This window comes from Coregonus lavaretus (assembly GCF_964263955.1).
Source record: "Coregonus lavaretus genome assembly, chromosome: 2".
Classification (NCBI taxonomy): domain Eukaryota; kingdom Metazoa; phylum Chordata; class Actinopteri; order Salmoniformes; family Salmonidae; genus Coregonus; species Coregonus lavaretus.
In genome coordinates, this window is record NC_139989.1 from 16,971,500 (window position 1) to 17,043,588 (window position 72,089).

The following is a 72,089-nucleotide window of genomic DNA, read 5'->3' on the forward strand; positions in this document are numbered from 1 at the left end:
CAACCAGTCAGGATGCTCTCGATGGTGCAGCTGTAGAATTTTTTGAGGATCTGAGGACCCATGCCAAATATTTTCAGTCTCCTGAGGGGGAATAGGCTTTGTCGTGCCCTCTTCACGACTGTCTTGGTGTGTTTGGACCATGATAGTTCGTTGGTGATGTGGACACCAAGGAACTTGAAGCTCTCAACCTGTTCCACTACAGCCCCGTCGATGAGAATGGGGGCGTGCTCAGTCCTCTTTTTTTTCCTGTAGTCCACAATCATCTCCTTTGTCTTGGTCACGTTGAGGGAGAGGTTGTTGTCCTGACACCACACGGCCAGGTCTCTGACCTCCTCCCTATAGGCTGTCTCATCGTTGTCGGTGATCAGGCCTACCACTGTTGTGTCGTCGGAAAACTTAATGATGGTGTTGGAGTCATGCCTGGCCATGCAGTCATGGGTGAACAGAGAGTACAGGAGGGGACTGAGCACGCACCCCTGAGGGGCCCCCGTGTTGAGGATCAGTGTGGCAGATGTGTTGTTACCTACCCTTACCACCTGGGGGCGGCCCGTCAGGAAGTCCAGGATCCAGTTGCAGAGGGAGGTGTTTAGTCCCAGGATCCTTAGCTTAGTGATGAGCTTAGAGGGCACTATGGTGTTGAATGCTGAGCTGTAGTCAATGAATAGCATTCTCACGTAGGTGTTCCTCTTGTCCAGGTGGGAAAGGGCAGTGTGGAGTGCAATAGAGATTGCATCATCTGTGGATCTGTTGGGGCGGTATGCAAATTGGAGTGGGTCTAGGGTTTCAGGGATAATGCTGTTGATGTGAGCCATGACCAGCCTTTCAAAGCACTTCATGGCTACAGACGTCAGTGCTACTGGTCGGTAGTCATTTAGGCAGGTTATCTTAGAGTCCTTGGGCACGGGGACTATGGTGGTCTGCTTGAAACATGTTGGTATTACAGACTCAGTCAGGGACATGTTGAAAATGTCAGTGAAGACACTTGCCAGTTGGTCAGCACATGCTCGGAGTACACGTCCTGGTAATCCGTCTGGCCCTGCGGCCTTGTGAATGTTGACCTGCTTAAAAGTCTTACTCACATCGGCTACGGAGAGTGTGATCACAGAGTCATCCGGAACAGCTGGTGCTCTCATGCATGCTTCAGTGTTGCTTGCCTCGAAGCGAGCATAGAAGTGGTTTAGCTCGTCTGGTAGGCTTGTGTCACTGGGCAGCTCGCGGCTGTGCTTCCCTTTGTAGTCTGTGATAGTTTTCAAGCCCTGCCACATCCGACGAGCGTCAGAGCCAGTGTAGTACGATTCAATCTTAGTCCTGTATTGACTCTTTGCCTGTTTGATGGTTCGTCGGAGGTCATAGTGGGATTTCTTATAAGCGTCCGGGTTAGAGTCCCGTTCCTTGAAAGCGGCAGCTCTACCCTTTAGCTCAGTGCGGATGTTTCCTGTAATCCATGGCTTCTGGTTGGGGTATGTACGTACGGTCACTGTGGAGACGACATCATCGATGCACTTATTGATGAAGCCAGTGACTGATGTGGTGTACTCCTCAATGCTGTCTGAAGAATCCCGGAACATGTTCCAGTCTGTGCTAGCAAAACAGTCCTGTAGCTTAGCATCTGCGTCATCTGACCACTTTTTTATTAACCGAGTCACTGGTGCTTCCTGCTTTAGTTTTTGCTTATAAGCAGGAATCAGGAGGATAGAGTTATGGTCAGATTTGCCAAATGGAGGGCGAGGGAGAGCTTTGTATGCGTCTCTGTGTGTGGAGTAAAGGTGGTCCAGAGTTTTTTTTCCTCTGGTTGCACATTTAACATGCTGGTAGAAATTAGGTAGAACGGATTTAAGTTTCCCTGCATTAAAGTCCCCGGCCACTAGGAGCGCTGCATCTGGATGAGCGTTTTCCTGTTGATTTATGGCCTTGTACAACTCATTCAGTGCAATCTTAATGCCAGCATTGGTTTGTGGTGGTAAATAGACAGCTATGAAAAATATAGATGAAAACTCTCTTGGTAAATAGTGTGGTCTACAGCTTATCATAAGATACTCTACCTCAGGCGAGCAAAACCTCGAGACTTCCTTAGTATTTGATTTTGTGCACCAGCTGTTGTTTACAAATATGCACAGACCGCCACCCCTTGTCTTACCGGAGTCAGCCGTTCTATCCTGCCGATGTAGCGTATAGCCCGCTAGCTGTATGTTGTCCATGTCGTCGTTCAGCCACGACTCGGTGAAACATAAGATATTACAGTTTTTAATGTCCCGTTGGTAGGATAACCGTAATCTTAAGTTGTCCAATTTGTTCTCCAATGATTGAACGTTGGCTAATAGGATTGATGAAAGAGGCAGTTTACTCGCTCGCCGTCGGATCCTTACAAGGCACCCCGATCTACGTCCACGATATCTCCGTCCCTTCCTCACGCGAATGACGGGGATTTGGGCCTTGTCGGGTGTCTGTATGATATCCTTCGCGGCCGCCTCATTGAAGAAAAAATATTCGTCCAATACGAAGTGAGTAATCGCTGTCCTGATATCCAGAAGCTCTTTTTGGTTATAAGAGACGATGGCAGAAACATTATGTACAAAATAAATTACAAATAACGCGGAAAAACACACATAATAGTACAATTGGTTAGAGGGCTGTAAAACGGCAGCCATCTTCTCCGGCGCTGTTTTATTGTAGTTTATTTGTAGTTCTAAACATATTTAGGGTGTTTTTTACTCACTTTTTGTCTCTCCCACAACGTTATTCCTCTCTCGTACAGCGTCCATCACAATTACATGCACATGGCCAATTACGCAAATTAGGTGATGACGTCATTTAGCGACTTCTAGCGACTTTTAGGACAGCCAATAGCTACTTTCCTTACTGAAGAATTGGCAACACTGGAGGAGTAGGGTTGAGCTGAGCATTCTGACCTCACAACAGCAGTCAAGCACCCAAGCTAACACTATTTGGCATGATAGGTCCTGCATGCTCTGGGCATTACTGACCAAGGGTGGGAACCGGTTCAGGGAACAGAACGGAAAACAGAAAATTACATTACTTGAGGAACATAACCCAGACCGTAATGTTATGATATTATAAAAGCATGGGATCTGGTTAATAACATTATTGTATGTTCGGGTCTTTTTGTTTCTTTTTTTTCACAAATATCGCAACAGAGTGCCTATGCAAAGCCCTCACTCTGTCACTCAGAAACCTATTCCAGCAACTGCCTGCCAGCTGAAAATCTTTGCCAGTGGGTGTGGGTGTGTGTAGGCTACCTGCCCCTCCGCTCTGAAGCATAGGTTACTGTTTCTATGGTACGCATGCGGCACAGCAGCATATAATCGATTTGATCTCCAATTTCCACCAAAAACATATTGATACATAGTTATATACGTTACACATTATTGTTTGGAGGTTGCTAATGTGGAAAATGGCCTTTAAATGTTGAACACCATTCTGTCATACTGAACGCAGCCCAGGCAAATGCAATCGAGCAACACGCTGTGGCATTGATCAACGTAGATACCACCCCCATACATTTGCTTGACACCCCCTCATTATCATATTGGAGCAAGGAATATAGAAAATAAATAAATGAAGAAATTATATAAATTAATAAAATAAAATAAAGAAAGTGGGATTAATTATTTAAATAATTATTTATCTATTTATGTGTGCATTCATTCATCCATTTATTTATGTATCTATTTATGTGGGCATTTATTTATCTATTTATATGTACATTTATTTATTTATTCATGTATTTATTTATTTACCTAACAACGTACCTAACTTTATTGTTAACAAAAAAAACATGAGATTCCCCCAAAAAATGGCAACTCCAAAAGCCTGCAGAGGTTGTGAAATATGAACACAAGACTTAAATGCTTTTGATAGGGTTGCTATTATTTTCTATTGGTAGCATGATGAAGATCCTGTGGGGATCTCTTTTCTTATACAGTGGGGGAAAAAGTATTTAGTCAGAAACCAATTGTGCAAGTTCTCCCACTTAAAAAGATGAGAGAGGCCTGTAATTTTCATCATAGGTACACGTCAACTATGACAGACAAATTGAGAAAAAAAAATCCAGAAAATCACTTTGCAGGATTTTTAATGAATTTATTTGCAAATTATGGTGGAAAATAAGTATTTGGTCACCTACAAACAAGCAAGATTTCTGGCTCTCACAGACCTGTAACTTCTTCTTTAAGAGGCTCCTCTGTCCTCCACTCGTTACCTGTATTAATGGCACTTGTTTGAACTTGTTATCAGTATAAAAGACACCTGTCCACAACCTCAAACAGTCACACTCCAAACTCCACTATGGCCAAGACCAAAGAGCTGTCAAAGGACACCAGAAACAAAATTGTAGACCTGCACCAGGCTGGGAAGACTGAATCTGCAATAGGTAAGCAGCTTGGTTTGAAGAAATCAACTGTGGGAGCAATTATTAGGAAATGGAAGACATACAAGACCACTGATAATCTCCCTCGATCTGGGGCTCCACGCAAGATCTCACCCCGTGGGGTCAAATTGATCACAAGAACGGTGAGCAAAAATCCCAGAACCACACGGGGGGACCTAGTGAATGACCTGCAGAGAGCTGGGACCAAAGTAACAAAGCCTACCATCAGTAACACACTACGCCGCCAGGGACTCAAATCCTGCAGTGCAAGACGTGTCCCCCTGCTTAAGCCAGTACATATCCAGGCCCGTCTGAAGTTTGCTAGAGTGCATTTGGATGATCCAGAAGAGGATTGGGAGAATGTCATATGGTCAGATGAAACCAAAATATAACTTTTTGGTAAAAACTCAACTCGTCGTGTTTGGAGGACAAAGAATGCTGAGAGAACACCATACCTACTGTGAAGCATGGGGGTGGAAACATCATGCTTTGGGGCTGTTTTTCTGCAAAGGGACCAGGACGACTGATCCGTGTAAAGGAAAGAATGAATGGGGCCATGTATCGTGAGATTTTGAGTGAAAACCTCCTTCCATCAGCAAGGGCATTGAAGATGAAACGTGGCTGGGTCTTTCAGCATGACAATGATCCCAAACACACCGCCCGGGCAACGAAGGAGTGGCTTCGTAAGAAGCATTTCAAGGTCCTGGAGTGGCCTAGCCAGTCTCCAGATCTCAATCCCATAGAAAATCTTTGGAAGGAGTTGAAAGTCCGTGTTGCCCAGCGACAGCCCCAAAACATCACTGCTCTAGAGGAGATCTGCATGGAGGAATGGGCCAAAATACCAGCAACAGTGTGTGAAAACCTTGTGAAGACTTACAGAAAACGTTTGACCTGTGTCATTGCCAACAAAGGGTATATAACAAAGTATTGACAAAACTTTTGTTATTGACCAAATACTTATTTTCCACCATAATTTGCAAATAAATTCATTAAAAATCCTACAATGTGATTTTCTGGATTTTTTTTTCTCATTTTGTCTTTCATAGTTGACGTGTACCTATGATGAAAATTACAGGCCTCTCTCATCTTTTTAAGTGGGAGAACTTGCACAATTGGTGGCTGACTAAATACTTTTTTGCCCCACTGTAACTAGATGTGATGCCTAGCTTAGAAAGAATGCATTAATGATTAAACATAATAGGTTTGTACTGTACTGATAAAAATTGTTTCACATAACAAGCTGTGATTCATGTGAGGAACGTTAGGGGGTAGGATGAGATAAGAACTTGTGTCTCACATACACGAACACTGCCTCTTTGTTAAACCGCGCTCAAGGACGTGTACGGCAAAAAGTGCAGACTCTCTGGACCTGCTGCAGATAACAACTTAGGCCTGGCAACAGTGTGCAACAGTGAAGCGCCAAGGGACTGGGACCAGCCTGTGCACCAACGATAGGCTGAGTAAGTCTAAACCACGCTCAGTCTCTACTCTGATTGGCCACCAGGGAGCGGGAACTATCTCTGTCAGAGTATTTGAAGAAGAACTTAGAACAATGGATCAGTTCTCTGACTGCCCTGCGTGGTATTTCAGTGGACCCGTATATACGAACATCATATTTACCATTGAATGTTTTGCATTAATTAAAATACTAGTCTATTATAGAAGACTTGTATTGACCTCTTTTTGTTCCAATACCAGATTTGAATTGACGCAACTTAACAATCCTAACAAAGTGGAGTGAGGGTAGGAAAGAGGTGTAAGGTGGATCAAAAAAGCATGGGCTTGGGCTCTGTTTCAAAATACCACTTTTTTTGGCCTCTCGAGTGGCGCAGCGATTTAAAGGCACTGCATCGAAGTGCTGAGGTGCCACTACAGTCACAGCCGGCCGTGACCGGGAGCCCCATAGGGCGGTGCACAATTGGCCCAGCACCATCCGGGTTAGGGGAGGGTTTGGCCCGGGGGGCTTTCCTTGGCTTATCGTGCTCTAGCGACTCCTTGTGGCAGGCTGGGCGCCTGCAAGCTGTCCCGACCTTCACCTCTCCCGAGCCTGTTGGCGAGTCGCAGCGATGAGACAAGATTATAACTACCAATTGGATATCACGAAATTGGGGAGAAAATTTTGGTAAAATAAATACATCAAATATTCACTTTTTTATATGACAGCGGTTCCACACGTTCCCGTGACACAAGTTGTGTGTGGCACAAGTTGTATGCAATTCTATTCTTTAGAAAATACATTGTATTAGTCTTATAATGTTTCTTAGGACCTGCCTAAACAAATTAATAATGGATATATTTTTGATGGTGTATATTCAATGGATTTATTAAAACAGTCGCCTGCACCCACATCTGCACATCACTGCTACCACTCGCGGCATGTGCACAGGAGGTATAAAGGGCTCCCGAGTCGCCCAGGCTCCCGAGTGGCGCAGCGGTCTAAGGCATTGCATCTCAGTGCCAGAGGTGTCACTACAGACTCTGGTTCGATTCCAGGCTGTATCACAATCAGGCCATGATTGGGAGTCCCATAGGGCAGTGCACAATTGTTCAGGGTTTGGCCGGGGTGTCATTGTAAATAAGAATTTGTTCTTAACTGACTTGCCTAGTTAAATAAAGGTTAAAATATGCAGGCAAGAATGTGGTAAAAATGGGCCTGTTTGTAAGGGGGTCATATAAACATTGGCAGAAATATATATATACCTGGGCTTCTCCCAATTAGTTACAACATGCCTCTACATGTGGTGCCGCTGTGTTCTGAATTACACTTACTTTGCAAACACAGTCGGTTAAAGATGTTCTTGCCCTGGGCCCCATAATTTGAAGTCCGGCCCAAATGGCTCTGGTCCGGTGTATATCGGAACAATGTTAATGCTTTTCTTATTGGTTTTGTGGTACATTGGCATGCACAGAAAACTGTTGGTGGAAGATTAGTTGCATATATTTTATATATCTATAAATAAGGCCCCCCAACTGATCATAGTCTCGCACCGGCTCTGAGGCTAGGGAACTACAAAGGCCAAATAATACATGCGAAATTAGTGCAAAATACACAGTTCAATTTACAAAAACAACAAAAACAACTGTCAGGCTTGGCTACTAACAGCCCTAAACATAACTGAATGACAACCAGTCCAGAATAAGAAAATAAATAAAAAACTCTGTATCTCTGTCCAGCCTGGCAAGAGTGGCCAAAAGGGTGTTTAGCATCCTCAGTGGCTCTGCAAGTGTGGAGAGGATATTCTCCGATTCTGGCCGGCTCTCCAGGCACTATCGCATGAACCTGAAGCCACAGACTGGCCAAACTCGTGTTTTAAAAACATTTTCGTTAAATTTTTATTTAATTCTAAGTAAGTCACAGCCTATATGCACAATTTATAGACTATAATAATTTAATACAATGGAATGTTGTTTAAATGCTAAACGCTTTATGTCCCTACCAGCCTATTGTGCTTGACAATGTATTTCTTTGTCGGCTATAGCCTTGAAATAATTGAAACAATATAGCCTACATAATTCATTTTCGTTCCTTCTTAGAATCCCTGTCTAGCTCCTGATTCTATTTAGAGTGTTTATATGCTGTTTAATATGACATGTAGCCTATTTGAAATGATGTTCGCTTCTTACATTCACCTAGGGCTGTTGCGGTGACCGTATTACTGCCACACCGGCGGTCATAAGTCATGAAGGCAGTCAAATTCCATGTGACCATTTAGTCACGGTAATTAGGTGTCACGCCCTGGCTCTGGGGACTCTAGTATGTTGAGCCAGGGTGTGAGTTTTCATTTGTGTTTGTTCTAGTTGTTGTATTTCTATGTTGGCCAGGGTGGCTCCCAATCAGAGACGGCTGTAGCTCGTTGTCTCTGATTGGGAGCCATACTTAAGTAGCCGTTAGGCATTCATTTGGTGTGGTTTCTTGTTCCGTGTTGGTTTGTGAATGTAACCAGGGACGTCACGTTTTCGTTTTGTTGTTTTGTTCGTGTGATCATCTATAAATAAATATGTTCGCATTCCACGCTGCGCCTTGGTCCTCCTCTGTTCCCGACGATCGTGACAGAAGAAACCACCAAGACTGGACCAAGCAGCGTGTCCAGGAGCCATCGCCAGGGAGATCTCTAGCAGATCTCCTTCGCCTCCTCGACTGGGTCAAGACGGGTGAGGAAGAGAAGGGCTGGACTTGGAAGCAGAAGGGCGAAAGTCTGGCGAGGGACATGGAGACCTGGTCTACGGGTAGGAGAGACGCCCAGAAATTTTTTAGGGGGGGGCTCACGCCGTGGACGACGGGGCAGCAGGGGGCCGCGATGGAGCGGTTAGTAGAGGAGGCCGCCAGGTTACGGGGGCCACTGGTCACAAAAGGGGAGGAAAGTGTAGAGGCACGGCGAGAGGTACTGGGGTGTGTTACCAGTCTGGTCCGGCCCGTTCCTGATCCCCGCGTAGGGCCAGTGGTGTGTGTCCCCAGTACGGTCCGGCCTGTTCTTGTCCCTCGCACCGAGCCTGTGGTGTGCGTCGCCAGCCCGGTTCGGCCCGTCCCTGCTCCCCGCACCAAGCCAATGGTGCGCGTCGTCAGCCCGGTCCGGCCTGTTCCTGCTCCCCGCACCAAGCCAATGGTGCACGTCGCCAGCCCGGCCCGGCCTGTTCCTGCTCCCCGCACCAAGCCAATGGTGTGTTTCGTCAGCCCAGCTCGGCCCGCTCCTGCTCCCCGCACCAAGTCAATGGTGCGCTTCGTCAGCCCTGCTCGGCCCGTTCCTGCTCCCCGCACCAAGTCAGTGGTGCGCTTCGTCAGCCCGGTCCGGCCCGCTCCTGCTCCCCTCACCAAGTCAGGGGTGCGTTTCGTCAACCCGGCTCGGCCCGTTCCTGCTCCCCACACCAAGCCAGTGGTGTGCGTCGTCAGTCCGGCACAGCCCGTGCCTGTGCCACCGGTGCCTGGTTCGGCACGGGTCAGCTGCTTCACGCCGGAGCTAGGACAATCCGCTCCACCAGTGTGCAGTCCAGCTCCGGTCAGCAGGGCCAGACCGGACCAGGGGTACTTTGGGGGGTTAGAGAGGGAGTGGGGATCATGCCCGGAGCCGGATCCGCCGCCAAGGCGGAGTGCCCACCCGGTCCCTCCCCTGTGGTATTTGGTTGGCGCGGTCGGAGTCCGCGCCTTTAGGGGGGGGGTACTGTCACGCCCTGGCTCTGGGGACTCTAGTATGTTGAGCCAGGGTGTGAGTTTTCATTTGTGTTTGTTCTAGTTGTTGTATTTCTATGTTGGCCAGGGTGGCTCCCAATCAGAGACGGCTGTAGCTCGTTGTCTCTGATTGGGAGCCATACTTAAGTAGCCGTTAGACATTCATTTGGTGTGGTTTCTTGTTCTGTGTTGGTTTGTGAATGTAACCAGGGACGTCACGTTTTCGTTTTGTTGTTTTGTTCGTGTGATCATCTATAAATAAATATGTTCGCATTCCACGCTGCGCCTTGGTCCTCCTCTGTTCCCGACGATCGTGACATTAGGCTTCTCCAAGCTCTGATGCTGCTGATGGTCATTAGTAGCCTACCAAACTTGCTAACTGCCTGGTAGGCAGCACTCTATTGTCCCTCTAATCACTCTGACATCAATGCAAATGTAATCGAAAATCTAATCAAACACTTCATAAGAGGCCATGAGCTCATGTTGCGCAACATTTCTATAGGCTATGAAATTGCGTGAGAAAACAGAGTGATGGCCTCTATTAAAAAGAGGAGGATCCCATCAGCTTTCTATAGGTTATGCTTACTATATTTATTTCTCAACTTTCCTAATATTAAGCAAATATTAAGCACATTGCTTATCTTTACAACAGGAGTATAACCTACCTGGCTGGCATGAAAATGAACCACAGGAAAAGCATCCTCCATTCGCTATTTAAGTGCAGAGATGACATGTATTTTTTCAAGACAGGTGCATGATAGTGATCCATTCTAAATCAAAACGAATTTCACACATATATTATTTAGTATATGTAAAGACAAGATTAAATCAAGAATAGTCTGATGGGTGACAATATTAGCCTATCACTTGTGAATTATATATTATCACTTGTCAATGATGCCCCAGCATAAGGCAAGAAACAAAGGCTTTTATAATAATAATATGCCATTTAGCAGACGCTTTTATCCAAAGCAACTTACAGTCATGCGTGCATACATTTTTGTGTATGGGTGGTCCCGGGGATCGAACCCACTACCCTGGCGTTACAAGAACCGTGCTCTACCAGCTGAGCTACAGAGGACCACTTTTATTGGCGACTTTTTCAAATCATAGTCGCACACGTCATGTAGCCTAGCCCATAGGCCTATATGTTTTGATAAGGTTTTTATCACAACTAAAGTGGCTAAATAACCTTAAAATTAAGCACATTAATATGCTTTACAAGGGGTGTAGAGCCTAACTGGCATACATAAGCAGCGTGTGAGTTTCAAATTTGGGGAAGATAATTTTCACCATAAAAATGCACCTTTATAATAAAAGCATTACATGCATAATCGCATTTGTGGTCAGTTTTGATAATGGTGTTTTCCTGCTAAAGGAACATTCGCACTTATAGCCTACCGCCGTGTAAGTATTGCTGCGCTTATAATGTGAAGAAATAGCCTAATAGTTTATCAACATTTTAAGCTAAACGTTCTGATCTGTTGCATCAGCCTCATTGCGTAAAAAATGCTAGTGGTTGTATTAATTTGGGATCCATCGCATCCCACAACTGTCCCAGCCTATGTTTGGAATATTTATTTCTCGCACAGAATAGAATAGGTCAACTTTTGTACTATGGGGGTTAGTAGATTGACATAGGCTAGTGCTTTTGCTGTTCGTTAGGCCTACTCATCTTGTTGGCTGACGAAAAGTAAATGTGGACAGTTCTTCCAATATCTTCAATATGAACCTCGGAATTGGATAAGGACGCAAGCAGTTGCGTCCTCGATGTGTCTGTCTTCACTTGTAGCCTGTGAGAAAGACCCAATCACATGATGGAGAGCCGTGTGAGTGAGAGGTGCTTCGGAGCAGGCAGCACTCAGGGAGAAGGGCCACAAAAGGCATGGATTTTTCTAGGGTGCATTATGGGCACACAAAGGGGATGCCGCCGGTAAATTCGAGGCATTATCAAGTGCTTCTCAAATTGTGAATGAGAGACTGATGAAGGGTGTACAGCCTGCGCAGAAAACAAAGCAGAGCTCATGCCTTTCAAGCAACTTTTTTCAAGTCATCATTAGAGTCGCATCATACAGCCTTATAATGTATTAAAAATCAAAACATACAGTGCCTTCGGGAAGTATTCAGACCCCTTGACTTTTTCCACATTTTGTAAAGTTACAGCCTTATTCTAAAATGGTTGAAATATATTTTTTTCTTCTCAGCAATCTACAAACAATACCCCACAATGATGAAGCAAAAACAGGTTTTTAGAATTTTTTGCAAATGTATTACAAATAAAAAACAGAAATACCTTAATTACATAAGTATTCAGACCCTTTGCTATGAGACTCAAAATTGAGCTCAGGTGCATCCTGTTTCCATTGATCACAACTTGATTGGAGTCCACCTGTGGTAAATTCAATTGATTGGACATGATTTGGAAAGGCACATACAGTGAGGGAAAAAAGTATTTGATCACCTGCTGATTTTGTACGTTTGCCCACTGACAAAGAAATTATCAGTCTGTAATTTTAATGGTAGGTTTATTTGAACAATGAGAGACAGAATAACAACAAAAAAATCCAGAAAAACGCATGTCAGAAATGTTATAAATTGATTTGCATTTTAATGAGGGAAATAAGTATTTGACCCCTCTGCAAAACATGACTTAGTACTTGGTGTAAAACCCTTTTTGGCAATCACAGAGGTCAGACGTTTCTTGTAGTTGGCCACCAGGTTTGCACACATCTCAGGAGGGATTTTGTCCCACTCCTCTTTGCAGATCTTCTCCAACTAATTAAGGTTTTGAGGCTGACGTTTGCCAACTCGAACCTTCAGCTCCCTCCACAGATTTTCTATGGGATTAAGGTCTGGAGACTGGCTAGCCCACTCCAGGACCTTAATGTGCTTCTTCTTGAGCCACTCCTTTGTTGCCTTGGCCGTGTTTTTTGGGTTATTGTCATGCTGGAATGCCCATCCACGACCCATTTTCAATGCCCTGGCTGAGGGAAGGAGGTTCTCACCTAAGATTTGACGATACATGGCCCCGTCCATCGTCCCTTTGATGTGGTGAAGTTGTCCTGTCCCCTTAGCAGAAAAACACCCCCAAAGCATAATGTTTCCACCTCCATGTTTGACGGTGGGGATGGTGTTCTTGGGGTCATAGGCAGCATTCCTCCTCCAAACACAGCGAGTTGAGTTGATGCCAAAGAGCTCCATTTTGGTCTCATCTGACCACAACACTTTCACCCAGTTCTCCTTTGAATCATTCAGATGTTCATTGGCAAACTTCAGACAGGCATGTGCATTCTTGAGCAGGGGGACCTTGCGGGCGCTGCAAGATTTCAGTCCTTCACGGCATAGTGTGTTACCAATTGTTTTCTTGGTGACTATGGTCCCAGCTGCCTTGAGATCATTGACAAGATCCTCCTGTGTAGTTCTGGGCTGATTCCTCACCGTTCTCATGATCATTGCAACTCCACGAGGTGAGATCTTGAATGGAGCCCCAGGCCGAGGGAGATTGCCAGTACTTTTGTGTTTTTTCCATTTGCGAATAATCGCACCAATTGTTGTCACCTTCTCACCAAGCTGCTTGGCGATGGTCTTGTAGCCCATTCCAGCCTTGTGTAGGTCTACAATCTTGTCCCTGATATCCTTGGAGAGCTCTTTGGTCTTGGCCATGGTGGAGAGTTTGGAATCTGATTGATTGATTGCTTCTGTGGACAGGTGGCTTTTATACAGGTAACAAGCTGAGATGAGGAGCACTCCCTTTAAGAGTGTGCTCCTAATCTCAGCTCGTTACCTGTATAAAAGACAACTGGGAGCCAGAAATCTTTCTGATTGAGAGGGGGTCAAATACTTATTTCCCTCATTAAAATGCAAATCAATTTATAACATTTTTGACATGCGTTTTTCTGGATTCTTTTGTTGTTATTCTGTCTCTCACTGTTCAAATAAACCTACCATTAAAATTATAGACTGATAATTTCTTTGTCAGTGGGCAAATGTACAAAATCAGCAGGGGATCAAATACTTTTCCCCCTCACTGTACCTGTCTATATAAGGTCCCACAGTTGACCGTGCATGTCAGAGCAAAAACCAAGCCATGAGGTTGAAGGAATTGTCCGTAGAGCTCCAAGACAGGATTGTGTCGAGGCACAGATCTGGGGAAGGGTACCAAAAAATGTCTGCAGCATTGAAGGTCCCCAAGAACACAGTGGCCTCCATCATTATTTAATGGAAGACGTTTGGAAACACCAAGACTCTTCCTAGAGCTGGCCGCCTGGCCAAACTGAGCTATCGGGGGAGAAGGGCCTTGGTCAGGGAGGTGACCAAGAACCCGATGGTCACGCTGACAGAGCTCTAGATTTCCTCTGTGGAGATGGGAGAACCTTCCAGAAGGACAACCATCTCTGCAGCACTCCACCAATCAGGCCTGGCAAAACCTGGCACCATCCCTATGGTGAAGCATGGTGGTGGCAGCATCACCTTCCAACAGGACAATGACCCTAAGCACACAGCCAAGACAATGCAGGAGTAGCTTCAGGACAAGTCTCTGAATGTCCTTGAGTGGCCCAGCCAGAGCCCTGACTTGAACCCGATCGAACATCTCTGGAGAGACCTGAAAATAGCTGTGCAGCAACGCTCCCCATCCAACCTGACAGAGCTTGAGAGGATTGTGATCGGGAGTCCCATAGGGCGGCGCACAATTGGAGGGCGCCTGCAGGCTGACCTTGGTCGTCAGTTGAACAGTGTTTCCTCCGACACATTGGTGCGGCTGGCTTCCGGGTTAAGCGGGCGGGTGTTAAGAAGCGCGGTTTGGGGGGGTCATGTTTCGGAGGACGCATGACTCGACCTTTGCCTTCCGAGCCGGTTGGGGAGTTGCAGAGATGAGACAAGATTGAAATTGGGGGGTAAAATACAAAAAATAAATAATAATAATCATAAAAAAATTACAAAACGTAACAGAATTCTAAGCAAATCTTGTCTGCTAAATGAACTAGTGTAGCCCACAGCCATATGGCATAGCCAGATCAGGACCTAACATAAGGACAACTCAGAGTATGCTATTCTGTTCTTCTGAAATAGACTACATTTCCTTCATATCATGTTTCTTTAGACCTGTCTAAAATACATAATGGATTTATTGTGAAGGTGTAGGCTATATTACATGGATTTATTAGACTAAAATATAGATGTTCCAAAGGTCTGCATCAGTGGCTTGTAGGCTATGTGTGGAAGCCAGGAGATACTAAATGCGTTTATGTTAATTAACGGTCAATTACCGTGAGACCGACAGTTATTTGCTTGACAATCACCGGCTGACGAAATTTCGTGACCGCCACAGCCCTACTTTCACCTTTTCATGTTTATTCAAATACTTTTTATTCAAATCCATATGTTTTGGTTTCAATACTTAAAAACCAATTGGTAGGTCCATGAGCGATGAGTGGGATTTCCAACCGCTCAACTCCGCTCACATGCTCTGGTTCACACATACACAAAACATTATAATAATAATAATAATGATTTTCTTATTATTTCCGCTTTCAGACGTTCACACATTCAACAAGGTAAGGTGTTCAGTCGCCTCCTTCGGTTCATTTATTGCCTTTATCACCTCTCATACATATACAGTACACATGCATACTGACGCCATGCATGCATGCACACAAGCACACACACACACACACACACACACACTGCTGCTACTTCTTTTTTTACTCTTATTATTATCCTGATGCCAAGTCGCTTTATCCCTGCCTACATGTACATGTCACATGTTGCCCTCCCTTATATTTTCCCCTTGGAGTACCAGCCCTTGTGTGCATTTTGTTGTTTAACTTTGATTTGCAGTGACTTTTATTTAAGATAGTGTGTGCCTTATGTTATACTTTTACATGATTTTTTTTGTTTCTACCTTTTATTATTATTCATCTTTATTTAACCAGGTAAGCCAGTTGAGAACAAGTTCTCATTTACAACTGCGACCTGGCCAAGATAAAGCAAAGCAGTGCGATAAAAACAACAACAACACAGAGTTACATATGGGGTAAACAAAACTTGTGTTTCACCCTTTGATTTAATCTAGACTCCTCCCCCTTGCCTGGTCTCCTTTCAAGCAGACCACCATAGTCCCTGTGCTCAAGAATGCCAAGGTAACCTGTCTAAATGACTATCACCCCGTAGCACTCACATCTGTAGCCATGAAATGCTTTGAAAGGCTGGTCATGGCTCACATCAACACCATCATCCCAGACACTCTGGACCCACTCCAATTTTGTATGATATATTACGAATTACAATTGGTATGATATGTAATTTACTAATTGCAATTCGTACAATATGTTACGAATTTGCAAAATGTACAATACGTTACGAATTTGCAAAACTTCTGATATGTTACTTATTCCAATTTGTTGTGGTTAAAGTTTGCTAGGTGGCTAACGCTAATGTTAGCTAGCTCTAGGGTTAGGGGTTAAAGTTAGGAGTTAGGTTAAAGGGTTAGGGGAAGGGTTACCTAAAAGGGTTAGGGTTAGGGGAAGGGTTAGCTAAAAGGGTTAAGGTTAGGGTCCTCGGGACCCCAAGGGGTGCACGTTTTGGTTTTTTCCCTAACACCACACAGCTGATTCAAATGATCAAAGCTTGATGATTAGTTGATTCTTTGAATCAGCTGTGTATTGCTAGGGCAAAAGCCAAAAGGTGCATGTTTAAGTTACTATACGTCTAGTCTATGAGACCAGTCTGATAATTTTTTATATTTTCTTTCTCTCTGCATTTCACTGATAGTCCACACCTGTTGTGGAGTAGGTAACAGGTGCGCTATCTCGCTTACCCCAAAGCAGTGCTTAACTTGGGCCGGAGCTGTCCAGAGCGCCATACCAGCACTTCTAATTTTGGGGGAATTGTGTACAGGCTGCTCTATAAAACAAAGAGAGTACAGTATGAAGATAACTGCTTCTCCAATAGAAATCTGTGATCACACTTGTAGGCGATGTCATGGCGTCATTGGCAGGCTAAACTCATGCGTGGAACACGTCATCGGGTCTAACGGTCATCTCACACCGAACTGCACATCTGCAGGCCGTCAAATCAAATATAAAGTTGTTTTTGACTGAAAACGTGTTAGTTGTTACTTTCACAAGGTTGGAGTAATAACATGTTCAACTACTTAAGACATTGGCTCGAATGTAGATTGTGCCTTTAGATTTAGAGAAAATTAACAACTATGGAAGAATTTGTCACTTCTCTCATTGACTTCTCAAACCCCAAACCCCAGCCTGGTCTGGTTGGTCTGTTTTGCAAGCGTTCCCGGAAGTCTCGCATGTTGCGCCTCTGGGTTTAGAAATTGAGTAGCCTATCGCCGGCCCAGATTCAAACACCGGAGCAAAAAAGGTTGATCAAAGAGGAATGACGGTGGGATTTGCTTTGAATAACAATGGAGAGTGGGCATTCATTTCCTGATTCCGCTTTTGTTCAAATGTATTTGCCGCTAGTCTGTGAATCTGTGCGTGACAGTAGGCTGTTCGAAATTGCTCAGATTGAAAATGCACCAGCCTGAATGCGCAGTTCCAAGTTGTGAAAGGTTTGTAAGATCATGAAAAATCATGGAAATTGGTTTCATAATTTTGTTAATGTAATTCATGAAGGCACACTTTTAAATAGGTCTATGATCAATCACTTAAAAATCTACATATCAGCAATTATCGGAATTACCCTACACTGCGTGTCTGTCGCTGTGTCTAGACATGACAGTTCATGCAGCTTTGGTATTCTGATCATAGAGTTCTGATCATGGAATTCCGAACACATCATGCATCTACACCTACATTTAAATGTGTCTACTGTGTCCGGATTCCCTTATCCCGCGCTATATTCAAATGACAGTATGCATTCTACAAACGGTGGAATAGGCTAAATATGATAAGAACACAACAACAACTGATGGCAGTAGCTAACTACTGTAGCTAACTAGCCAGCTAACCTCTGTAGCTAGCCAGCAAGCTAGCAAACAATGCTAAAGGGATTGCAAACTTGTTAGCATAACTCTAGCCAAACATTTTTTCTTCTTCTAAATATTAGCTATCTGGCTAGCATTTATCAGGCCAGCAAACACGTTCCTTACACACTAGGAACTTACTTCCACCAGCGTTATAATGAAAAGGTGACTCTGTACCGAAACACACGTTTTCTGGATACTTGTGGGAGGAGTGCTGATGACGGCGCCCACTGTATGCACTTTCGGTAGCCTTATTGCGTCCAGACTGAGGAGAAATCTGCTCACAATGCATCCGTGAACACCTCCTGAATTTGTCAGCCAGATCTGAACACAATCAGACCACAAAGCAACTTTTGTGTGTCTAGACCCGTCTTTTCAATGGGATCTTCGTATTCTGATAGCAGAAGTCGCATGTAAGTGTCAAGTGTACACATGAGACTAATTACACTGAAAAAATATATAAACACAACATGTAAAGTGTTGCTCCCATGTTTCATGAGCTGAAATAAAAGATCCCAGAAATTCGCACAAAAAGCTTACATCTCAAATTGTGTGCACAAATTTGTTTATATACCTTTTAGTGAGCATTTCTCCTTTGACAAGATAATCCATCCATCTGACAGGTGTGGCATATCAAGAAGCTGATTAAACAGCATGATCATTACACAGGTGCACCATGTGCTGGGGACAATAAAAGGCCACTCTAAAATGTGCAGTTTTGTCACACAACACAATGCCACAGATGTCTCAAGTTTTGAGGGAGCGTGCAATTGGCATGCTGACTGCAGGAATGTCCACCAGAGCTGTGGCCAGAGAATTTAATGTTAATTTCTCTACCATAAGCCGCCTCCAACGTCGTTTTACAACCGCAGACCACGTGTAACCACGCCAGCCCAGGACCTCCAAATCCGGCTTCTTCACCTGCGGGATCGTCTGAGACCAGCCACCCAGACAGCTGATGAAACTGAGGGTTTGCACAACCAACTAATTTCTGCACAAACTGTCAGAAACCGTCTCAGGTTAGCTCATCGACAGCATGTTCCAGTTCCTGCCAATATCCAGCAATTTCGCACAGCCATTGAAGATGAGTGGGACAACATCCCACAGGCCACAATCAACAGTTTGATCAACTCTATGCGAAGAAGATGTGTCGTGCTGCATGAGGCAAATGGTGGTCACACCAGATACTGACTGGTTTTCTGATCCACCCAGCTACCTTTTTTAAAAGTGATCTTTGACTAACACATGCATATCTGTATTCCCAGTCATGTGGAATCCATAGATTAGGGCCTAATAAATTAATTTCAATTGACTGATTTCCTTATATGAACTGTAATTCTGTAAAATCTTTGAAATTGTTGCATGTTGCGTTTAAATTTTTGTTCAGTGTAGATGGCCAATTCAAAACATAACTTGTAGCAGTTATCTTGCTAGTTAACTATAGCTAACTAAGCATTAATGTCGTTGTCCTCTTTCCACCGGCACTGTAGAGCCTAAATAAATCTGCACCGTTGGAAAGCTGGAATTCCCCTCTATTAAACAGTAGCATGTAATTGCGACAACACTAAAAATATTCTAAGAATAACCTAATTTACAAATAACTTGCTGTGCATAGATCTCCCCTGAAACATGAATATTTGATCCTTATATATAAACATGTCTAGTTAGATACCTTGCTTTGAAGTAGCCTACCTTATCCATTTCATCACTGATTCATTGAATGAGGGAATAAGTTTATAAAAACAAAAACATTTGGTTATAATGTTGCAATATTTTATATCAAGGATGGCAACCATCCTCCAGGATAGCTACTGCATGGGTTTGCTGGCTTTTGTTTAAGACCTGGTCTTACCACATTGTAGCCTAAACATCAGCTGCTCAACAGGACCTTGATAGGCAGACTTGGATGTTTCAGTGCTGGATCAAAAGCCAAGCCTGCACACCCAGGTGCTCTCCAGATGGAGGGTTGACCAGTGACCACATGTTGACAACATGACTAACAGTGCAGTTCTACTTTGTGGGTGGCAGGCTTCCTTGATCAAGGCAGGAGATGGTAAGTCTACATGGGATCAGACAGCAGCCTTCCAGTGTCCATAATGCTTACTTTTTCATGTAGGCTATAATAATAGTCATGAAAATTTGGTTAAAAGTAATTGATAAGTCCTGGAAAATGTGTATAAACCCTTAACAGTGAATAATTAGAGGTCTGAATCCTGGCTTAGGAAGGCCACCAAAAACTCTGAAATTTCCATCCCCAACTATAACATTTTCCGTTTAGATAGAACTGCCAAAGGGGGTGGAGTTGCAATCTACTGTAGAGATAGCCTGCAGAGCTCCATCATACTATCCAGGTCTGTGCCCAAACAGTTTGAGCTTCTACTTCTAAAAATCCACCTTTCCAGAAATAAATCTCTCACTGTTGCCGCTTGCTACAGACCCCCCTCAGCCCCCAGCTGTGCCCTGGACACCATATGTGAATTGATTGCCCCCCATCTATCCTCAGAGTTCGTACTGCTTGGTGACCTAAATTGGGATATGCTTAACACCCCGGCCATCCTACAATCTAAACTAGATGCCCTCAATCTCACACAAATTATCAACGAACCTACCAGGTTCAACCCTAAATCCGTAAACATGGGTACCCTCATAGATATCATCCTGACTAACTTACCCTCTAAATACACCTCCGCTGTCTTCAACCAGGATCTCAGCGATCACTGCCTTATTGCCTGCGTACGTAACGGGTCCGCGGTCAAACGACCACCCCTCATCACTGTCAAACGCTCCCAAAAAAACACTTCAGCGAGCAGGCCTTCCTAATTGACCTGGCCCAGGTATCCTGGATGGATATAGATTTTATTCCGTCAGTAGAGGATGCCTGGTTGTTCTTTAAAAGTAATTTCCTCTCAATCTTAAATAGACATGCCCCATTCAAAAAATACAGAACTAAGAACAGATATAGCCCCTGGTTCTCCTCAGACTTGACTGCCCTTGACCAGCACAAAAACATCCTGTGGCGTACTGCATTAGCATCAAATAGCCCCCGTGATATGCAACTTTTCAGGGAAGTTAGGAACCAATATACACAAGCAGTTGGGAAAGCAAAGGCTAACTTTTTCAAACAGAAATTTGCATCCTGTAGCACTAACTCCAAAAAGTTTTGGGACACTGTAAAGTCCATGGAAAATAAGAGCACTTCCTCCCAGCTGCCCACTGCACTGAGGCTAGGAAACACTATCACCACCGATAAATCTACAATAATCGAGAATTTCAACAAGCATTTTGCTACGGCTGGCCATGCTTTCCACCTGGCTACCACTACCCCGGCCACCAGCTCTGCACCCTCCGCTGCAACTTGCCCATGCCCCCACCGCTTCTCCTTCACACAAATCCAGACAGCTGATGTTCTAAAAGAGCTGCAAAATCTGGACCCCTACAAATCATCTGGGCTAGACAATCTGGACCCTTTCTTTCTAAAACTAGCCGCCGAAATTGTCGCAACCCCTATTACTAGCCTGTTCAACCTCTCTTTCGTAACGTCTGAGATCCCCAGAGATTGGAAAGCTGCCGCGGTCATCCCCCTCTTCAAAGGGGGTGACACTCTAGATCCAAACTGTTACAGACCCATATCCATCCTGCCCTGCCTTTCAAAAGTTTTTGAAAGCCAAGTCAACAAACAGATCACCGACCATTTCGAATCCCACCGTACCTTCTCCGCTATGCAATCCGGTTTCCGAGCTGGTCATGGGTGCACTTCAGCCACGCTCAAGGTCCTAAACGATATTATAACCGCGATCGATAATAGACAGTACTGTGCAGCCGTTTTCATTGACCTGGCCAAGGCTTTCGACTCTGTCAACCATCGCATTCTTATTGGCAGACTAAATAGCCTTGGTTTCTCAAATGACTGCCTCGCCTGGTTCACCAACTACTTCTCAGATAGAGTTCAATGTGTCAAATCGGAGGGCCTGTTGTCTGGACCTATGGCAGTCTCTATGGGGGTGCCACAGGGTTCAATTCTTGGGCCGACTCTTTTCTCTGTGTATATCAATGACGTCGCTCTTGCTGCTGGTGACTCTCAGATCCACCTCTACGCAGACGACACCATTTTGTATACATCTGGCCCTTCATTGGACACTGTGTTAACAAACCTCCAAACAAGCTTCAATTCCATACAACACTCCTTCAGTAGCCTCCAACTGCTCTTAAACACTAGTAAAACTAAATGCATGCTCTTCAACCGAACGCTGCTTGCACCCGCCCACCCGACTAGAATCACTACTCTCGACGGGTCTGTGTATGTGGACAACTACAAATACCTAGGTGTCTGGTTAGACTGTAAACTCTCCTTCCAGACTCACATTAAGAATCTCCAATCCAAAGTTAAATCTAGAATCGGTTTCCTATTTCGCAACAAAGCCTCCTTCACTCATGCTGCCAAACATGCCCTCGTAAAACTGACTATCCTACCGATCCTTGACTTCGGCGATGTCATTTACAAAATAGCCTCCAACACTCTACTCAGCAAATTGGATGTAGTCTATCACAGTGCCATCCGTTTTGTCTCCAAAGCCCCATATAATACCCACCACTGTGACCTGTACGCTCTTGTTGGCTGGTCCTCACTACATATTCGTCGCCAAACCCACTGGCTCCAGGCCATCTATAAATCACTGCTAGGCAAATCCCCGCCTTATCTTAGCTCATTGGTCACCATAGCAACACCCACCCGTAGTCTGCGCTCCAGCGGGTATATCTCACTGGTCATCCCCAAAGCCAACACCTCCTTTGGCCGCAATTCCTTCCAGTTCTCTGCTCCCAATGACTGGAACAAATTGCAAAAATCTCTGAAGCTGGAGACACTTATCTCCCTCACTAACTTTAAGCATCAGTTGTCAGAGCACCTTACCGATCACTGCACCTGTACACAGCCCATCTGAAATTAGCCCGCCCAACTACCTCATCCCTATATTGTTATCTATTTTGCTCATTTGTACCCCAGTATCTCTATTTGCACATCATCTCTTGCACATCTATCATTCCAGTGTTAATACTAATTGTAATTATTTTGCACTATAGCCTATTTTATTGCCTACCTCCATAACTTGCTAAATTTGCACACTGTATATTATATGTATTTCTGTTGTATTTTTGACTTTGTTTTGTTTTACCCCATATGTAACTCTGTGTTTGTTTTTATCGCACTGCTATGCTTTATCTTGGCCAGGTCGCAGTTGTAAATGAGAACTTGTTCTCAACTGGTTTACCTGGTTAAATAAAGGTGAAATAAAAATAAATAAAAGTCTCTATAGCATAATGTCATTTGTGAACATAGTTTAATGGACCGACTTCATCCCAAGTCAAGCACCGCCCCAAAACATATATTTTTATAGGCGTTACTGTGCAATAGGAAGTAACTAAAGGCGCCAGCATTTCTTAAATGTCCTACATGTCATCATGATACCTAAATGCTATTTTTGGAGTTTATTCTGCTGATCTATGTATTTGTATATGTATTTGTATCTATATTGTAACAATTGTTGGGTCACTAATGTTTTTATTACCACTATGTACCATCCTCACACAGGTGTGGGCAATTGTAATTATCACCTATGCATCTGCATATGAAAAACTATGGTTTGGCACATCTCTTGATGCTCTGATGAAGTCATAACTGCCGAAACGCGTTAGCCTGCCATCCGAAAATAAAAAGGTGAAATTAGTTGACGTCTTTTTGTCCTTTAAAAAAAAAATAACGTTTTGGAGTGCCCCCGTTTCCCAATGTTCTTGAACTAGGGATTTCATTTGAAATCCACACCTGTTGTTTACAAAGCATGTGACGAATAACATTTGATTTGATTTGGTATAGAAAATGGGAAATGGCTGTAATCTTAGTCATGACACTAATTATACGAGAAATTCTGACAGCCAAGTATTTTTTTATTTGTATTTTTTAGAGATCCCCATTAGCTGCTGCCAAGGCAGCAGCTACTCTTCCTGGTGTCCAAACATATTAAAGCACTTACATTACATATAAAACAAAATATAAAACAGTACATCGTATTACATTATTACACCACTACTTATCTACAATACAAAATGTTTAATACCACCATACAACAATATCACAATGTGTGTGTATTCATGTGTCTATACCCTTGTGTGTGTCTCTTCACAGTCCCCGTTGTTCCATAAGGTGTATTTTTACCTGTTTTTTTTATCTGATTCTACTGTACCTGATGTGGAATAGAGTTCCATGTAGTCATTGCTCTATGTAGTACTGTGCACCTCCCATAGTCTGTTCTGGACTTGGGGACTGTGAAGAGACCTCTGGTGGCATGTCTTGTGGGGTATGCATGTGTGTCTGAGCTGTGTGCTAGTATTCCAAACAGACAGCTCGGTACATTCAACTTGTCAACACCTCTTACAAAAACAAGCAGTGATGAAGTCAATATCTCTTCCACTCTGAGCCAGGAGAGACTGACATGCATGTCATTAATGTTAGCTCTCCGTGTACTTTTAAGTTGGCCAGAGGGCGACTCACAAAAAGCCTGAACTCGCACTTGACTGTGTGTGTGTGTGTGTGTGTCTTTTGGAAACGAAGTCTCCTCATCCTACGTCTTTTCAAAAATAAAAAATAACGGTCATGGAAAATTGATCGGTGTAAATGTGCTAGCCTTGGCAGTTATTTCCAGAACTGGACACAGTCTTTTACATAGTCCTGGCTGGTCTTACAGTGTTCATTGTACTGCCTTTTTGGGGTTTTTACATAGTTTATAAGAAACTAATTGTCTATATGAGACTCATGCAGAATGATAAACTGACAATTGATTGTGGGAGTAAAAATAATGTCCTAGGGCTAAGTTAGGACAAGTTAACACAGGACTAACATATGTTATCCATTGGTTTGAAGTGATGAAGGACTAATTTATTGGGTGCATTTGGGTTGTTCCAGCTCCAAACAGTCAGCATCTCAAGAACGAGCCAAAACTCCTCCTTCAGCGCTGCATCAGATTACATTTTCCAAGTCATGAAAAAAGGTTTCCAAGTAAAAGCTTTGTCTTCCATCTTGTGGACTCTTGACAGAACTTCATAAAAATGGACAGATCAGATTTGAAAAATGTGATTAATCACTAAAGGCTGCAGATCAGCTTAATTTTACATTTTAAGAACACAAATAGATATTAAAATATATTTTGGTGTTTGCCACTTAACTTTGACCACAGTTGTGGCTCTCCACTGATCATTGGATGAAGATCAAGAGTAACAATCCTGTTTTATAAATTCAACATAACAGAAAAGATGCCCAGAGACACTACATATACAAAAGTATGTGGACACCCTTTCAAATGATTGGATTCGGCTATTTCAGCCACACCCGTTGCTGACAGGTGTATAAAATCGAGCAATCATAGACAAACATTGGCAGTAGAATGGCCTTACTGAAGAGCTCAGTGATGAATCACGGTTCACCATCTGGCAATCCAACGAACTAATCTGGGTTTGGCGGTTGCCAGGAGAATGCTACCTGCCCCAATGCATAGTGCCAACTGTAAAGTTTGGTAGAGAAGGAATAATGGTCTGGGGCTGTTTTTCATGGTTCGGGCTAGGCCCCTTAGTTCCAGTGAAGTGAAATCTTAACGCTACAGCATACAATGACATTCTAGACGATTCTGTGCTTCCAACTTTGTGGCAAAAGTTTGGGGAAGGCCCATTCCTGTTTCAGCATGACAATGCCCCCGTGCATAATGCGAGGTCCATACAGAAATGGTTTGTCGAGTTCGGTGCGGAAGAACTTGGCTGGCCTGCACAGAGCCCTGACCTCAACCCCATCGAACACCTTTGGGATGAATTGGAATGCCGACTGCAAGCCAGGCCTAATCGCCCAACATCAGTGCCCGACCTCACTTATGCTCTTGTGGCTGAATGGAAGCAAGTCCCCGCAGCAATGTTCCAACATCTAGTGGAAAGCCTTCCCAGAAGAGTGGAGGCTGTTATAGCAGCAAAGGGGGGACCAACTCCATATTAATGCCCATGATTTTGGAATGAGATGTTCTATGAGCAGGTGTCCACGTACTTTTGGTCATGTAGTGTATAAACCCATTCACCTTGCCGCTCTGTAATCACAGTCTTGCACTATTTCTAGTGCACAATAGGTGAGGAGAGCCTTTGAGCCCGCACTCCGCCAATCCCTCTCACTGCTAATGAGATTTACTCTTGGCACAAGAAACGACTGGGACAATGGTGGTGTCTAGACGAGCCATGTGTCTGGCTCACTAAGAATGGCGCTTCAGAGAGGCCTGTGCTAATGAAGAGGAGGGTCTGCCAACAGAATGAGCCTCAACGATATGAACTGTGCTAAAAATATCAGCTCAATGAAACGATTATTCATTATTCTTATCTGAGAGATTCTGATGGGCTCACAGATCCCAGATTCCCCAATGTGCTCGAGACACCATGTTGTTTTCTCCTCATATTCATGGAAAGATAATATTTTAAAATTCTGTCTGTTCCCATTTAACTTTGAATTCAGCTATCTAGTACATCAACATATAGGTCAGGATAATGCAAGAAGATGAAGAAGTTCAGAACACAACAGATCCTTTTTAACATTATCTTTATTGAACATAGGTCAAGGGAGACAGTCATGCAGCACAGATGGAAAGTGTGGGTATTATCAGCATGAACTGTTCCCTGGTAGAGCTGCAGGGGGTCTGCTCACTGTTTGAAGCCCTTAAACTGAGCAGAGGACCACACCTACTCTCCGTCCCTCTCCACCACCATGGTACCATCGTTGTGCAGCCACATGCGGCACATCTTGAAGCCACCGGACGCTGGAAACTTGGTCTGCCACATCATCTTGTTGTCCTTCTTGTACATGACAAAGTTGCAGTCGTCCTGCATGCACAGGCTGTAGGCATCACGCTGACCGGCGGTGTCGGAGTTCCACATGGGCTTCCAGCCGTAGATCACAAAGTTTCCATCCTCCTGTGGAGATAAATATAATGGATACATGCATGTAACTACATAGCTCCAAAGTAATGGGAAAACTTAAACCTTACATCTTCTATGGACTTCCCAAAAATAACACTTTCAAGTAGGCACATAGTGTTTCTCAAGTTCTACACACGTACCTGCAGGCCTTCCACTCGTGGTTGTTGGACATAAGGTAGTCTCCCTTACGCATCTTGTCAAACTTGGACATATAGTTTCTGCTCATGATTCTGAAATGAGAAGTTCAGCAGAGATGACAAACAAGCAATTGGAGGCATTGCTTTTGTCAGTTTCCCAACAGAAACAGTTCAGGGCTGATGCACTGTCACACTCAACAGATTGAAAGTCCTCAGTAGTAGATGTAGGCCTAAGACACAGATAGAACATAGAGATTATGAGGTGAGATAGATAGATAGATACAGTCGCTTGCGAAAGTATTCACCCCCCTTGGCATTTTTCCTATTTTGTTGCCTTACAACCTGGAATTAAAATGGATTTTTTGGGGGTTTGTATCATTTGATTTACACAATATGCCTACCACTTTGAAGATGCAAAATATGTATCATTGTGAAACAAACAAGAAAGTCAATACTTTGTAAAGCCACCTTTTGCAGCAATTACAGCTGCAAGTCTCTTGGGGTATGTCGCTATAAGCTTGGCACATCTAGCCACTGGGATTTTTGCCCATTCTTCAAGGTAAAACTGCTCCAGCTCCACAGTGGAGATTGGAGTATCTGTCCATATCTGTCCATAGGACCACTTTCAATGTGGCACCGTCATGGGATGCCACCTTTCCAACAAGTCAGTTCGTCAAATGTCTGCCCTGCTAGAGCTGCCCCGGTCAACTGTAAGTGCTGTTATTGTGAAGTGGAAACATCTAGGAGCAACAACGGCTCAGCCGCGAAGTGGTAGGCCACACAAGCTCACATAACGGACCGCTGAGTGCTGAAGCACGTAGAGCGTAAAAATCGTCTGTCCTTGGTTGCAACACTCACTACCGAGTTCCAAACTGTCTCTGGAAGCAACGTCAGCACAATAATTGTTAATCAGGAGTTTCATGAAATGGGTTTCCATGGCCGAGCAGCTGCACACAAGCCTAAGAACACCATGCGCAATGCCAAGCGTCGGCTGGAGAGGTGTAAAGCTCGCCGCCATTGGACTCTGGAGCAGTGGAAACGTGTTCTCTGGAGTGATGAATCACGCTTCACAATCTGGCAGTCCAATGGACGAATATGGGTTTGGCGGATGCCAGGAGAACGCTACCAGCCCGAATGCATAGTGCCAACTGTAAAGTTTGGTGGAGGGGAATGTATGTGTAGTTCATCTGAAACATTCTTAAGAGAGTTTGAAAACAACATGTATTTCGTTTTGCCTGTATTAAGCACAAGTTTTAAATCAGCAAGGGATTCCTGCATAGCTATAAAATCGGACTGTAGTTTTGACACAGCCAGATCAACAGTCGGGGCAGTAGCATACATAATAGTATCCATTTTTTACAGATTGACCAATGGTGTTTATATAAATAGTGAAGAGAACAGGTCCCAAAATCAATCCCTGTGGTATACCTTTATGTACTTAAAGATTTAACCCCATCAATCACGATGGCCTGAGTTCTGTCATTAAGATAATCATGAAACCATGAAAAGGCGTCAGACCTCAGGTCTATCAAGGACAACTTATTCAAAAAAATAGCATGATCAACAGTGCCAAAAGCTTTTGACAGGTCCACAAACAAAGCAACACGCCTCATTTTAGTGTCTAAAGCGTTGTTAAGATCATTAAGAACTAAAGTGGTTGCTGTAATAGTGCAATGCCCAGGCCTAAACTCTGGTTGGTTTGTATTCAAAATACATTTCTCAGATAAAAAAGAGCAAAGTTCATTTATGAAGGATTCAAGAATCTTAGCTAGACAAGGAAACCTTGAAATGGGGCGATAATTATTAAGATCACTACTATCCCCGCCCTTATGGAGTGGCAGCACAAGAGCTGATTTCCATACTTTTGGAATATTTCCTGATAACAATGTTAAATAGAAAATGTGGGTTATTGAGCCAACAATGATGGGCGCTGCACACTTAAGCAGACCGGGATCCAATTGGTCAGCCCCTGTGGATTTCTTGTTGTCTATTCCTAGAAAAGCATCCAGGACTTATTTTTCTGTATATAGCCTAAAATTGCGGCGTCTAGGCCATAATTAACATTTGATTGCACTTATGCAATAAATAACCTGGAGGCTGATGGAACTTTGTAAATTACCTGTACCATTCTACACAATGCAGCCTTACTGGCATAGAAATCTGGCACAGCAAACAAAAGCTGATCAGACTTGTGTTGTTCAGATATTCCTCTCAAGCAACATAAAAAGTTCACCAAGTTCATGGGCATCCTGAGATACTGGACAGACTTATTAGTGGAGTGAACTTTGAGCTCACAGTACCGTATATTTCATAGGTTCTTAATGTGATTTCAAAATGTGATACCATGTTCGCACAATTACAGTAGACCTGAGTGGTTTTATGTGTCAAATTGTGTTTTATTTTGTGTAGAAATGAGATGGATTGTGCTGGGTTGTCTAATCATGGATCTAAGACATGTGGCTGCATAGTTAGGTTCAGAGCTCTGCTGACTCCAGTGCTGAGTCAGTAATTAAGGTCTATGTTGTACTGTTTGACTGGGCCATCTTAGTTCACCTTGTCTCTCTGTCTCACAAGACATCATTACTAAGTAGGCTATGGGCATGTGGCCTGACCATGTGACCTGATCCTAACCCTAGTTATAGGCTAGTTATAAGCTATAAATAGGGCCCAGAGTTTGGTCAGGAAAAAACAACAGAAATTATTGGAGTGAGATATTTGGGTCAGGTTAGGTACACTAGTCTATACTGTATATGGCCATGATGTATTAAATATTTATACAACGTGTGGGTCTAATCCTAAATGCTGATTGGTTAAAACCGCATTCCAGCCGGTGTCTATTCCACAAGTTACCTCCGGCTAAATCTATGACGATAAAATGCCTATTTACTCTGTTCCATCTGACTGTGCAATCCACTGTCTCATCAGCCCAGCCAAGCAATTTATAAACTTGATCTCCACTATAAAAAGCATCTAGACATGATCTCACATTTAGACTAACATTTAGTGTTCAACAGCGGAGATTTGTATAAACCTTGCTGTCTGTCTTTCCGACCTTTGCAATATTGTTTCAATATTCAAATTCGATCTCCAGCTGTCCCATAGTAATGAACGTGTCGGGAGTAGGGACGAGACAGACAGGTAGGCAGCGTTTCTCAGCCAGTCGAAATCATGAATCAGCTGGCATAATTTTTATGGATATATACAAAGAAATGTCAATTGAAAAAAGCTAAAACGAAACAAAGTGCAGCTAGTTTGCAGTCTTTCCAGCTTCAGTTTGAAGTGATTGTGTTAGCTGTGTAGTTGGCTAGCTCCTCTGAACAACAGTGTCCTGACGGGTGAGCACATTTTCTACACCAGGCGAAATTGCGCCCCATTAGCTCATTGTTATGGATGTATCCAAATAAATGTCACTAGAAAACAGCTTAAACAAATGCAAATGCAGCTACTTTGCTGTCATTCTGGCTTTTTGACGTGACTGTAAATTAGCCGTAGTTGGCTAGCTAGCAAGCAAGGGATAAGAACGTTGCCAGCCAGTATGGCAATGGAACATTTAGAATGAATGACAGAACAAAAAGACAAATAATTAACATTCAAAAAAACACCTCCCTCTGCAAACGACAGAACAAAAAGACTGAACGACTGGGACCAAACCGATAGCAACCAAACCGATAGAATGAACGACCAGCCGGCTTGGGTAGCAACCCTAGATTTGTGTTGGGACTATATCTTGTGGAAGGATGAAATTGTATGAATAAATTAATCAAAATAACGTTTTTAATGAAAATATGTCAATCATTATTTGAATATGTTGGTAACCCGTTGTATAAAAGTGATAATGGCCTCAAAGTCAATGTTTGGAGGATATATTGGCGCAGTTTTCCGGCCTTTGACGAACAACACCCGTGCCAATATATCCTCCAAACACAGGCTTCTCAGGCATTATCACTTAAATATATTGTGTGTGTCAGTAAATGACCTAAGCCTGTAAAATGAGGTGGCGCGTGACTGAGCTTTACAGTATATCAATATATTATTAAGTTATGAGTTAATCATGTTACCCTAATAACCTTAGTTCAATCATATCACGTCTTGGCTGTTATTTTCTGACACTATGAACGGAAAATTATGTCTGTAAAAAAATGCAAAAAAACAAGAAACAATGGACACAAGAACAGAACACCAGAACTTCAGATACATTTGATGAAGTTTATTTTCCTCCCCAGAGTGACTGAGTGACATTAGATCACAAACTGCTTCACTTTGATCCCCTGCTCTGGGCGGAGTTCCACACCTCCTCTCCGTCTTTCTCAATCACCAGGTTGCCGTCGTGGCTACATGCAGCACACCTTGAAGCCGTTGGCCTGAGTGTTGGTGTGCCATATGGCCTTCTCGTCCCTCTTGTACATGGCAAAGTTACAGTCGTCCTGCATGCACAGGCAGTGGGCGTCGCGCCAGCCGGCAGTGTCGGAGTTCCACATGGGCTTCCAGCCATAGAACACAGAGTTACCATCCTCCTATGGAGACAGATGGGGAGATATATAGAGATATAATGATTTGACCCCTGGATGTTGATAATGAATATTGTTACAAGGAAATCTACATTAACTCTAAGAACACTTTAAGAATCTGCCTTGTATACATGCTCTAGACACATACTGTACCTGGAAGAAGGCCTTCCACTCTTTGTTGTTGGACCACATGTAGTCTCCCTTATGCATCTCATCATACTTGGACATGTAGTTCCTGTACAGTAGTTAAAGTGAGAATATGGAGCATTCTCTGCAATAAGGGATGAGTTGCACCCAAAAAACGATTACCAATATCTACCAGTGAAGTACGATAACACTTTTCATAGCCACATGTTAAGTCTAGTTCCCTCCTAATAACAGTCTTTACATGTAATTAATGTACTGTTTTCTTACGACCTTCCTCCTTGTCTCTTTAATACCTGTAACTACATGTATGCAATGATCAGAGGAATCCACTGACAGAGAGAACCAATGTCAAGTGGAATCAGAGACCATTAACATGTCCCAGCTAAGGAGGCGATGGGATACTTACAGGCTGGATGTGGTCTGTGGAGGAGAGGAGAAGACGATGAAACTGGTGAGTTAACGATATGCAACATTGAGGGAATAAGGTGGTTTATAGTCAGGAGCTGATGGAGGAGACCACAGAGAGGACAAGAAGGCTCTCTTTTAGAATAAAATAGATAAGAAATGTTACCCATTGTGTGTTTAGTGTAACGTGACAAATAAAGCCGAATCCTTTTGAAAAGTTTTGTCTGGACATCTGGGTGCTGAGATGATTGGGATCATGCCAGACACTCTCTCTTCTCAGTCATCTTAGCAATTAACATGTTGTGCACTTTAATATTAACTGCGATTTCCAATGACATAGTTGTGAGGAATAAGTGTTTTTAGATGAGTGTATTCAATTATCAAGAATGAAGAAGGACACATTTCGGGATCATACTGACACTCTCTTTAAAAAAATTCCACATCCAATCAAATAAGTCTGGAATGTCTCCTCAAAAAACACCCTTCAGATCTCTAAATGAACACAAGCAGGCCTAAATGACTTCACATGACCAGACATTTGGAACGATTCAAGGGAGATATCAAAACAGAGGTGTACTCAGAAACTGAATTGAATGTGTACACAGTTAAATATGGCAAGAGTGTGTGTAACTGTACTGACTGTTCAGTGTGAGTTATGTCATTATGCTTAATATGAAATAACTCAAGCAGTAATTCAGCACTGCTATGCCTATTGGTCAAATGTTCCCAGATTCAGTGTCTGTTGGTAAACTGCCTAGCAGCTAATCAACCTGGTACTGATTTGAAATTAGTTCACTTGATTTGACCTGACTGATTTACAGACTTGATCAATGTGGCTGCTGCTTTTTCTGTTTGGCTGAGGGGTGGCACCCCTGTACTGGAAAAACAGCACAATAGTAGCAATTATAGACTCTTTCTCAATTCATTTTTCCTTGATTCCTTGCATCGTCTCTCCTTGCCTCCTTCTCAAAATGCATTGGAGAACAAGATGTGATGGGAGGGACCTTCTCCTCCAGTATGGTCGAGAAGGAGGCGAGGAGATAGGATGCAAGGACATTTTGCTAACAGAATGACAGTAAAATCTCCCTCCGTTTTTTTATGTGACCATTCTCTTCAAGGTGATTTATACTGAATAGGTACACAAAGGTAGAAACATTTAATATCCTCCTTTGCATGTTTGTGTATTATTCTACACACTGGCTAATATTCTAATGAGCTCTGCCCACAAACAAGACCAAATTTGGTTGGTCCAGACCGGACCAAATCTGTACCAATCATAGACATCTATGTTTCACAAGTTTGGGCATCACAATACAGCACAGCACAGCACACACTACAGTAGAGTAGAGTATAGTTCAGTACAGTAGAGTAGAGTAGAGTTCAGTACAGTACAGTAGAGCACACTACAGTACAGTAGAGTATAGTTCAGTACAGTAGAGTAGAGTAGAGTATAGTAGAGTAGAGCACAGTACACTACAGTAGAGCACAGTACACTACAGTAGTGTAGAGTTCAGTACAGTACAGTAGAGCACAGTACACTATAGTAGAGTATAGTTCAGTACAGTACAGTAAAGAAAAGTAGACTAGAGTATAGTTTAGTACAGTACATTAGAGTACAGCCCAGTAGAGTAGAGTATATTACATTGTACTGTACTCTACTAATGTGTGCTCTACTGTACGGTACTGTACTGAACTCTACTCTACTGTACTGAACTATACTCTATACTCTGGTCTAGGGAAGAGTAAGTAGGAGTGGCAGGCAGGGGAAGGATCAGGTCTAGGGAATAGGAAGTAACGTTAGGTAGTAAGTGGCTACTGTGCTTGAAATTTAGCTAGCTTGTTGCTACCTGGATAGCTACTAGTAAACAATAGCTGGAACGACCTAGCGAACAGACGCAAACTGGCTGAGTCAATTCAGTGGCTAGCTTTGCACTTGGCTAGCTAACAGTAGCTGCTAGGGGTAAGTCACAATCTACATTTGTGTTTTGTTTTTACATATTGATAGCCAGAGTCGTTCAAGGAATTCGGGACATGGGTGACTAGTTAACGTTAGCTTGGCTCTCTCTGTGTGTTCGTGCCGTGAAAGGAGGGGTTTCTTCTTTGTCTGAAAGCAATGGCTAGCTAGTATGCTAACTATTCTAGCTAACTAACTGGCTGAATAAGTTGACGACGGACTCGCTCAAGCTGTCGGGACTAACCCACAACGTTAGACACGGACACGAACGATCTGCTTGGCGTGTTGACACACTGGTGGTTTGTTGTGGCCGAGTATTGGTGCTAAACCGTGTTGTTGGAGTCCGGCATGCTAGTTGGCTGTGGCGTCTTATGACTAGGTGCCCTGGACGATTTTCACGGAAGAATACTGTACCAAGTTAGCTAGCTGAATAAACTAAGTTAGTCTATTCCTAGAAAACATTGAACCGCTGTAGTTTACAACAATTATAGTTTCTGAGGTGGAAGTTGGGAGAGTTATATTTGGGTGTTGTGGTGAGGGAGGCCTCGCTCTCTCCTTTCCCAGATGTTTAGTTCATTTCATTCCGATCTCCTTTGCATTATTGTAGCCATTTTCTGCAGCCTGTCAACTATGCCTCTGTCAATCCCTGTTCTCTCCTCTCCGCACAGGCTATACAAACGCCTCACACCGCGTGGCTGCTGCCTCTCTAACCTGGTGGTCCCTGCACGCACCACCCACGTGGAGTTCCAGGTCTCAGGCAGCCTCTGGAACTGCCGTTCTGCTGCCAACAAGGCAGAGTTAATCTCAGCCTATGCTACCCTCCAGTCCCTCGACTTCTTGGCGCTGACGGAAACATGGATTACCACTGAAAACACTGCTACTCCTACTGCTCTCTCCTCGTCTGACCATGTGTTCTCGCATACCCCGAGAGCATCTGGTCAGCGGGGTGGTGGCACAGGAATCCTCATCTCTCCCAAGTGGACATTCTCTATTTTTCCCCTGACCCATCTGTCTATCTCCTCATTTGAATTCCATGCTGTCACAGTCACTAGCCCATTTAAGCTTAATATCCTTGTCATTTATCGCCCTCCAGGTTCCCTTGGAGAGTTCATCAATGAGCTTGACGCCTTGATAAGTTCCTTTCCTTAGGATGGCTCACCCCTCACAGTTCTGGGGGACTTCAACCTCCCTACGTCTACCTTTGACTCATTTCTCTCTGCCTCCTTCTTTCCACTCCTCTCCTCTTTTGACCTCACCCTCTCACCGTCCCCCCCTACTCACAAGGCAGGCAATACGCTTGACCTCATCTTTACTAGATGCTGTTGTTCTACTAATCTCACTGCAACTCCCCTCCATGTCTCCGACCACTACTTTGTATCCTTCTCTCTCTCGCTCTCCTCCAACACTACTCACTCTGCCCCTACTCAGATGGTAATGCGCCGTCGCAACCTTCGCTCTCTCTCTCCCGCTACTCTCTCCTCTTCCATCCTATCATCTCTTCCCTCTGCTCAATCCTTCTCCCTCCAATCTCCTGATTCTGCCTCCTCAACCCTCCTCTCCTCCCTTTCTGCATCCTTTGACTCTCTATGTCCCCTATCCTCCCGGCCGGCTCGGTCCTCCCCTCCAGCTCCGTGGCTTGATGACTCATTGCGAGCTCACAGAACAGGGCTCCGGGCAGCCGAGCGGAAATGGAGGAAAACTAGACTCCCTGCGGACCTGGCATCTTTTTACTCCCTCCTCTCTACATTTTCTTCATCTGTTTCTGCTGCTAAGGCCACTTTCTACCACTCTAAATTCCAAGCATCTGCCTCTAACCATAGGAAGCTCTTTGCCACCTTCTCCTACCTGCTGAATCCTCCTCCCACTCCCCCCCCTCCTCCCTCTCAGTGGATGACTTCGTCAACCATTTTGAAAAGAAGGTTGACGACATCCGATCCTCGTTTGTTAAGTCAAATGACACTGCTGGTCCTGCTCACACTGCCCTACCCTATGCTTTGACTTCTTTCTCCCCTCTCTCTCCAGATAAAATCTTGCGACTTGTGACGGCCGGCCGCCCAACAACCTGTCCGCTTGACCCTATCCCCTCCTCTCTTCTCCAGACCATCTCCGGTGACCTTCTCCCTTACCTCACCTCGCTGATCAACTCATCCTTGACCGCTGGCTATGTCCCTTCCGTCTTCAAGAGAGCGAGAGTTGCACCCCTTCTCAAAAAACCAACACTCGATCCCTCTGATGTCAACAACTACAGACCAGTATCCCTTCTTTCTTTTCTCTCCAAAACTATTGAGCGTGCCGTCTTTAGCCAACTTTCTTGCTATCTCTCTCATAATGACCTTCTTGATCCAAACCAGTCAGGTTTCAAGACTGGTCATTCAACTGAGACTGCTCTTCTCTGTGTCACGGAGGCTCTCCGCACTGCTAAAGCTAACTCTCTCTCCTCTGCTCTTGTCCTTCTAGACCTGTCTGCTGCCTTTGATACTGTGAACCATCAGATCCTCCTCTCCACCCTCTCCGAGCTGGGCATCTCCGGCGCGGCTCACTCTTGGATTGCGTCCTACCTGACCGGTCGCTCCTACCATGTGGCGTGGCGAGAAGCTGTCTCCGCACCACGTGCTCTCACCACTGGTGTCCCCCAGGGCTCAGTTCTAGGCCCTCTCCTATTCTCGCTATACACTTAGTCACTTGGCTCTGTCATATCCTCACATGGCCTCTCCTATCATTGCTACGCAGACGACACACAACTAATCTTCTCCTTTCCCCCTTCTGACAACCAGGTGGCGAATCGCATCTCTGCATGTCTGGCAGACATATCAGTATGGATGACGGATCACCACCTCAAGCTGAACCTTGGCAAGACGGAGCTGCTCTTCCTCCCGGGGAAGGACTGCCCGTTCCATGATCTCGCCATCACAGTTGACAACTCTGTTGTGTCCTCCTCCCAGAGTGCGAAGAGCCTTGGCGTGACCCTGGACAACACCCTGTCGTTCTCCGCTAACATCAAGGCGGTGACCCAATCCGGTAGGTTCATGCTCTACAACATTCGGAGAGTACGACCCTGCCTTACACAGGAAGCGGCACAGGTCCTAATCCAGGCACTTGTCATCTCCCGTCTGGATTACTGCAACTCGCTGTTGGCTGGGCTCCCTGCCTGTGCCATTAAACCCCTACAACTCATCCAGAATGCCGCAGCCAGTCTGGTGTTCAACCTTCCCAAATTCTCTCACGTCACCCCGCTCCTCCGCACACTCCACTGGCTTTCAGTTGAAGCTCGTATCTGCTACAAGACCATGGTGCTTGCCTACGGAGCTGTGAGGGGAACGGCACCTCCGTACCTTCAGGCTCTGATCAGTCCCTACACCCAAACGAGGGCATTGCGTTCATCCACCTCTGGCCTGCTGGCTCCCCTACCTCTGCGGAAATACAGTTCCCGCTCAGCCCAGTCAAAACTGTTCGCTGCTCTGGCACCCCAATGGTGGAACAAGCTCCCTCACGACGCCAGGACAGCGGAGTCACTCACCACCTTCCAGAGACATTAGAAACCCCACCTCTTTAAGGAATACCTGGGATAGGATAAAGTAATCCTTCTACCCCCCCCCCCCCCCTTACCCCACCCAGTTTATCAAGATGTTCATTTAATGCAGTCCTTCTCAAATAGTGGGGCGCGCCCCCCTGGTGGGGCTCGGAGCAATGCCAGGGGGGCGCGTGTGACCCCGTGGAACGTGCTTTTTTCCCCCCAGGGAGTATGTTTTTTTTGCACCGAACAAGAGCACACAGCACAGAGCAGGAGATATGAAGTGCAGATAACAAACCCTTAAGAGACACCATGGAAAAATATTTAACAGGGATGAAAAGAAAGGCGGAGAGAGACGGAGATAATGAGACAAACGTAAGTCTCCCGAAAGCTAAGACGAGGAAATATGACGAAGCGTATGTAGCGCTTGGCTTCACTGTGACTACGGTGGGAGACGAGGAAAGACCGGTGTGTTTACTGTGTCTAAAAATGTTGGCAGCGGACAGCATGAAGCCAAATAAATTAAGGCGTCACTTAAAGACATTACACCCCAATCACGCTGATAAGCCGCTTGAGTTTTTTCAGCGAAAACGTGCCGAATATTGCCAACAATCGTCCCGCTTTGTGAATGCTACTTCAGTAAACCAGCGAGCACTGTTAGCATCATATAAGGTGGCGTACCAAATTGCTCAGTGCAAAAAAAAACACTCCATAGCAGAGGAGCTGATACTGCCTGCAGCATTAGACATGGTCTCTGTCATGCTGGATGACGCAAGTGCTGCAAAAATAAAAACTATCCCTCTGTCCAATGACACTGTCGCCAGACGTATAAATGACATTGCTAACGATCTTAAAGAACAGCTGGTAGATAAACTCAAAGACAAACGTTTTGCCTTACAGTTCGATGAAGCAACTGACAGCAACAAAGACTGTTTGTTTATCGCTTATGTACGTTTTGACATGACAAACTCCCTGTGTGAGGATCTACTTTTTTGTAAATATGTCAGAGACAGAGCCACAGCTGAAGAGCTATTCAAAATGCTGGACTGCTTCCTGACTGAGAATGGGCTAAAGTGGGAGAACTGCATTGGTGTTTGCAGTGATGGTGCACAGACCATGGCAGGGATGAGAAAAGGACTTCGGGCACTCATCAAGAAGGCCTCACCTAATGCTGAGTGGACACACTGTGTTATACACAGAGAAGCACTGGCTTCAAGGCACCTTTCCTCTGAATTAAGTGAGGTTATGACTGACATTGTAGGTGTAGTCAATTTTATAAAGACCAGACCACTAAAAACAAGAGTCTTCTCTGCTATCTGTGAGGAGATGGGAGCTGAACATCAAGCTGTGCTGTTTCACAGTCACGAGGAAAAGTCTTGTCCCGAGTTTTTGAGCTCAGAGAGCAGATAAGAATGTTTTCGGAGCAGGAGCACAAGTATGAACTCGCAGAAAAATGTAGTGATGAGAACTTCCTGGCAAAACTGGCCTACCTGAGTGACATATTTGGAAAGCTAAATGAACTAAATTGTCACACCCTGGTTCTGGGACTCTATTGGGCGGCAGGTAGCTTAGTGGTTAAGAGCGTTGTGCCAGTAACCGAAAGGTCGCTGGTTCTAATCCCCGAGCCGACTAGGTGAAAAATCTGTCGATGTGCCCTTGAGCAAGGCACTTAACCCTAATTGCTCCTGTAAGTCGCTCTGGATAAGAGCCTCTGCTAAATGACCAATTATATTATTATTATTATTATGTTGAGGCATGCCATGGGCATTCTTCTTCCTTTTGCAACATCTTATCGTTGTGAGACTGGCTTCTCTGCTGTTGCTGCACTGAAGACCAAGTACAGGTCCCAGCTAAACATTGAGTGACATTGAGCAGGAGCTGAGAGTTGCAGTATCATGCTTCAAACCCCGCTTCGAAAAGCTGTGCACTGCAAAACGTGCTCATTGTAGTCATTAATCCTGACTTCCTCATTTTGATTTTAAAAAAATCAGCACAAATTGTTTTATTCATTTTTGTTTTATAGGTCAAAGTGTTTCATATATTGTGCTCCTGAGTTAATGTTGCTGATCAATTTGAATTTATTATTATTTATTGATTATATTTTATTTTATTTTTCAGTATCAAATGGTCAAAAAATGTTTACAGTTTAAATAAGGATTGAATTATTTTCTTAATTTCTGGCAAATTGATGCACTTTAAGTATTTTCTGTTACAGACTAAAAAACAATGTTAATAAAGTTATTCTTTGTTGTAAGTTGATCTATATTTAATGTTAATAAGGATACAATGTTATGCAGAGGTGTACTTATAACAATTTTATAGACAAATGATACTATTTACAGTCGCAGCGGAGAGTTGGGGGGTGCGAAATGTTTACTTCTTCCTAAGGGGGGCGTAACAGAAAATAATTGAGAAGCACTGATTTAATGACAATCCAATACTGACACAATTAAAAGAGACAGACTGTTTTATTGGTTACACATAAAAAGTTACGAGATTGCCCAATTCAGACAGTCAGAGATGTATGCACTGTAGTAGCAGACTTTTAAAAAAAGCTTCACTCTTTGTGACTTCATTCATTTCATGCCGGAGGATTCGTTGGAGCTCCAGATGTCTACTCCGTCCTTCTCCAGCACAAGGATGCCGTCGTCTTTTAGGTGGATCCGGCACATCTTGCAGCTCGTCTGAAAGGTGTTGGTGTGCCACATGGGGGAGTCCTCCTGTGTGTACATCACCAGGTTGCAGTCCTCCTGCATGCACAGGCGGTGAGGGTTGGGGCCGGCTGTGTCTGAAGACCACATGGGCTTCCAGCCGTAGATCACAAAGTTGCCATCGTCCTACAGAGATAGACACACATATACAGTACTATCACAAAACAGTTATTTAATAACACACTCTTGATATTCTCCAGAACCAAAGCCAATTCATGAATGTAGCCTACATTGAGTGATAAGCACCTGCAATTTACTTTTTGTTCAACAGATTTAAGTAATTACAGCTGCTTCTCGAGGTGTAGAACACTAGAGCAGTACAAACTAAAGCAGTACAAGAAGTGCCAACAACATGCACTGCTGTACAAACTGAGACAGATATTAACAATGCTGATGTTGAAGTAACGAACCTGAAAGACAGCTTTCCACTCTCGGTTGTTGGATAGTAGGAAGTCTCCCTTGCGGAGCTCATCATTTTTGGACAAGTAGTTCCTGCTCATGATGACTGTGTAATGAGATGTTTGGGTTATCAATGTACAGAAATCCAGGTCGTACACTCTTTCACAAAAAAAGTATATTAAGGAATGTTGGATAGAGTTATCGTATATATTAGGTATATACCCCACAGGACAAAATAGTGCAGTAGTGTATTGCCATGCAAAAGTAAAATTTAAGACCAATCTTTGAAATAAAAAGTTAACCAAAGTCAACTGAAATGCACATATATTTTAAAGTGCATTGAAAACACAAGAGGGCAGCATTGTAGGCAATAGATCACCGTTGAGCAGATATAAAAAAATATATATATAAAAAGATGAGCAGGTATTTAGAACAATAAATCACTAGGTAAAGTTCAATACTCACTCAGTGTTGGAGTCTTAAACAAGGTGCAGTGAAAGAAGAATGGGGAGAGATGCACTGACACCCCAGTTTATATCAACAGGGACATGGGAGGGGAATGGAGGAGGGACCAGAGCTGTGCCCATTTTTAAAGGGTAGGTAGCGTAAACGTAACATATGGATTTGCATTAGTATACACATCAAAAGTCCCAATGCTAAGTTACACCTTTCTTTTCAATTTTTCGAGTTATTATATCAAACTGATCAGAACTCAATTTTGGTTGGATATCGTCACCAATACAACATATTACTGTGTACCACTCAACATTTTCAAGCATAGTGGTGGCTGGATCTGGGGAGTTTCAGGATAAAAAAGAAATGGGATGGAGTAAGCACAGACAAAATCCTAGAGGAAGACCTGGTTCAATCTGCTTTCCACCAGACACTGGGAGATTAATTCACCTTTCAGCAGGACAATAACCTAAAACACAAAGCCAAATCTACACTGGAGTTGCTGACCAAGAAGACAGTGAATGTTCTTGAGTGTTGAAGGAGAATGAGATTCTTATCCAGTTACAGAAACCCACATGGAGTCAGTAGAAACCATATTTATTTAAGCAAGTCAGCCATTAGCTCCACTGTCGGGACAGCTTTATGTAGACCCTAAAAGTTTGTGGGCACTGTTTGTCACCGTTATAGTGCATTTAATGTATTGTTTAGAGTTGTGTAGTGGCTTTGATGGCATGCATCTAAAAAAATTGGTTGTTTGCCCCACCAAGATTGACATGCTAGAATCGGCACTGGTCAGGGGAGGGATGAGGTGCAGGGGAATTGGCAACAGCTGTCTCAATGTCACTTTAGTCCAATAGTCCATGCAATTCAATTAGATTTCACACATGAGAATGTAAGGAATTAAGTGAAAGGCAATCATAAACACACAGCACACGTGATTAAAAGGCACTCAAATACGCATGATATCAATAAGTGACGTTATCCCCCCCCCCCCCCCCCATTAAATATGGTCATCCCGGACTCCCGACCACAATTCTAATACTGCGTTTAGATGGCACGAGGTAGACGGAAAACCAGATGTCATTGTTTTCGATGAGACAATGACGGTGAATGCCGTCAGCCGCCACGGTAGACGGGACTTGCCACCAGAGTTAAACTATTTCAACTTTTGCCATCACGTTGTTTTCAACCGGATGTTGATTTGCACTGTTTGTTTACTGAAATCACCATAGCAACACATACTGTCGTGCTGGCTTGCTTTTGCCGTCACAGTATTTCTTGCTTGCTTTCTTGTCCCGCTCTGCCGACTGGTATGACGGTTTTGGCGTCCCTCGTCTAAATGCAGCATTAGTGTCTCAATACTTTCCTGAGGTTTTACCTCTGGTTACCCGGTAAGAGCGCTGAAGTGCCGAAGCGTTTGTTATTTACAAGGTAAGGCTCTGCAGTCTCTCGTTCAGCAGCTACTGTGGGCTCTTGATGGTGCCGCCAACCCCACTGCTGGCCCTTCCGCAGCAGGGGGAGCAAAAAATCTATGCGGGCCTGTTGTGGGTGGGGGCAACAGCGTTGGACATGCCCTGCCTTGCCACAGTCTCTACGGAGTGGATGGCCCTGCTACTGTGCCATAAGCCCCTGTGCTCACAATATTACCTCTACCTGAGCCCGCCAACTGCTCCCTCACGACGCCAGGACAGCGGAGTCACTCACCACCTTCCAGAGACATTAGAAACCCCACCTCTTTAAGGAATACCTGGGATAGGATAAAGTAATCCTTCTACCCCCCCCCCCCCCCCCCCCTTACCCCACCCAATTTATCAAGATGTTCATTTAAAGCAGTCCTTCTCAAATAGTGGGGCGCGCCCCCCTGGTGGGGCTCGGAGCAATGCCAGGGGGGGGCGCGTGTGACCCCGTGGAACGTGCTTTTTTCCCCCCAGGGAGTATGTTTTTTTTGCACGGAACAAGAGCACACAGCACAGAGCAGGAGATATGAAGTGCAGATAACAAACCCTTAAGAGACACCATGGAAAAATATTTAACAGGGATGAAAAGAAAGGCGGAGAGAGACGGAGATAATGAGACAAACGTAAGTCTCCCGAAAGCTAAGACGAGGAAATATGACGAAGCGTATGTAGCGCTTGGCTTCACTGTGACTACGGTGGGAGACGAGGAAAGACCGGTGTGTTTACTGTGTCTAAAAATGTTGGCAGCGGACAGCATGAAGCCAAATAAATTAAGGCGTCACTTAAAGACATTACACCCCAATCACGCTGATAAGCCGCTTGAGTTTTTTCAGCGAAAACGTGCCGAATATTGCCAACAATCGTCCCGCTTTGTGAATGCTACTTCAGTAAACCAGCGAGCACTGTTAGCATCATATAAGGTGGCGTACCAAATTGCTCAGTGCAAAAAAAAACACTCCATAGCAGAGGAGCTGATACTGCCTGCAGCATTATACATGGTCTCTGTCATGCTGGATGACGCAAGTGCTGCAAAAATAAAAACTATCCCTCTGTCCAATGACACTGTCGCCAGACGTATAAATGACATTGCTAACGATCTTAAAGAACAGCTGGTAGATAAACTCAAAGACAAACGTTTTGCCTTACAGTTCGATGAAGCAACTGACAGCAACAAAGACTGTTTGTTTATCGCTTATGTACGTTTTGACATGACAAACTCCCTATGTGAGGATCTACTTTTTTGTAAATATGTCAGAGACAGAGCCACAGCTGAAGAGCTATTCAAAATGCTGGACTGCTTCCTGACTGAGAATGGGCTAAAGTGGGAGAACTGCATTGGTGTTTGCAGTGATGGTGCACAGACCATGGCAGGGATGAGAAAAGGACTTCGGGCACTCATCAAGAAGGCCTCACCTAATGCTGAGTGGACACACTGTGTTATACACAGAGAAGCACTGGCTTCAAGGCACCTTTCCTCTGAATTAAGTGAGGTTATGACTGACATTGTAGGTGTAGTCAATTTTATAAAGACCAGACCACTAAAAACAAGAGTCTTCTCTGCTATCTGTGAGGAGATGGGAGCTGAACATCAAGCTGTGCTGTTTCACAGTCACGAAGAAAAGTCTTGTCCCGAGTTTTTGAGCTCAGAGAGCAGATAAGAATGTTTTCGGAGCAGGAGCACAAGTATGAACTCGCAGAAAAATGTAGTGATGAGAACTTCCTGGCAAAACTGGCCTACCTGAGTGACATATTTGGAAAGCTAAATGAACTAAATTGTCACACCCTGGTTCTGGGACTCTATATGTTGAGGCATGCCATGGGCATTCTTCTTCCTTTTGCAACATCTTATCGTTGTGAGACTGGCTTCTCTGCTGTTGCTGCACTGAAGACCAAGTACAGGTCCCAGCTAAACATTGAGCAGGAGCTGAGAGTTGCAGTATCATGCTTCAAACCCCGCTTCGAAAAGCTGTGCACTGCAAAACGTGCTCATTGTAGTCATTAATCCTGACTTCCTCATTTTGATTTTTAAAAAATCAGCACAAATTGTTTTATTCATTTTTGTTTTATAGGTCAAAGTGTTTCATATATTGTGCTCCTGAGTTAATGTTGCTGATCAATTTGAATTTATTATTATTTATTGATTATATTTTATTTTATTTTTCAGTATCAAATGGTCAAAAAATGTTTACAGTTTAAATAAGGATTGAATTATTTTCTTAATTTCTGGCAAATTGATGCACTTTAAGTATTTTCTGTTACAGACTAAAAAACAATGTTAATAAAGTTATTCTTTGTTGTAAGTTGATCTATATTTAATGTTAATAAGGATACAATGTTATGCAGAGGTGTACTTATAACAATTTTATAGACAAATGATACTATTTACAGTCGCAGCGGAGAGTTGGGGGGTGCGAAATGTTTACTTCTTCCTAAGGGGGGCGTAACAGAAAATAATTGAGAAGCACTGATTTAATGACAATCCAATACTGACACAATTAAAAGAGACAGACTGTTTTATTGGTTACACATAAAAAGTTACGAGATTGCCCAATTCAGACAGTCAGAGATGTATGCACTGTAGTAGCAGACTTTTAAAAAAAGCTTCACTCTTTGTGACTTCATTCATTTCATGCCGGAGGATTCGTTGGAGCTCCAGATGTCTACTCCGTCCTTCTCCAGCACAAGGATGCCGTCGTCTTTTAGGTGGATCCGGCACATCTTGCAGCTCGTCTGAAAGGTGTTGGTGTGCCACATGGGGGAGTCCTCCTGTGTGTACATCACCAGGTTGCAGTCTTCCTGCATGCACAGGCGGTGAGGGTTGGGGCCGGCTGTGTCTGAAGACCACATGGGCTTCCAGCCGTAGATCACAAAGTTGCCATCGTCCTACAGAGATAGACACACATATACAGTACTATCACAAAACAGTTATTTAATAACACACTCTTGATATTCTCCAGAACCAAAGCCAATTCATGAATGTAGCCTACATTGAGTGATAAGCACCTGCAATTTACTTTTTGTTCAACAGATTTAAGTAATTACAGCTGCTTCTCGAGGTGTAGAACACTAGAGCAGTACAAACTAAAGCAGTACAAGAAGTGCCAACAACATCAAATCAAATCAAATCAAATCAAATTTTATTGGTCACATGCGCCGAATACAACAGGTGCAGACATTACAGTGAAATGCTTACTTACAGCCCTTAACCAACAGTGCATTTATTTTAAACAAAAAAGTAAGAATAAAACAACAACAAAAAAGTGTTGAGAAAAAAAGAGCAGAAGTAAAAAATAAAGTGACAGTAGGGAGGCTATATATACAATAGAATAAAGTGACAGTAGGGAGGCTATATATACAGGGGGGTACCGTTGCATAGTCAATGTGCGGGGGCACCGGCTAGTTGAGGTAGTTGAGGTAATATGTACATGTGGGTAGAGTTAAAGTGACTATGCATAAATACTTAACAGAGTAGCAGCAGCGTAAAAAGGATGGGGTGGGGGGGGCAGTGCAAATAGTCCGGGTAGCCATGATTAGCTGTTCAGGAGTCTTATGGCTTGGGGGTAGAAGCTGTTGAGAAGTCTTTTGGACCTAGACTTGGCACTCCGGTACCGCTTGCCGTGCGGTAGCAGAGAGAACAGTCTATGACTAGGGTGATGCACTGCTGTACATGCACTGCTGTACAAACTGAGACAGATATTAACAATGCTGATGTTGAAGTAACGAACCTGAAAGACAGCTTTCCACTCTCGGTTGTTGGATAGTAGGAAGTCTCCCTTGCGGAGCTCATCATTTTTGGACAAGTAGTTCCTGCTCATGATGACTGTGTAATGAGATGTTTGGGTTATCAATGTACAGAAATCCAGGTCGTACACTCTTTCACAAAAAAAGTATATTAAGGAATGTTGGATAGAGTTATCGTATATATTAGGTATATACCCCACAGGACAAAATAGTGCAGTAGTGTATTGCCATGCAAAAGTAAAATTTAAGACCAATCTTTGAAATAAAAAGTTAACCAAAGTCAACTGAAATGCACATATATTTTAAAGTGCATTGAAAACACAAGAGGGCAGCATTGTAGGCAATAGATCACCGTTGAGCAGATATAAAAAAATATATATATAAAAAGATGAGCAGGTATTTAGAACAATAAATCACTAGGTAAAGTTCAATACTCACTCAGTGTTGGAGTCTTAAACAAGGTGCAGTGAAAGAAGAATGGGGAGAGATGCACTGACACCCCAGTTTATATCAACAGGGACATGGGAGGGGAATGGAGGAGGGACCAGAGCTGTGCCCATTTTTAAAGGGTAGGTAGCGTAAACGTAACATATGGATTTGCATTAGTATACACATCAAAAGTCCCAATGCTAAGTTACACCTCACTTTTCAATTTTTCGAGTTATTATATCAAACTGATCAGAACTCAATTTTGGTTGGATATCGTCACCAATACAACATATTACTGTGTACCACTCAACATTTTCAAGCATAGTGGTGGCTGGATCTGGGGAGTTTCAGGATAAAAAAGAAATGGGATGGAGTAAGCACAGACAAAATCCTAGAGGAAGACCTGGTTCAATCTGCTTTCCACCAGACACTGGGAGATTAATTCACCTTTCAGCAGGACAATAACCTAAAACACAAAGCCAAATCTACACTGGAGTTGCTGACCAAGAAGACAGTGAATGTTCTTGAGTGTTGAAGGAGAATGAGATTCTTATCCAGTTACAGAAACCCACATGGAGTCAGTAGAAACCATATTTATTTAAGCAAGTCAGCCATTAGCTCCACTGTCGGGACAGCTTTATGTAGACCCTTAAAGTTTGTGGGCACTGTTTGTCACCGTTATAGTGCATTTAATGTATTGTTTAGAGTTGTGTAGTGGCTTTGATGGCATGCATCTAAAAAAAATTGTTTGTTTGCCCCACCAAGATTGACATGCTAGAATCGGCACTGGTCAGGGGAGGGATGAGGTGAAGGGGAATTGGCAACAGCTGTCTCAATGTCACTTTAGTCCAATAGTCCATGCAATTGAATTAGATTTCACACATGAGAATGTAAGGAATTAAGTGAAAGGCAATCATAAACACACAGCACACGTGATTAAAAGGCACTCAAATACGCATGATATCAATAAGTGACGTTATCCCCCCCCCCCCCCCATTAAATATGGTCATCCCGGACTCCCGACCACAATTCTAATACTGCGTTTAGATGGCACGAGGTAGACGGAAAACCAGATGTCATTGTTTTCGATGAGAGAATGACGGTGAATGCCGTCAGCCGCCACGGTAGACGGGACTTGCCACCAGAGTTAAACTATTTCAACTTTTGCCATCACGTTGTTTTCAACCGGATGTTGATTTGCACTGTTTGTTTACTGAAATCACCATAGCAACACATACTGTCGTGCTGGCTTGCTTTTGCCGTCACAGTATTTCTTGCTTGCTTTCTTGTCCCGCTCTGCCGACTGGTATGACGGTTTTGGCGTCCCTCATCTAAATGCAGCATTAGTGTCTCAATACTTTCCTGAGGTTTTACCTCTGGGTTACCCGGTAAGAGCGCCGAAGTGCCGAAGCGTTTGTTATCTACAAGGTAAGGCTCTGCGGTCTCTCGTTCAGCAGCAACTGTGGGCTCTTGATGGTGCCGCCAACCCCACTGCTGGCCCTTCCGCAGCAGGGGGAGCAAAAAATCTATGCGGGCCTGTTGTGGGTGGGGGCAACAGCGTTGGACATGCCCTGCCTTGCCACAGTCTCTACGGAGTGGATGGCCCTGCTACTGTGCCATAAGCCCCTGTGCTCACAATATTACCTCTACTTGAGCCCGCCAACTTCTACATTTTATGTTGTCCCCATCAAACTTGGGGACCCAAGTGGATCCCATGAACCATGGCATGACTGTGTAATAGGGGTGGCTACAGCCTCTGCAACATTGGGGGTGTCCCCGCCTTCTGATTGTTCCAGAGACATGTCTAAGCAGTGTGTTTGCAAGTGGGATCCTGCCGACTATGCTAACAACCAAAGTTATTTCAATCCCAATACCACAGACACAGGCAGGAGGCAGACAGTCAGTGTTTACGGTTCTTTAATATCTTTATTTACTTAGTATTATAAAAGGGGGTTACAGGATAAAAGCAAAACAGAACAAAACACAAGGACAGGCACACTCACGCTAGAGTCCATAGTTGTTTGGCATGGAGCGTTTGTCGAGTTGGCATCATCGAGTTCCGATGTGGTAGTCGTGGCCTCAGCAGTCTCGTCGTAGCAGGGCACATCTGGAGAGGGTGGAGAAAGCTTAATCAGTAACGTCATCGTACTGGAAACCATTGGTACGCACTCATACGTCGTTCAGCTCTTCATTACGAGCAGGGTCAATCCATTCGGCTCTTCTCGAGCACTCATCCGTGCTGCTTTTGACACCGTCATTCACCACATTCTTTTGGAGAGATTGGAAACCCTATGTGAGGGAAGATGTTGATGTCTGAAGAGATAGCCTTCAATTGTACACAGCTTCTCCTCTCACTCTATCTTGGTTCGTGCAGGTGACTGTGACCTCCTCCTCAGACCAATTGGCAGTACGCCCAGATCATTGTTCTGGGAACCAAAAGGAGTATCTCAATTTCAAGGTCACAGCTTTGAGAGAAGAAGCCTCTCAGTCACATGCAGGAACCAACGTTAATAATGAATAATGAATAATGTAAATCATGCGTATATGACTTGCTTGTGTAGCAGTATATGAGAACTGAAAGGGAACGCCCTTTTCAGAGATTTCATCAAGCTTGGATTGAGTTTGTGAACCTCTCTGGCCGTGATAATAAAGATTGATTCATTTACATTGAGTTTGAGTCCTTAATGATGAATTTCCATGACAATTTTGGCATCATGAGGTGTTATTGTAGGCATTTATGAGAAGTATCTATGTGTACAGAGAACCACTGATAATAGCACAAGGTGTTATTTTAGGTATTCATGAGAAGTGTCTACGTGGTCTGAGAACAACTGGTAGTAACACGAGGTGCTATTCTATATGTATAGGAAGCGGCAAGAATATAGAGGTTATAGAGACTATATCATTTATAACTATATAGACTACAGAGACAGAGACTATAGATACCATAGAGACTATAGAGACTATAGAGACTATAGAGACTCAGAGACTATAGATACTATAGAGACTATGGCAACTATAGAGACTATAGGAGAACCGTTGAAGATACATATGTATGCAAAGGAGGGCCTTTCGAGTGGTGCAGCGGTATAAGGCACTGCATCGTAGTGCTTGAGGCGTCACTACAGACCCGGGTTTGATCCCAGGCTGTTTCACAGCTGGCCATGACCGGGAGATCCATGAGGTGGCGCACAATTGTCTCAGCGTCGTCCGGGTTAGGGGAGGGGTTGGCCGGCTGGGATTTCCTTGTCCCATAGCGCTCTAGCGAATCCTTGTGGTGGGCCGGGCGCCTGCAAGCTGACTTCGGTCGCCAGCTGGATGGTGTTTCCTCCGACACATTGGTGCGGCTGGCTACCGGATTAAGCGAGCAGTGTGTCAAGATGCAGTGCGGCTTGGCAGGGTCGTGTTTCGGAGGACGCATGGCTCTCAACCTTGGCCTCTCCTGAGTCCGTAGGGGAGTTGCGGCGATGGGACAAGATTGTAACTACCAATTGAATATCATGAAATTGGGGAGAAAAAGGGGTAAAAGTTTTTTTTAACTTTCAAAAAGTAAAATAAATGCATAGGCGGTAACGACAAGAGAATCGTTGAAGATGCATAAGGAGTAATAAGGGAGATTACTGAGTGTGTTTGGGAATAGTACTAAGTGAATGTGGATGTGAGTATTGTATGATTGACTAATTAACTGAACAGGGGTTTAGCCCCGGTGTGAGAGTTGTGTGAGTGTGGGATGATGTGTTAAGCTGGAAGTTTTTTCTAAAGAGTTCAACAAAGGGTATGGGAAAGGGAAATAGTAAGAGTAGGATGGAGGATCCGTGCTGGGAACCAAAAGGGCTGTGTAGTGTAATGGCAAAACAAATGGCAGGGGGGTACTGGACCAAACAGAAGACTGGACAAGATAGACAGATGGAGATTTCCCTGCTGATGGGACACTAAGCACAGAAAAACTGGAGTATGTGAGAGGCCAACTTGAAGAGGAAGAAGGACAAAATAAAAAGAAGACGCCACCAGCAGACGGAGATGGTGGCCTCCCACCTCCTCATAACACACTTGGGGGTGGGCCTGTGCCAGGTGAAGGAGCTGTGGGATTAGGAGCTGTTGGAGGATCTGCAGAAGGTGCTGGAGCTGAAGACAGAAAGCAACCAGCCAAGACAAGAACCAGAACAAACGAGCAGAGAGAACAAGAGGCAGAGGAAGAGGTAGAGGCCGAGGGGCCCCTGGTGGAGCTGACGGAGGGAGAGACTGGAGCTGCTACAACTGTGGGAAGTTAGGGCATTTCTCAAGACACTGTCCTGGAGCAGGAGAAGGTCAAGGAGAGTGGCCGTCCCCACCTGTTGGCATGCAGGTGGACAACCCTTTTGGAAGAGGAGGTGGGCGAGGGGCTACCAAACATAGGATGAGGCGGAAACAAAATAAGAAACTAATGAAGAAAACAATGTTGAAGAACCAGAAGAGACCTGTCAAATGCTAAAATTGACCACCTAGTCAACACAAAACCCCCTTATTGACATTTTAGTTAATAAATATAAAATTATAACTGTAAGTCGCTCTGGATAAGAGTGTCTGCTAAATGACTAAAATGTAAAATACTGGGCACTGTAATGACAATACCAAGAAAACAACCAATTCCCGTTGAAACCATGCCTGTGGTATTACAAGATAATTCACACATTGATTGGCTAAAAGATATACCTGAAGAACTGTGGGCTAAATCAAAGACTGACATTGGACGCATGAAAGGAGCTGCGCCAGTTGTGGCATGTAGATATTTTTGGCAGAAAAGTTTCCCCCAGTAAGATGCAATTATGCCGGAGCTCTGTTAAATATTTGGGTCATGACATTACTTCTGAGGGTCATGCCTAGGGCTGTTGCGGTGACCGTATTACCGCCACACCGGCGGTCACGAATCATGAAGGCAGTCAAATTCCATGTGACCGTTTAGTCACGGTACTTAGGCTTCTCCAAGCTCTGATGCTGCTCATGGTCATTAGTAGCCTACCAAACTTGCTAACTGCCTGGTACTCAGCACTCTATTGTCCCTCTAATCACTCTGACATCAATGCAAATGTAATCGAAAATCTAATCAAACACTTAATGAGAGCCCATGAGCTCATGTTGCGCAACATTTCTATAGGCTATGCAATTGCGCGATAAAACAGAGTGATGGCCTCTACTAAAAAGAGGAGGATCCCATCAGCTTTCTATAGACTAGGCCTACTATATTTATTTCTCAACTTTCCTAATATTAAGCACATTGTTTATCTTTACAACAGGAGTATAGCCTACCTGGCTGGCATGAAAATGAACTACAGGAAAAGCGTCCTCCATTCGCTATTTAGGTGCATAGATTACATGTATTTTTTCCCGCTGCCCCTGTTTTGAGACATGTGACCTCCTTACCCCACCCAATTTATCAAGAAGTTCATTTAATGACAATCCAATACTGACACAATTAAAAGAGACAGACTGTTTTATTGGTTACACATAAAAAGTTACGAGATTTCCCAATTCAGACAGTCAGAGATATATGCACTGTAGTAGCAGACTTAAAAAAAAAGCTTCACTCTTTGTGACTTCATTCATTTCATGCCGGAGGATTCGTTGGAGCTCCAGATGTCTACTCCGTCCTTCTCCAGCACAAGGATGCCGTCGTCTTTTAGGTGGATCCGGCACATCTTGCAGCTCGTCTGAAAGGTGTTGGTGTGCCACATGGGGGAGTCCTCCTGTGTGTACATCACCAGGTTGCAGTCCTCCTGCATGCACAGGCGGTGAGGGTTGGGGCCGGCCGTGTCTGAAGACCATATGGGCTTCCAGCCGTAGATCACAAAGTTGCCATCGTCCTACAGAGATAGACACACATATACAGTACTATCACAAAACAGTTATTTAATAACACACTCTTGATGTTCTCCAGAACCAAAGCCAATTCATGAATGTAGCCTACATTGAGTGATAAGCACCTGCAATTTACTTTTTGTTCAACAGATTTAAGTAATTACAGCTGCTTCTCGAGGTGTAGAACACTAGAGCAGTACAAACTAAAGCAGTACAAGAAGTGCCAACAACATGCACTGCTGTACAAACTGAGACAGATATTAACAATGCTGATGTTGAAGTAACGAACCTGAAAGACAGCTTTCCACTCTCGGTTGTTGGATAGTAGGAAGTCTCCCTTGCGGAGCTCATCATTTTTGGACAAGTAGTTCCTGCTCATGATGACTGTGTAATGAGATGTTTGGGTTATCAATGTACAGAAATCCAGGTCGTACGCTCTTTCACAAAAAAAGTATATTAAGGAATGTTGGATAGAGTTATCGTATATATTAGGTATATACCCCACAGGACAAAATAGTGCAGTAGTGTATTGCAATGCAAAAGTAAAATTTAAGACCAATCTTTGAAATAAAAAGTTAACCAAAGTCAACTGAAATGCACATATATTTTAAAGTGCATTGAAAACACAAGAGGGCAGCATTGTAGCCAATAGATCACCGTTGAGCAGATATAAAAAAATATATATATAAAAAGATGAGCAGGTATTTAGAACAATAAAAATCACTAGGTAAAGTTCAATACTCACTCAGTGTTGGAGTCTTAAACAAGGTGCAGTGAAAGAAGAATGGGGAGAGATGCACTGACACCCCAGTTTATATCAACAGGGACATGGGAGGGGAATGGAGGAGGGACCAGAGCTGTGCCCATTTTTAAAGGGTAGGTAGCGTAAACGTAACATATGGATTTGCATTAGTATACACATCAAAAGTCCCAATGCTAAGTTACACCTCACTTTTCAATTTTTCGAGTTATTATATAAAACTGATCAGAACTCAATTTTGGTTGGATATCGTCACCAATACAACATATTACTGTGTACCACTCAACATTTTCAAGCATAGTGGTGGCTGGATCTGGGGAGTTTCAGGATAAAAATGAAATGGAATGGAGTAAGCACAGACAAAATCCTAGAGGAAGACCTGGTTCAATCTGCTTTCCACCAGACACTGGGAGATTAATTCACCTTTCAGCAGGACAATAACCTAAAACACAAAGCCAAATCTACACTGGAGTTGCTGACCAAGAAGACAGTGAATGTTATTGAGTGTTGAAGGAGAATGAGGTTCTTATCCAGTTACAGAAACCCACATGGAGTCAGTAGAAACCATATTTATTTAAGCAAGTCAGCCATTAGCTCCACTGTCGGGACAGCTTTATGTAGACCCTAAAAGTTTGTGGGCACTGTTTGTCACCGTTATAGTGCATTTAATGTATTGTTTAGAGTTGTGTAGTGGCTTTGATGGCATGCATCTAAAAAAATTGGTTGTTTGCCCCACCAAGATTGACATGCTAGAATCGGCACTGGTCAGGGGAGGGATGAGGTGCAGGGGAATTGGCAACAGCTGTCTCAATGTCACTTTAGTCCAATAGTCCATGCAATTCAATTAGATTTCACACATGAGAATGTAAGGATTTAAGTGAAAGGCAATCATAAACACACAGCACACGTGATTAAAAGGCACTCAAATACGCATGATATCAATAAGTGAAGTTATCCCCCCCCCCCCCCCCCCATTAAATATGGTCATCCCGGACTCCCGACCACAATTCTAATACTGCGTTTAGATGGCACGAGGTAGACGGAAAACCAGATGTCATTGTTTTCGATGAGAGAATGACGGTGAATGCCGTCAGCCGCCACGGTAGACGGGACTTGCCACCAGAGTTAAACTATTTCAACTTTTGCCATCACGTTGTTTTCAACCGGATGTTGATTTGCACTGTTTGTTTACTGAAATCACCATAGCAACACATACTGTCGTGCTGGCTTGCTTTTGCCGTCACAGTATTTCTTGCTTGCTTTCTTGTCCCGCTCTGCCGACTGGTATGACGGTTTTGGCGTCCCTCGTCTAAATGCAGCATTAGTGTCTCAATACTTTCCTGAGGTTTTACCTCAGGTTACCCGGTAAGAGCGCCGAAGTGAGAAGCGTTTGTTATCTACAAGGTAAGGCTCTGCGGTCTCTCGTTCAGCAGCAACTGTGGGCTCTTGATGGTGCCGCCAACCCCACTGCTGGCCCTTCCGCAGCAGGGGGAGCAAAAAATCTATGCGGGCCTGTTGTGGGTGGGGGCAACAGCGTTGGACATGCCCTGCCTTGCCACAGTCTCTACGGAGTGGATGGCCCTGCTACTGTGCCATAAGCCCCTGTGCTCACAATATTACCTCTACCTGAGCCCGCCAACTGCTACATTTTATGTTGTCCCCATCAAACTTGGGGACCCAAGTGGATCCCATGAACCATGGCATGACTGTGTAATAGGGCTGGCTACAGCCTCTGCAACATTGGGGGTGTCCCCGCCTTCTGATTGTTCCAGAGACATGTCTAAGCAGTGTGTTTGCAAGTGGGATCCTGCCGACTATGCTAACAACCAAAGTTATTTCAATCCCAATACCACAGACACAGGCAGGAGGCAGACAGTCAGTGTTTACGGTTCTTTAATATCTTTATTTACTTAGTATTATAAAAGGGGGTTACAGGATAAAAGCAACACAGAACAAAACACAAGGACAGGCACACTCACGCTAGAGTCCATAGTTGTTTGGCATGGAGCGTTTGTCGAGTTGGCATCATCGGGTTCCGATGTGGTAGTCGTGGCCTCAGCAGTCTCGTCGTAGCAGGGCACATCTGGAGAGGGTGGAGAAAGCTTAATCAGTAACGTCATCGTACTGGAAACCATTGGTACGCACTCATACGTCGTTCAGCTCTTCATTACGAGCAGGGTCAATCCATTCGGCTCTTCTCGAGCACTCATCCGTGCTGCTTTTGACACCGTCATTCACCACATTCTTTTGGAGGGATTGGAAACCCTATGTGAGGGAAGATGTTGATGTCTGAAGAGATAGCCTTCAATTGTACACAGCTTCTCCTCTCACTCTATCTTGGTTCGTGCAGGTGACTGTGACCTCCTCCTCAGACCAATTGGCAGTACGCCCAGATCATTGTTCTGGGAACCAAAAGGAGTATCTCAATTTCAAGGTCACAGCTTTGAGAGAAGAAGCCTCTCAGTCACATGCAGGAACCAACGTTAATAATGAATAATGAATAATGTAAATCATGCGTATATGACTTGCTTGTGTAGCAGTATATGAGAACTGAAAGGGAACGCCCTTTTCAGAGATTTCATCAAGCTTGGATTGAGTTTGTGAACCTCTCTGGCCGTGATAATAAAGATTGATTCATTTACATTGAGTTTGAGTCCTTAATGATGAATTTCCATGACAATTTTGGCATCATGAGGTGTTATTGTAGGCATTTATGAGAAGTATCTATGTGTACAGAGAACCACTGATAATAGCACAAGGTGTTATTTTAGGTATTCATGAGAAGTGTCTACGTGGTCTGAGAACAACTGGTAGTAACACGAGGTGCTATTCTATATGTATAGGAAGCGGCAAGAATATAGAGGTTATAGAGACTATAGCATTTATAACTATATAGACTACAGAGACAGAGACTATAGATACCATAGAGACTATAGAGACTATAGAGACTATAGAGACTCAGAGACTATAGATACTATAGAGACTATGGCAACTATAGAGACTATAGAAGAACCGTTGAAGATACATATGTATGCAAAGGAGGGCCTTTCGAGTGGTGCAGCGGTATAAGGCACTGCATTGTAGTGCTTGAGGCGTCACTACAGACCCGGGTTTGATCACAGGCTGTTTCACAGCTGGCCATGACCGGGAGATCCATGAGGTGGCGCACAATTGTCTCAGCGTCGTCCAGGTTAGGGGAGGGGTTGATTTCCTTGTCCCATAGCGCTCTAGCGAATCCTTGTGGTGGGCCGGGCGCTTGCAAGCTGACTTCGGTCGCCAGCTGGATGGTGTTTCCTCCGACACATTGGTGCGGCTGGCTACCGGGTTAAGCGAGCAGTGTGTCAAGATGCAGTGCGGCTTGGCAGAGTCGTGTTTCGGAGGACGCATGGCTCTCAACCTTGGTCTCTCCTGAGTCCGTAGGGGAGTTGCGGCGATGGGACAAGATTGTAACTACCAATTGAATATCATGAAATTTGGGAGAAAAAGGGGTAAAAGTTTTTTTTAAACTTTCAAAAAGTAAAATAAATGCATAGGCGGTAACGACAAGAGAATCGTTGAAGATGCATAAGGAGTAATAAGGGAGATTACTGAGTGTGTTTGGGAATAGTACTAAGTGAATGTGGATGTGAGTATTGTATGATTGACTAATTAACTGAACAGGGGTTTAGCCCCGGTGTGAGAGTTGTGTGAGTGTGGGATGATGTGTTAAGCTGGAAGTTTTTTCTAAAGAGTTCAACAAAGGGTATGGGAAAGGGAAATAGTAAGAGTAGGATGGAGGATCCGTGCTGGGAACCAAAAGGGCTGTGTAGTGTAATGGCAAAACAAATGGCAGGGGGGTACTGGACCAAACAGAAGACTGGACAAGATAGACAGATGGAGATTTCCCTGCTGATGGGACACTAAGCACAGAAAAACTGGAGTATGTGAGAGGCCAACTTGAAGAGGAAGAAGGACAAAATAAAAAGAAGACGCCACCAGCAGACGGAAATGGTGGCCTCCCACCTCCTCATAACCCACTTGAGGGTGGGCCTGTGCCAGGTGAAGGAGCTGTGGGATTAGGAGCTGTTGGAGGATCTGCAGAAGGTGCTGGAGCTGAAGACAGAAAGCAACCAGCCAAGACAAGAACCAGAACAAACGAGCAGAGAGAACAAGAGGCAGAGGAAGAGGTAGAGGCCGAGGGGCCCCTGGTGGAGCTGACGGAGGGAGAGACTGGAGCTGCTACAACTGTGGGAAGTTAGGGCATTTCTCAAGACACTGTCCTGGAGCAGGAGAAGTTCAAGGAGAGTGGCCGTCCCCACCTGTTGGCATGCAGGTGGACAACCCATTTGGAAGAGGAGGTGGGCGAGGGGCTACCAAACATAGGATGAGGCGGAAACAAAATAAGAAACTAATGAAGAAAACAATGTTGAAGAACCAGAAGAGACCTGTCAAATGCTAAAATTGACCACCTAGTCAACACAAAACCCCCTTATTGACATTTTAGTTAATAAATATACAATTATAACTGTAAGTCGCTCTGGATAAGAGTGTCTGCTAAATGACTAAAATGTAAAATACTGGGCACTGTAATGACAATACCAAGAAAACAACCAATTCCCGTTGAAACCATGCCTGTGGTATTACAAGATAATTCACACATTGATTGGCTAAAAGATATACCTGAAGAACTGTGGGCTAAATCAAAGACTGACATTGGACGCATGAAAGGAGCTGCGCTAGTTGTGGCATGTAGATATTTTTGGCAGAAAAGTTTCCCCCAGTAAGATGCAATTATGCCGGAGCTCTGTTAAATATTTGGGTCATGACATTACTTCTGAGGGTCATGCCTAGGGCTGTTGCGGTGACCGTATTACCGCCACACCGGCGGTCACGAATCATGAAGGCAGTCAAATTCCATGTGACCGTTTAGTCACGGTACTTAGGCTTCTCCAAGCTCTGATGCTGCTCATGGTCATTAGTAGCCTACCAAACTTGCTAACTGCCTGGTACTCAGCACTCTATTGTCCCTCTAATCACTCTGACATCAATGCAAATGTAATCGAAAATCTAATCAAACACTTAATGAGAGCCCATGAGCTCATGTTGCGCAACATTTCTATAGGCTATGCAATTGCGCGATAAAACAGAGTGATGGCCTCTACTAAAAAGAGGAGGATCCCATCAGCTTTCTATAGACTAGGCCTACTATATTTATTTCTCAACTTTCCTAATATTAAGCACATTGTTTATCTTTACAACAGGAGTATAGCCTACCTGGCTGGCATGAAAATGAACTACAGGAAAAGCGTCCTCCATTCGCTATTTAGGTGCATAGATTACATGTATTTTTTCCCGCTGCCCCTGTTTTGAGACATGTGCATGATAATGGTCCATTCTAAATCAAAACGAATTTCACACATGTATTATTTAGTATATGTAAAGACAAGATTAAATCAAGAATAGTCTGATGGGTGACAATATTAGCCTATCACTTCTGAATGATATATTAGCACTTGTGAATGATCCCCAGCATAAGAAGCCTTTTTTTTGCGACCTTTCCAAATTATAGTCGCACACCTCATGTAGCCTAGCCCATAGACCTATATGTTTTGATAAGGTTTGTATCACAACTAAAGTGGCCAAATAACTTCTTAAAATTAAGCACATTAATCCGCTTTACAAGGGGTTAAGAGTGTAACTGGCAAACATAAGCAGCGCGTGAGTTTCAAGTTTGGGGAAAATCTTTTTCACCATAAAAATGCACCTTTATAATAAAAGCATTACATGCATTATCGCATTTGCGGTCACTTTTGATAATGGTGTTTTCCCGCTAATAGAACACTCGCGCTGATAGCCTATTGCCATGTGCACATTGCTGTGCTTATAATGTGAATAAATAGCCTAATAGTTTATCAACATTTTAAACTAAACGTTCTGATCTGTTGCGTCAGCCACATTGCTTAAAAAAATATTTTTTTATGCTAGTGGTTTTATTAATTTGGGATTATTAGTACTTTAAGTATCCATCCCCCTTGGCGTTTTTCGTATTTTTGTCACGATCGTTGTAAGAGGCAGACCAAGGCGCAGCGTGATAGGCGTACATCTTTTAATGAGTACTTTTCACCAACAACAAAACGATACGTGAAGTCTAAAGGTTCACCAACACAAACCTATACAGAACAAGATCCCACAAATAACTGGTGCCAACAGGCTGCCTAAGTATGGTTCCCAATCAGAGACAACGAGAATCAGCTGCCTCTGATTGGGAACCACCCTGGCCAACATAGAAAACATGAGCTAGAACACAACATAGAAAATCACACATAGAAAATCCACACCCTGGCTCAACATATAAGAGTCCCCAGAGCCAGGGCGTGACAGTACCCCCCCCCCCCCCCCCCAAAGGCGCGGACTGCGACCGCGCCAACCAAACACCACAGGGGAGGGGCCGGGTGGGCATTCCGCCTCGGAGGCGGATCCGGCTCCGGGCGCGACCACCACTCTCTCTCTCGCCCTTGTGGTCTGGCCCTGCTGGCCAGAGCTGGACTGAACACCGGTGGAGCGGATTGCTCTGGCTCCGGCGTGGAGCAGCTGACCGGTGCCGGACCAGGCACAGGTGGAACAGGCACGGACCGTGCCGGACTGACGACGCGCACCACTGGCTTGGTGCGGGGAGCGGGAACGGGCCGGACCGGGCTGACGACACGCACCACAGGCTTGGTGCGGGGAGCAGGAACGGGCCGGACCGGGCTGACGACGCGCACCACTGGCTTGGTGCGGGGAGCAGGAACGGGCCGGACTGGGCTGACGACGCGCACCACAGGCTTGGTGCGGGGAGCAGGAACAGGCCGGGCCGGACTGGCGACGCGCACCACAGGCTTGGTGCGAGGGGCAGGAACAGGCCGGGCCGGGCTGGCGACGCGCACCACAGGCTGGGTGCGGGGAGCAAGAACAGGCCGGACCGGGCTGGCGACGCGCACCACTGGCTTGGTGCGGGGAGCAGGAACAGGCCGGACCGTACTGGGAACACACACCACTGGCCTTGTGCGGGGATCAGGAACGGGCCGGACCGGACTGGTAACACACCCCAGTACCTCTCGCCGTGCCTCTACACTCTCCTTCCCCCTCATGACCAATGGCCCCCATAACCTGGTGGCCTCCTCTCCTAGTCCACAAACTCGCCCTGTAGCTGCCTCCAGCAGCCCCGTCGTCCATGCCGTGTGCCCCCCCAAAAAAATTACTTGGGGATGCCTCTCGCCTGTCCGACGATGACCCGGTTGGCGCCGTACCTCCTCTATCGCCAGGGCTTTTACTTTTGCCCATGGCCCTTTGCCCGCGAACATGTCCTCCCAAGACCACCATTCGCCCACCTGGGACATCGCCAACTTCTCCAGTTCCTTTCCCGGTGTTTGCTCCTGAACACGCTGCTTGGTCCTTCTTTGGAGGGATCTTCGGTCACGATCGTTGTAAGAGGCAGACCAAGGCGCAGCGTGATAGGCGTACATCTTTTAATGAGTACTTTTCACCAACAACAAAACGATATGTGAAGTCTAAAGGTTCACCAACACAAACCTATACAGAACAAGATCCCACAAATAACTAGTGCCAACAGGCTGCCTAAGTATGGTTCCCAATCAGAGACAACGAGAATCAGCTGCCTCTGATTGGGAACAACCCTGACCAACATAGAAAACACGAACTAGAACACAACATAGAAAATCACACATAGAAAATCCACACCCTGGCTCAACATATAAGAGTCCCCAGAGCCAGGGCGTGACAATTTTGTTGCATTACAACCTGTAATTTAAATGGATTTTTATTTGGATTTCATGTAATGGACATACAAAAATTCTAAAAAATAAATACGGAAAAGTGGTGCGTGCATATGTATTCACCCCCTTTGCGATGAAGCCCCTAAATAAGATCTGGTGCAACCAATTACCTTCAGAAGTCACATAATTAGTTAAGTAAAGTCCACCTGTGTGCAATTTAAGTGTCACATGATCTGTCACATGATCTCAGTATATATACACCTGTTCTGAAAGGCCCCAGAGTCTGCAACACCACTAAGCAAGGGGCACCACCAAACAAGCGGCACCATGACGACCAAGGAGCTCTCCAAACAGGTCAGGGACAAAGTTGTGGAGAAGTACAGATCAGGGTTGGGTTATAAAAAAATATCTGAAACTTTGAACATCCCACGGAGCACCATTAAATCCATTATAAATTTTTTTAAAGAATATGGCACCACAACAAACCTGCCAAGAGAGGGCCACCCACCAAAATCCACAGACCAGGCAAGGAGGGCATTAATCAGAGAGGCAACAAAGAGACCAAAGATAACCCTGAAGGAGCTGCAATGCTCCACAGCAGAGATTGGAGTATCTGTCCATAGGACCACTTTAAGCCGCACACTCCACAGAGCTGGGCTTTACGGAAGAGTGGCCAGAAAAAAAGCCATTGCTTAAAGAAAAAAATAAGCAAACACATTTGGTGTTCCCCAAAAGGCATGTGGGAGACTCCCCAAACATATGGAAGAAGGTACTCTGGTCAGATGAGACTAAAATGTAGCTTTTTGGCCATCAAGGAAAATGCTATGTCTGGCGCATACCCAACACCTCTCATCACCCCGAGAACACCATCCCCACAGTTCTTGAGGGAAACCTGTTTCAGTCTTCCAGAGATTTGAGACTGGGACGGAGGTTCACCTTCCAGCAGGACAATGACCCTAAGCATACTGCTAAAGCAACACTCGAGTGGTTTAAGGGGAAACATTTTAAATGTCTTAAATGGTTTAGTCAAAGCCCAGACCTCAATCCAATTGAGAATATGTGGTATGACTTAAAGATTGCTGTACACCAGCGGAACCCATCCAACTTGAAGGAGCTGGAGCAGTTTTGCCTTGAAGAATGGGCAAAAATCCCAGTGGCTAGACGTGCCAAGCTTAAAGAGACATACCCCAAGAGACTTGCAGCTGTAATTGCTGCAAAAGGTGGCTCTACAAAGTATTGACTTTGGGGGGAGGTGAATAGTTAATGCACACTCAAATTTTCCGTTTTTTGGTCTTATGTCTTGTTTGTTTCACAATAAAAAATATTTTGCATCTTCAAAGTGGTAGGCATGTTGTGTAAATCAAATGATACAACCCCCCCAAAAATCAATTTTAATTCCAGGTTGTAAGGCAACAAAATAGGAAAAATCCCAAGGGGGATGAATAATTTCTCAAGCCACTGTAAATAAATAAATATTGGGGTTGTTAGTTTTACTGTGTTTGCAGAACATTTCTCTGGTGGTGGGGTTGTACAATGTTTGATTTGCATGACTAACAATGTTGAACCAAACTCTGAACAAAAATTGATTAAACTAATTGGTGAATCAAGCCTGACATGGGTAAAGGTGCTTCCATTGGCACTGATGAGTATGAGAGGCAGATCCCACACAGTTGCTGGTCTCTCTCCATACGAGGTGCTGACTGGCCGTCCCATGAGGATGACTAATACACCTTTTCCCCAGAACAGGTTGTCCCTGCAAGGAATGGAGGAAGACATGGTTGAGTTTTGTGTCAAACTTAACAGTGTTCTTAAGACTCTTTTCCCTCTTTTTCGACCTGGCAGGTGGAGCTGAGCACTATTTGAACCCAGGTGTTTTCATGGTGTTAAAAGACTTCAGGAGAAAGAGTTGGAAGGACCCCCGTTGGAGAGGGCCGTAGCAAGTTCTTCTGACCACCCCCACTGCGGAAATCTGACAGAGGGTGTGATGAGTCCTGAGCCAAAGGGACCAACGCAGGCCCGGAGTAGTGGTCCAGAAGAGGGTGAGATGAGTCCCACGCCAAAGGGACCAACGCAGGCCCGAAGTAGTGGCCCAGAAGTAGATGGTCATTGGAGAAGGAGAGCCCTGCTGGGCCCTCATAACCAAGAGGACTGATGGAATGGCCACTACCAAGTTTTCTGATGAGTATGACTGTCTAAAAGGTCTGGGAAATAAAGCCTCAGACAAAGATTGGTGCATTTTCTATGATTTTAAAACAGCTTCCAACGCAATATATCATCGCCATGTTAAATCGTCAAGAATTAAATGAAATTAACCAGCCACAATAGGGATGCCCCTCAGGGGAGACAACATATTTAATACAGCAATACCCACAACAGCAATACCCACAGATAAAAGTAGACCAATCTGGCCAAAACATTATGGTAAAAATACAAGAGGAGTGGGGGTCTGACACTGTTTCCCAGTCTATCCTGTCTCAGGTGCCAGACTCATTATGGACAGAGCACTCCAATGACAGTGGACTGATAGGCAGTGCTATCCCAGTTATAATAAATGTTGATCCCTGAAAGAAACTCTAGTCTCGAGAGCTACCTTAAAAAGGAAGCTCCCTCCAAAGTTTATTCATAAAATACATCGGCCAATTCAGAAGGGGAGAATTTCGGCACATTACATATTCCTCTCAAAATAATAGACATTTAATGAGTGTGAAGCAGAAAGTGAATATATCCAAGAGAAATTAGTAATAAATATAGATTAACATTGTTAGGGTAGACTAAAATGCAAACAATGCCTTCCAATAAGGAGAAAGTTATCATGTTTGTTTAGTTTGTTTTTAAACCTTACAATAGGGGTAAAAGCAGAACATAGTTTGAGAGTGATCCGTGTGCATTAGCAGTAGTGATTGAGAGGGTTTTCCTATTGGGAAGAGTAGAGGGGTCCTAGTTGAAGGGAAACAATATGGAGACTAGTGAAAGTAAACAAAGACAGTGATAAAGACAGTAAAATGGAAAGATTCATGGTACTCATCAGTCGATGTCAAATTTAATGAGTGTTGACAGTATATGAATGGTAACATTAGTGGCTTTCAGATAGCACTCTAATAATGCTATATTTTAGTAATTTGAAGAAGTAAATGTTTCAATACAAGTTCACATTACAAACAGAGGGATTGAGCCTTGGGACTTATATTATATTAGAGGCTGCCATCTGTTGTTTGGGTTAAAGATAAGCTTCCTGTGGACCGATAGATAAGCAGCCAGTAACAGTGAGTGGTACTCACTGAACTCAAACAGGCTGTAAGGGACACAGTGGGAAAATTTGGGACAGAGGTATGTATAATTGAATAAGATACGTTTTTGACAATTTCAAATGATTATTTCTCAATTCGATAGTTTGAATATACCAGTGATTTAAATAAGAAGGTCATGTCATCTAAAACAATAATCTGTTTCCATTACGTGGAACCCTGTCCAACATTGAAGTAGATCCAAGTTTTGAGTATTGAATATTGAGCTGATAATCCAGCACCAACTTCTTGAAGGCCCCAGCAGATTTGTTAAACAACAGGTTTTATATTTTGACTAGTTTTGACTTTCCCAGGAACAGTTAGTACAGAACAGGTCAATGCAACCCGATTGTGGTAAGAGCTATGGAAACAATGGTTAAACCTTGAGAGATTTATTTACCTCTGGGTCTACAGATCCCTTGTGTATGTGTGTGTATTTTAGATTGTACAACCCAGAGTGAAGGGTTTGAAAGGATAAAGTGTCTGGTTTTATGTGTTGATTTCGCTTACTTTAATAGAAGTATAGAACCTCCTTTGATAGTTTAAGCCATAATCTAATGCTTACCTTAAAATGTAACAATCATTATCACAGAGTGATAAAAGGAGGGAATGTGAGGAAACATTTTGCTGTCTGAAGAGATAGCCTTGAATTGTAAACAGCATTTCCTCTCACTCTGTCTTGGTTCGTGCAGGTGACTGTGACCTCCTCCTTAGACCAATTGGCAGTACGCCCAGAACAGTGTTCTGGGACCCAAAAGGAGTATCTCAGTTTCAAGGTCCCAGCTTTGAGAGAAGAAGCCTCGTCAGTCACATGCAGAAACCAACGTTAATAATGAGTAATGAATAATGTAAATCATGCTTATATGACTTGTTTGTGAAGCAGTATATAAGAACTGAAAGGAAATGCCCTTTTCAGAGTTTTCATCAAGCTTGGATTGAGTTTGTGAACTTCTATGGACGCGATAATAAAGATTGATTCATTTACATTGAGTTTGAGTCCTTTCTGGTCAATTTCCACGACACCTAATTGATCTACACAGATAAGTTCTTGCCTGGTTTAGATCTTATCTGTCGGAAAGATATCAGTTTGTCTCTGTGGATGGTTTGTACTCTGACAAATCAATTGTACGTTTCGGTGTTCCTCAAGGTTCCGTTTTGGGACCACTATTGTTTTCATTATATATTCTACCTCTTGGTGATGTCATTCTGAAACACAATGTCAACTTCCACTGCTATGACACACAGCTGTAAATTTCGATGAGACATGGTGAAGCCCCAAAATTGCCTACCCTGGAAACCTGTGTTTCAGACATAAAGAAGTAGATGGCGGCAAATGTTTTACTTTTAAACTTGGACAAAACAGAGATGCTAGTTCTAGGTCCCAAGAAACAAAGAGATCTGCTGTTGGATCTGATAAATAATATTGATGGTTGTACAGGCATCTCAAATAAAACTGTGAAGAACCTTGGCGTTACTCTGGACCCTGATCTCTCTTTTGATGAACATATTAAGAATATTTCAAGGACAGCTTTTTTCCATCTTCGTAACATTGTAAAAATCAGAAACTTTTTGACCAAAAATGATGCAGAAAAGTAAATCCATGCTTTTGTCACTTCTAGATTAGACTACTACAATGCTCTACTCTCCAGCTACCCAGATAAAGCACTAAATAAACTTAAGTTATTGCTAAACATGGCTGCTAGAATCTTGACTAGAACCAACGAATTTGATCATATTACTCCAGTGCTAGCCTCTCTACACTGGCTTCCTGTTAAGACTAGGGCTGGACCATTAAGTCTTTACTGAAGACTCATCTCTTCAGTAGGTCCTATGATTGAGTGTAATCTGGCCCAGGGGTGCGAAGGTGAACGGCAAGGCACTGGAGCGACAAACTGCCCTTGCTGTCTCTGCCTGGCCGGTTCCCCTCTCTCCACTGGGATTCTCTGCCTCTGACCCTATTACGGGGGCTGAGTCACTGGCTTACTAGTGCTCTTCCATGCCGTCCCTAGGAGGGGTGCGTCACTTGAGTGGGTTGAGTCACTGACGTGATCTTCCTGTCCGGTTTTGCACCCCCTCGGGCTGTGCGTTGGAGGAGATCTTCGTGGACTATACTCAGCCTTGTCTCAGGGTAGTAAGTTGGGGGTCTGTTGATATCCCTCTAGTAGTGCGGGGGCTGTGCTTTGGCAAAGTGGGTGGGGATATATCCTGCATGGTTGGCCCTGTCCGGGGATATTGTCGGATGGGGACACAGTGCCCCCCCCCCCCCCGCCCTCCCCCGTCTCAGCCTCCAATATCTATGCTGCAATAGTCTATGTGCCAGGGGCTAGGGTCAGTCTGTTATATCTGGTGTAATGCTCCTGTCTCACCTGGTGTCCTGTGGGAATTTAAGTATGCTCCCTCTAATTTTCTCTCTCTCCCTCCCCTCCCGCAGGATCTGAGCCCTAGGACCATGCCTCAGGACTACCTGGCCTGATGACTCCTTGCTGTCCCCAGTCCACCTGGTCGTGCTGCTGCTCCAGTTTCAACTGTTCTGCCTGCGGCTGTGGAACACTGACCTGTTCACCTGATGTGCTACCTTGTCCCGGACCTGCTGTTTTCGACTCTCTCTCTACCGCACCTGCTGTTACGACCTCTGAATGCTCGGCTATGAAAAGCCAACTGACATTTACTCCTGAGGTACTGACCTGTTGCACCCTCTACAACCACTGTGATTGTTATTTGACCCTGCTGGTCATCTATGAACGTTTGAACATCTTGAAGAACAATCTGGCCTTAATGGCTATGTACTCTTATAATCTCCACCCGGCACAGCCTCAGAGCCTGTTTCCTCTCTAGGTTTCTTCCTAAGTTCCTGCCTTTCTAGGGAGTTTTTCCTAGCCACCGTGCTTCCAGATCTGCATTGCTTTCTGTTTGGCGTTTTAGGCTGGGTTTCTGTATAGCACTTTGTGACATCTGTTGATGTAAAAAAGGCTTTATAAATACATTTGATTGATTTGGTTGAATGATTGATTGATCCGGCCCCATCTCCCCAGACGCAGCGTGGCGTGGCATGACTGAGCACAGCCTGTGGCACCTATTCTCTCCCGTTGCTGGCTTGAATCTCCTGAACAATGTCTGAGAGCTGCCTTTATGCAGGGCCAGCTCATTAGCCCCAATGCTGCTCAGGTGTGGGGGGCGTGGCTCAGGTCCCTGATTAACACACTCATTCCCTCATTCCCACAACAAGACAAACACTCAAAAGGAGGTTAACCAATTCAAAGTAAAGTCACTCAAATAAGTAAATAAGAAATAAACCAAAACACAGCACACGATAGGATAAAAATTGAAAGCACTTCTAGGTTAATACATTCAAAATAAAGCACACATGAGGGAATAAAGAAACAATACTAATTAAAGCCATAGGCACACGTGTCACGACTACTTTATTTTGCCCTCAGTAGCCTCAGTCATCAGGCTGTATTGGTTTGTTTTCATTCACATTCTGTACGCTGCTCATGTTTTGTTTATCGGCATTCTTCATTATTAAACTCACCTTCCGCACCTGCTTCCTGACTCCCGGCATATACGTGACAACACGTGACACATGTGTACGAACCAGTGGTGTTAACTCTTACTGCATACATAATTATTCAGACCCTTTGCTATGAGACTCAAAATTGAGCTCAGGTGAATCCTGTTTCCATTGATCATCCTTGAGCTGTTTCTACAACTTGATTGGAGTTCACCTGTGGTAAATTCAGTTGATTGGACATGATTTGGAAAAGCCCACACCTGTCTATATAAGGTCCCACAGTTGACAGTGCATGTCAGAGCAAAAACCAAGCCATGAGGTCGAAGGAATTGTCCGTTGATCTCTGAGACAGGATTGTGTTGAGACACAGATCTGGGGAAGGGTAAAACATTGTTTTTGCAGCATTGAAGGTCCCCAAGAAAACAGTGGCCTCCATCATTCTTAAATATAATATGCCATTTAGCAGACGCTTTTATCCAAAGCGACTTACATTCATGTGTGCATACATTTTTGTGTATGGGTGGTCCCGGGGATCGAACCCACTACCTTGGCGTTACAAGCGCCGTGCTCTACCAGCTGAGCTACAGAGGTAGATTCTCCTGGGGGCTTTAAATGAAAGCACTTTTGAACCACCAAGACTATTCCTAGAGCTGGCCGCCAGGCCAAACTGAGCAATCGGGGGAGAAGGGCCTTGGTCAGGGAGGTGACCAAGAACCCGATTGGTCACTCTGACAGAGTTCCTCTGTGGAGATGGGAGAACCTTCCAGAAGGACAACCATTTCTGCAGCACTCCACCAATCAGGCCTTTATGGTAGAATGGCCAGACTGAAGCCACTCCTCAGTAAAAGGCACATGACAGCCCGCTTGGAGTTTGCCAAAAGGCACCTAAAGACTCTCAGACCATGAGAAACAAGATTCTCTGGTCTGATGAAACCAAGATTGAACTCTTTGGCCTGAATGCCAAGCGTCACTTCTGGAGGAAACCTGGCACCATCCCTACGGTGAAGCATGGTGGTTGCAGCATCATGCTGTGGGGATGTTTTTCAGTGGCAGGGACTGGGAGACTAGTCAGGATCGAGGGAATGATGAACGGAACAAAATACAGAGAGATCCTTGATGAAAACCTGCTCCAGAGCTCTCAGGACCTCAGACTGGGGTGAATGTTCACCTTCCAACAGGACAACGACCGTAAGCACACAGCCAAGACAATGCAGGAGTGGCTTCGGGACAGGTGTCTGAATGTCCTGGACTTGAACCCGATTGAACAACTCTGGAGAGACCTGAATATAGGTCTCCATCTAACCTGACAGAGCTTAAGAGGATCTGCAGAGAAGAATGGGAGAAACTCTCCAAATACAGGTGTGCCAAGCTTGTAGCGTCATACCCAAAAAGACCCGGGGCTTTAATCGCTGCCAAAGGTGCTTCAACAAGTACTGAGAAGGGGGTCTGAATAAATAAATGTGATTTTTCAGTTTATTTTCTTTTTCTTTTATTTTTTTAATATAAAAACCTGTTTTTCCTTTGTCATTATGGGTCTGAATACTTTCCGAATGCACTGTATGTGAAGATTAAGAAGTAGGATTACACATTTCCCTATTATGAACAGCATGACATACTATGAGTCAGTTCTTAATCATGACCGTGTTCTTTGTACTTCGAGTGAAACCCCATTGGCAAATCAAGCTTGTCTAGAGCCTCGTTTACATTTTGCACTAACATGAGTTTTGTGATGTGATCAATAATTTATTTTAAGAGAATTGATGCCATAAGTCAATGGTGCTACCTGTAAATTATTTTAGAGGCTGGTATAATGATGATTTAAATTGTTTGACCATCCAGATCTGTTTACACCTGATTGATATCCAGACACAATGCGTGCCTGACTACTTCCGGAGGTAGTCAGAAAGATCAATCAGATCACAATGTGTCTTTTAATCATCTACACCTGTCCAAAACATATGGGCACAATCAAGGTGGACAAGATCTCGACAAGATCATGACAGAGGTTGCATGTTAGCACCAGGTATATACTGGGCTATGATGAGTGTCTGTCTGTTATGCCTGATGTGCAGAATGCCTGGAAGGCTGTGTGCAGTGTTGGGAAAGTCAGAGCAGGATGCTGACAGTGCAGCTGTGATGTGGTGTCTCTGAATAGCAAGATTAGTCTTTGGTATTCTTTATGTGGTGAGAAGGGGGGTTGGGTGACTGAGTTGAGAATATTCATGGATAAACAGTGTCTCTTTGCCATAGAGCTGTACCGGCATTTAGCAGGTGGTGTAAGTTAAGTTGTTATACAGTAAAACAATTTTTTGTTCAACTATACCTTCATTAAAACAAGTTGTAATAGCCTCCCTACACTATGGTATGCTACTGAAATGTAACAATGTGGCTACAACAGATATACTGTGATTTCTGCAGTGGAATTTGTGGACAAAGACTTTTAATAACTGTCTTTTCTAAGTCTTACATAATCATTTAAAAGAGAGTTTCTTGAATTAACTTTTTATAAGGGAATAGTGTAGGTGTAGGGCTGAACCTTGTCTTCGGTATGTTCTCCTATAAAGACCTTCTGTGAGATTAAGTCTGTACTGCTAGAAACAGGTTGTCTCATGGTTTTCACTAAATCCTTTTTTAATACTTGGTTATATAAGCATGGAACAAACACAGGGGAACATGACTGATCTTGTAGCTGGACCGAGTGTCACGCTATGGTTAAACCCAGCACTCAGAGGAACAAAACACGACTAAGGGAGTGGAAGAAACAAACATTCTTTTAATAAAAGTTCAATTTGTCTTAGTCCAAAAACAACTGAAGAAAAGGAACAGAGTGGGCTAGTCGGCTCCGGAGGAAGGAGAGGCTGAGGCAGGCAGGCAGGCAGGCATGTCTGAACTGAAGACAAAACAAATGACAGGTTAAGGAGAGTAAAGAGCCAGGCTGAAGACAAAGACAATTTAACTCTACTGGTGAGCCAAGTTACCGCTCTAGTAAGAACAACGATCTGGCGCCGGTGGAGAGCCATGCCCAGGAATTAGTAGTGCAGGTTGAGGAGAGAATAGGATGCAGCTGCGTAGGCAGGAATCACTGGAAACAACCCGCAGCTGCACAGGAGAGGCAGATCCTGAGCACGCCCCCCGATCCACGACACACACCGGCAGACGCACCAACATAATGGGGACAAACACACATACAGATACAACAGACAAAGAGGGGACAAAACAAGGAGGAAGGGAAACAGAAAAGGGAGAGACAAGCTGCCCACATAACACCGAGAGTCAGAACCATCCAATTACTTTCCCTCCTGCTTTTGTTGCATGTGAATGCCCACGGATTCAGCCCTGCAGTCCTGGAGAGAGCTATCATCCGTGGCTGCTCATCACTGGAATACTAAGTCGCAGTGACCTGCTCAAACTCAAAGGCCAATGGAAAATGCATTTCACAATGGAAAATTTAGCATTTCTTATGCAGTCTGTGTGTAAAGTACGTCACGTTGCTTGCTTAGTGAGTACCACTTCCTCCTGATTCAGCTCACACGATGCTCGAACCAAGGATCTCTGCCTTGCTAGCACGTGACTGCCCTGCTGAGGCGTCTTACCAGTCGGTGCCACACGAAAAGCTAGATATTCACTGCCGCAAGTGGGGACACTTCAGGCTGAGGAGTAAGTTTCACACATCCCCATGTCCTACATGTGCAGGGCCTATCTTTGCAATGTGCTGGTTAGAAACCGGATGAAAAGTGGTGGAATGCCTTTAAACAAAAATGATCTTGGCACAAACTAGAAATTACACCAGTGTTTTGTAAATGCAGTTAATTTTCAATTCTGTCTTATGAACCATATATTCTATGGTATTTCACTCATCAGTATCAGTCTTGGTGCTGGATAGGAGAGTAGGGGCTCCGCTGGTGTAGCTCATCTTGCGACAGTGCTCTAGTCTTGCTGTCGACATAGCCTGAAACAAAAGGAAATGGACTCATGCTGTGTCATCATTTCTAACACTTTTCATTTAAAAATAGTTTGAACAAATATCTTTGTTAGTTTTGGTTTGTGGAGACAGTGGACATATGGCTTGGGGTCTTTCTCAATCTCTCCGGCAAATGTTTTGTAACAAACTCCACAGTCCATTGGTGGCTGTTACAATACAGCACAGAGAGTCTGCTGCCTACATACAGACTTGAAAATCACTGGCCACTTTAATGAATGGAACACTAGTCACTTTAATAATGCCACTTTAATAATGTTTACATATCTTGCATTACCCATCTCATATGTATTTACTGTATTCTATACTATCTTAATAATATTAACATATCTTGCATTACCCATCTCATATGTATATAATGTGTTCTATGCTATCAATTGCATCTTAGCCTATGCCACTCTGAGAATGACATTGCTCATCCATATATTTATTTATATATTCTTATTCCATTCCTTTACTTAGATTTGTGTGTGTTAGGTTTTTGTTGTGGAACTGTAAGATATTACTTGCTAGATATTGCTGCACTGTCGGAACTAGAAGCACAAGCATTTCGCTACACTCACAATAACATCTGCTAACCATGTGTAT

At 44.1% G+C, this 72,089-nt stretch overlaps 4 protein-coding genes across 4 annotated transcripts; all 4 read right to left on the reverse strand.

Annotated features, from left to right (window-relative positions):
• Window positions 1–26,289: 26,289 nt before the first annotated feature.
• LOC311100992 (B-type lectin plumieribetin-like) lies at window positions 26,290–26,752 on the reverse strand (the record flags this gene model as incomplete). Its single annotated transcript, XM_084141999.1, has 2 exons — window positions 26,290–26,520; window positions 26,663–26,752. The coding sequence occupies 2 exons, from the start codon at window positions 26,750–26,752 to the stop codon at window positions 26,290–26,292; spliced, it is 321 nt and encodes a 106-aa protein (XP_083998125.1).
• A 12,686-nt stretch (window positions 26,753–39,438) lies between these two features.
• LOC311144356 (B-type lectin plumieribetin-like) lies at window positions 39,439–40,823 on the reverse strand. The gene is made up of 3 exons (XM_084180384.1): window positions 40,764–40,823; window positions 40,310–40,404; window positions 39,439–40,025 (listed from the first exon to the last, which is right to left on the reverse strand). The coding sequence occupies exons 2-3, from the start codon at window positions 40,397–40,399 to the stop codon at window positions 39,765–39,767; spliced, it is 351 nt and encodes a 116-aa protein (XP_084036510.1). The 5' UTR covers window positions 40,400–40,404; window positions 40,764–40,823; the 3' UTR covers window positions 39,439–39,764.
• A 3,858-nt stretch (window positions 40,824–44,681) lies between these two features.
• LOC311146686 (B-type lectin plumieribetin-like) lies at window positions 44,682–46,447 on the reverse strand. The gene is made up of 3 exons (XM_084183219.1): window positions 46,388–46,447; window positions 45,934–46,028; window positions 44,682–45,091 (listed from the first exon to the last, which is right to left on the reverse strand). Exons 2-3 carry the CDS (start codon window positions 46,021–46,023, stop codon window positions 44,831–44,833), a joined length of 351 nt encoding a protein of 116 aa, XP_084039345.1. The 5' UTR covers window positions 46,024–46,028; window positions 46,388–46,447; the 3' UTR covers window positions 44,682–44,830.
• A 5,383-nt stretch (window positions 46,448–51,830) lies between these two features.
• Window positions 51,831–53,018, reverse strand: LOC311148120 (B-type lectin plumieribetin-like). Its single transcript, XM_084185023.1, has 3 exons — window positions 52,959–53,018; window positions 52,503–52,597; window positions 51,831–52,218 (listed from the first exon to the last, which is right to left on the reverse strand). The coding sequence occupies exons 2-3, from the start codon at window positions 52,590–52,592 to the stop codon at window positions 51,958–51,960; spliced, it is 351 nt and encodes a 116-aa protein (XP_084041149.1). The 5' UTR covers window positions 52,593–52,597; window positions 52,959–53,018; the 3' UTR covers window positions 51,831–51,957.
• Window positions 53,019–72,089: the final 19,071 nt, after the last annotated feature.

Excerpts from the sequence above, each read along its gene's own strand:
- LOC311144356 (XM_084180384.1), bottom strand. The coding sequence starts at position 40,399 with ATGAGCAGGAACTACTTGTCCAAAAATGATGAGCTCCGCAAGGGAGAC. Across the intron at positions 40,026-40,309 it reads AGTGGAAAGCTGTCTTTCAG|GACGATGGCAACTTTGTGAT; the intron begins GTTCGTTACTTC and ends CTATCTCTGTAG.
- LOC311146686 (XM_084183219.1), bottom strand. The coding sequence starts at position 46,023 with ATGAGCAGGAACTACTTGTCCAAAAATGATGAGCTCCGCAAGGGAGAC. Across the intron at positions 45,092-45,933 it reads AGTGGAAAGCTGTCTTTCAG|GACGATGGCAACTTTGTGAT; the intron begins GTTCGTTACTTC and ends CTATCTCTGTAG.
- LOC311148120 (XM_084185023.1), bottom strand. The coding sequence starts at position 52,592 with ATGAGCAGGAACTACTTGTCCAAAAATGATGAGCTCCGCAAGGGAGAC. Across the intron at positions 52,219-52,502 it reads AGTGGAAAGCTGTCTTTCAG|GACGATGGCAACTTTGTGAT; the intron begins GTTCGTTACTTC and ends CTATCTCTGTAG.